At 40.4% G+C, this 60,948-nt stretch overlaps 1 protein-coding gene across 1 annotated transcript; it reads left to right on the forward strand.

The window, feature by feature from the left end:
* Positions 1-23,006: 23,006 nt before the first annotated feature.
* Positions 23,007-59,868, forward strand: MMRN2 (multimerin 2). The gene is made up of 7 exons (XM_075217009.1): positions 23,007-23,354; positions 38,272-38,394; positions 40,646-40,752; positions 40,992-41,066; positions 42,115-42,270; positions 47,148-49,034; positions 56,349-59,868. The coding sequence occupies exons 1-7, from the start codon at positions 23,050-23,052 to the stop codon at positions 56,729-56,731; spliced, it is 3,036 nt and encodes a 1,011-aa protein (XP_075073110.1). The 5' UTR covers positions 23,007-23,049; the 3' UTR covers positions 56,732-59,868.
* Positions 59,869-60,948: the final 1,080 nt, after the last annotated feature.

The raw sequence follows: 60,948 nt of genomic DNA on the forward strand, positions 1-60,948 counted from the left end.
AAACTCTGGGAGAGACGGATGGTGGCCGTAAACCACGAAAAAAGGAGTTTTAGATGAAGATTCATGGTACATGTTATTGTGGGCAAACTCAGCCCACAGGAGTAGATCTACCCAATTATCTTGGTTGGCTGAGGAGAAGATTCTTATGAAGGTCTCAAGGTCTTGATTTACTTTTTCGGTCTGTCCGTTTGATTGAGGGTGGTAAGAAGGTGATAGAGAGAGTCGGATACCCAAGGTCTTGCAAAGGGCTCGCCAGAATCTGGAGACTCCTCTATCAGACACAATCTCGGACGGACAACCATGAATCCAAAAGATCTCTTTAATAAAATGGTCAGCCAAGGTAGAAGAAGGTGGTAATCCAGTTAGAGGGACGAAGTGAACCATCTTGGAGAATCTATCCATCACTACACAGATGGTATTACATCTCTTGCTAAGTGGAAGTTCGGTGACAAAGTCATACTTATATGGGTCCATGGTTTGGTAGGGATAGGTAGTGGTTGGAGCAATCCCGCTGGTGTTCCGCGGGAAGACTTAAATTGAGAGCAAATCTCACAAGCGGCCACAAACTCTCTGACATCCTTTCTGATAGAGGGCCACCAATAACTCCTGGAAAGGATCTCAAAAGTCTTTCGTTCACCAGAATGTCCAGAGAAGCGTGAAGAATGGTACCATGACAATATTCTCTTACGAAGAGATGGCGGAACGAGGGTTTTCCCAAACGGTAGCACATTAGTGGAAGAAGTGGCCAAAGTCACACATTTGGGATCCAGTATAGGATGGTCGGAACAATCTGTGATGTTAGAGGGAGGTGCAAACGCCCGGGATAAAGCGTCTGCTTTTTTGTTCTTTGCAGCTGGTTTGAACGTAACGATGAGCTCGAAGCGGGAAAAGAAGAGTGACCATCTCGCCTGTCGAGGGTTTAAGCATTGAGCTGTTTCTAAATAGAGGAGATTTTTATGGTCTGTAAAGATGGTTACAGGGTAATGAGCCCCCTCCAGTAGATATCTCCACTCCTCCAATGCAACTTTTATAGCTAACAGTTCCTTGTCACCGATGGTGTCGTTTTTTTCCGCGGGTAGAAGACCCCGGGAGTAGAAAGCGCAAGGATGGAACTTCTGTTGCTCAGATCTTTAGGAGAGAATGGCCCCTAGTCCGACATTGGAGGCATCTACCTCGAGAAAGAAGGGAAGGTTCACATCAGGCTGCAGCAGAACAGGAGCGGTGGAAAAGGCCTCTTTAAGGCTTTAGAAAGCTTGAAGGGCCGCGGAGGACCAGTGTTTAGTATTGGCACCCTTCCTGGTCAGGGCCACAATAGGAGAGGCAATAGAGGAGAAGTTCAAGATAAAGCGTCTGTAATAATTCGCAAAACCCAGGAAGCGTTGTATAGCCCTGAGGGTAGTTGGCTGAGGCCAAAGTAGAACATCATTAACTTTGTCAGGGTCCATCTCCAGACCTACTCCGGACACGATGTATCCCAAGAATGGAATTTGGGATAATTCGAAGGAGCGTTTCTCTAATTTGCAGAATAGGAGGTTCTTCCGCAGTCCGGAGAGAACTTCTGCCACATGTTGATGGTGGGAGACAAGATCTTGAGAGAAGATTAAAATGTCGTCCAGATAGACTACAACGCACATGTATAATAGGTCCCGGAAGATCTCGTTTACAAATCCTTGGAAGACAGCAGGGGCATTACACAGTCCAAAAGGCATAACTAGGTATTCGTAATGCCCATCCCTGGTGTTGAATGCTGTCTTCCATTCGTCGCCTGACTTGATCCGGATTAGGTTGTAAGCACCACGGAGATCAAGTTTGGTAAAAATCCGAGCACCTTTAATACTATCGAAGAGTTCGGTGATAAGAGGAATCGGGTACCGGTTTTTCACGGTTATGGCATTGAGCCCCCGATAATCAATGCAGGGTCTTAAGGTCCCATCTTTCTTCTTCACGAAAAAGAAGCCCGCTCCAGCGGGAGAGCTGGAAGGTCGAATGAACCCGCGATGAAGGTTGTCCTTGATATACTCTGACATAGCCTGTGTCTCTGGTAGCGAGAGAGGGTATACACAGCCCCTAGGAGGGTTTTTGCCAGGTAGTAGATCTATGGGACAATCCCATGCCCGATGAGGTAGCAGACGTTCAGATTGCGCCTTATTGAACACGCCAGCGAACGGGGCATACTGTGGAGGAAGGCCCGGAGGTCCAGGTGTTATAGCCGATCTGTTGATTTTGAGTGGTACCACTCGGGTTAGGCATCTATGATGACAATCCGGGCCCCAGGATGTGACTTGGGGAGTACTCCAATCAACTTGTGGTGAATGAAGCTGAAGCCATGGAAGGCCAAGAACAATGGGACTAGTAGTCACAGGAAGGACCAGCAAAGAGATTTTCTCTCGGTGTAAGGCTCCAATTTGGAGGGTCAAAGGAGTCGTACAGTGAGTAATCAGTCCATTAATGATACGAGAGCCGTCTATAGCGGTGACCGCTATGGCAGTTTTTAACGGGACCACTGGTAGGGACCACTGGTTAACTAGAGCACTGGAGATAAAGTTGCTGGCAGCGCCGGAATCCAGAAGTGCTTGAGAGATAAAAGATTTGGTGGCTGAGAAGATGGTAACATCAAATGCACACACTTTGGAATCCATAGAAGATGGAGAGGAGTCCAGGGACCCTAACCTTACCTCTCCAGAACTGGTTAGGGCCTGGCATTTCCCGACTTCTTAGGGCATGAGTTCAGGCTGTGAGTAGGGTCAGCACAATAGATGCAGAGTCTATTTTGTATTCATCGATCCCTCTCTTTAGATGTTAACTTAGAGCGTCCTACCTCCATGGGTTCCACTGGAGGGGGAAGATGAAGAACTTGAGGTGATAGACGAGTGAAACCCTTAGAGGTGCTTGTTCTTTCAGACTCCCTCTCACGGAATCTCATGTCTACCCTATGACATAGGGAAATTAGATCGTCCAAGGAGGAGGGTAACTCTTGTGTGGTCAGTGCGTCTTTGATCTTATCCGTCAGACCCTGCCAGAAGGCAGCTATCAGGGCCTCGGTGTTCCACTGTAGTTCAGAGGCGAGTATCCGAAACTGAATGACGTACTGGGCCACAGAGTGTGTTCCTTGGCGTAGTCGGAGAATGCTGGAAGCCGCAGAGACAACGCGGCCAGGTTCATCGAAAATTTTGCAAAACGTGGAAATGAAGAGTGCACTATCCTCCAATAGGGAGTCATTTCTCTCCCACAGAGGGGAGGCCCACGCAAGAGCCTGTCCGGAAAACAGAGAAATGAGGTAGGCAATCTTGGCACGGTGAGTGGCAAAATGGTGAGGTTGAAGCTCGAAATGGAGAGAGCACTGATTCAGAAAACCTCTACACGTCTTGGGATCTCCATCATATTTTGAGGGAGTAGGCAGGTGTAGCGTGGAAGCAGTAGACACCTGGGATGGCACTGGGGAAGGAGAAGACGCTGGAGGTTCAAACATTTTGTGGAGGATCTCCTCGGGCGGCCAGAGTCTGGAAACACTGGAACAAGTGTTGCTGCCGAACACCCTGTTGTTCTACCCGAGTGACCAGATGCTGCAGCATCTCCCTAGCTGTTGGTTCCAATCCTGGGTCTGTCATGGCCTGATCTTACTGTCACGGGCACTAGGAGTTTATACCCGAGTTTCACCTGATGTTATAACTGACAGAGGGCCGGTGTTGACCACGGACCTCAGGGCAGTTAGGTGAATGATTGGAATGATGATAACAGCAGGAAAGTAGAGAATGTCTTATGAAGTCAATGACTTGCAGCTGTTGATGGTGGAAGGTCAGCGACTTGGAACTGTAGAGAAGAAGCGATATAGCTTCAGATGAGATGAGAGGATGTGAGTAGGTGAAGGTAGCTCGTGGAGGAGTCAGTGGTCTGCGTACAGCAAGTTATACCACTGTAGTGATGAGGAGGTTGTCCTGGTGCAGGTAGGTAGTAGGGTAGTCGGTGGTCTGCGTATAGCAAGTTGTACCACCGCTATGATGGGAAGAGTTGTACTGGTGCAGGTAGGTAGCGGGGTAGTCGGTGGTCTGCGTATAGCAAGTTGTACCACCGCTGTGATGAGGAATGTCCAGGTGCTGGTAGGTAGCAGGGAAGTCAGTGGTCTGCGTGTAGCAAGTTGTATCACTGCTGTGAGGAGGAATGAGGACTTTTCCAGGTGCAGGAGAGTGGTGTGGAAACGGCAAACTGTAGCTGTGTGGAAACAGCGCGAGTAGTAAGGAGTTTTGTACAACACAAGTAGGGAAGTACAATGAATAGTCTGTCAATATAGTAGCTGGCTCTGCAACGTGGAGAAGCGGGTCAGCGCGGATATGCAAGTAACAACAAAGTCAATATGATGAGAGCATACCGCAGCTGAGTGAGAAGCTTGTCCGGGTAAACAGGCAATGTAGCATAGACAGTCTATCATAGGTAACTGTACCTTAGTGCAGTAGTCACGTATAGTTCAATAGGTATGCAAGTAAACAATAATAGTCAATAGTGGTTATGCATACCAAGTAGAGCAGGAATCAGCTGGGAAGCTGAAGAAGCGATCAGCTGAGTAGACACGCTGTAGCGGGTATGGGCACCGCCGTTGAGTAGAGCAGGGAACAGTTTGGAAACTGTAGACGATCAGCTGAGTAGACACGCTGTAGCGGGTATAGGAACCGCCGGTGAGTAGAGCAGGAAGCAGCTTGGAAACTGCAGACGATCAGCTGAGTAGACACGCTGTAGCAGGTATGGGAACCGCCGATGAGTAGAGCTGGAAGCAGCTTGGAAACTGCAGACACGAGTAGAGCTGGAAGCAGCTTGGAAACTGCAGACACGAGTAGAGCTGGAAGCAGCTTGGAAACTGCAGACACGAGTAGAGCTGGAAGCAGCTTGGAAACTGCAGACACGAGTAGCTCACAGGAACACCTATAGAGAATCACTGGGAATGAGACTCCAAGATCAGGCAACTACCTAAGGCTGCAGGTGCCTTAAGTAGGGTGAGGTGATTGATCCATCAATCACATTAGTGGTCAGGTGTAGTTGTTAAAGGGACCTGCACATGCGCAGTGCGACAGGATGGCGGACGGCCGCGGTTCAACACAGGTGTAAGCGGGAAAGATGGAGAACCGCGTACCAGAGTGGAGGCACTCACACTCCGGTGAGTGACAGATATAAACCAATGGGTTACTCGTGATTTATGATAGGATATACAATATTTTATCCTGCTCATTCTTTCCCCTAGATAGATGATTCCTCATGAAAATGACACAAATCTATATACCACATATGAATATTTATATATCTGATACCCATTTAGCTCTAACAGGCCATTTGCAGGCTGAACTGATTCGTAGGGTAAAACACTACCTTTAACTAACATTGGAGCAATGAGCACACTCAAGCCTGGAGAGGTATCAAGCTTTAAAATTGCAAGAAACCCTTGTCCTTTATATCTATGTATGTGCAACTATAGTGAAACCACAGTGCACTTACATATGAAGTGGAAATCAGGTTAACATCCAAATCTATCTTTCCCAATCCACAGTAAAACAGAACCTGATGACACTCATGAGGAAAAGGAAACATTGTCAAGTTCTGCCTACTAAGAGTCTTTCTCCTCAGGATGAAATGCTTTCACTTCTAGTAATCGTTTTAACATAATAATGTGTGTATGACCATACTTTTTATGGAGCTTCATCTAATGTCAGACTTCGAGATGAAGGGCCCACCAGGGGAATGCAATGGTGGGGCACATGAAATATTGTGTGTTACCACTGAAGGAACATGACAAGCCACCAGAGGGGGGTGTGGTTAGCCACTAGAGAGGCAACGCCAGCACATGAAATAAAGCTTATTTATGCTTTTGGTACTTGTTAATTCTATGGGCGGCACTGTAGCTCCTTAGCTCTGTGCTGCTTCTTACACTTGAAATACTTTCTTCAAATCTCCCACTGTAACTCTTCTTTTATGTAGACGGAGGCCTAACAAACTTGTTCGGTCAGGGTCACATATGCCGATTATGCGGGACTCCTCTTATTGCCGTTGTTACTAAACTCCAACTTTGGGTGATGGATCTCAGGGCATTAGTAGACATAGGAAAGTGCAGTTTTGTAGGTGAATGAAGTACTGGATCTCTCACAGACCAATTATTGGCAGTAGATGGGTTCGGTCGCTTCCTATACTGTATGGGTATTTTTGAGTGAACTCTTTCTAAGGCTGAATGTCTGCTTTATTGATAAAACAGTTCCCACATTCAAAGCAGACACTTTACTCGGGGTTAGGATGTCTCTCCCCCCAGGATCTGTTAGTTCTCATAGTGGAAATCAATGTCTATCTTGGAGCCAGGCTGTCTCTTTAATGAAAATAGCGCTTTACATTTTAACTCATCTGACTGTATGCAGAAGTTTGTCTGTCCCTTCAACAATATTACTTGCTGTTATTTAGTTCCTGGGTCACCTGCTTCTGTCTCAGGTCCCATTGGCTGACTCCCTCCACTATCAGAAACTGTTGACCAATGCCATCTCTCCTCTGGCAGTGCTGCCTTTTTCCCGGACCGGAGTCACACACTTCTGTAAGGGAGTGGGATTTTACATAATAAACAGTATTTAATTGAATACTATGCATAGCATAAATATTTGAGCAATTACATGGTTTCAAACAGCTGTGTTAGAAATTTGAATCCAATTGCCTTGGCTTAATACAAAAAAAGTTAAATTTTTCTAAATGCGGAAATATAGCAAATTTGAAGGCATTGCTATAACAGCTCAAATATTTTGCAATAAGCAAAATGCTATGTTTTTATGCCATTTAAGAGGTGCCATAGATTAATATTTTCAATGAACATCTGAGGCATTCTAATTTCTTCTGCTTGGCGGTACAGTATAAATTAATGAAATGTGTTTAATATTCCAGTCACCACAAATTTGGCACTAGATATAATGATGGCACTATTGTTCCTTTGTGTTTCAAAGTTATTTAATGACTAAGGATATTGTTTACATGAAAGAACACTCACACTTATTCCCTTATTATTATTATTATTATTATTATTATTATTATTATTATTATATTTAATTATATATATATTTATTTATTTATAAGGTGTCACAGATTCCGTATCACCAGATACAGAAGCAAGCAACAAATAGATGAGATAATACATACAGTCATGGCCAAAAGTTTTGAGAATGACACAAGTATTGGTTTTCACAAAGTTTGCTGCTTCAGTGTTTTTAGACCATTTGTCAGATGTTGCTATGGTATTCTGAAGTAAAATTACAAGCGTTTCATAAGTGTAAAAGGCTTTTATTGGCATTTACATTATGGTTATGCAAAGAAAAAATATTTGCAGTGTTGACCCTTCTTTTTTGAAGACCTCTACAATTCGCCCTGGCATGCTGTCATACAACTTCTGGGCCACATACTGACTTATGGCCGCCCATTTTTAGCCTAATCAATGCTTGGAGTTTCTCAGATTTTGTGGGTTTTTGTTTATCTATCCGCCTCTTGAGGATAAACCACAAGTTCTTAATGGGATTAAGGTCTGCGGAGTTTCCTGGCCATGGACCCAAAATTTCGATGTTTCGATCCCAGAGCCACTTAGTTATCACTTTTGCCTTATGGTGCACCATCATGCTGGAAAAGGCATTGTTGGTCACCAAACTGTTCTTGGATAGTTGGGAAAAGTTGCTCTTGGAGGATGTGTTGGTGCCATTCTTTATTCATGGCTGTATTCTTAGGCAAAATTGTTAGTGAGTCCACTCCCTTGGCTGAGAAGCAACCCCACACATGAATGGTCTCAGGATGCTTAACTGTTGGCATGATACAGGACTGATGGTAGCGCTCACCTTTCCTTCTCCAGACAAGCGTTTCTCCAGATGCCCCAAACAATCTGAAAGGGGATTCATCAGAGAAAATGACTTTACCCCAGTCCTCAGCAGTCCAATCCCTGTACCTTTTGCAGAATATCAGTCTGTCCCTGATGTCTTTCCTGGAGAGAAGTGTCTTCTATGCTGGCCTTCTTGACACCAGGCCATCCTCCACACACACACAGATATGCAGACACACACAGATATGCAGTTTAAAGGATAAGCGCTGACAACTTTCTTTTTGTTTTGTATACATATATGGGCATTTATATTGCCACGCAGCTGGTACCACATATAATATGGGATATACCGAGCGCGGGCTTATTGCCAAGCAGCTGGTACCATATATAATGTGGGATATACCGAGCGCAGGCTTAATTTTCTCTGGTTTTGTTTCATCTTAGAGCTTGAAGCAGGGCCGAGGCACCGCTGAAGAGTATTGCGCCGAGTTCAGACGATGATCCACTGATAGTGAGTGGAATGATCCGGGGCTTCAAAGTCAATTCCGACTTGGACTTTCTGAACAAATTAAGGACTCTCTTGTGCAATATCCCGCACCAGCTACATTGGAGGATTTGCAGTTGGTAATCAAAATTGACCGTAGGTTAAAGGAGAGAAAAGCCGAAAAAGATTAATCAGTCTACTTTGGCGCTCCGCCGATCTCCTACACTGCATCATTGGATGCTCCTGAACTCATGCAATTAGGAGCTTATCGTCTTTCAGCTGAAGAACGTTCCAGGCTGCAATCCTAGTGTCTCTGCATGTATTGGGGCAATAAGGGCCACCTAGTCAACTTGGCCTGGACTCTAGATATTCACTAAATTGAGTTAAACTTGAGCATCACCGTCTGTGGGTTGGATGGTAATTCATTAACTGGAGGCAAGTTTCTCGCTAGAACTCCACCCGATCAATTATCAGTGGGTGTTCTCCATTCCGAAGTCCTGTCATTCTATGTAATCTCATGAACTTCCGCTCCATGGATACTTGGGCATCCTTGGCTTCAAAGCCATAACCCCCACATCGATTGGAAGAAAGGGGAGATCATTTCCTGGAGTCCCGAGTGTTCGTCTGCCTGCTTGATGCTATCCTTTTGAACCTTTCAGCTTAGTTTGGATCTCATTTCTGAGCCGTTTCAGAAATTTTGAGATGTGTTTTCAAAGAGAAAGGCAGACTATCTTCCTCCTCACCATGAATATAACTGCGCAATCGACCTGATCCCTGAATCTAAGTTGCCCAAAGGACGCTTATATGCTCTATCAATTCCTGAGACCCAAGCCATGGAACAATATGTGAAGGAGAATCTCCAAAAAGGATTCATTCGAACTTCTAAGTCTCCAGTAGGAGCTGGGTGTTTCTTTGTAGCCAAAAAGGATGGCAGCTTCAGAGCCTGCATTGACTATCGCGATCTAAACAAGATTAAGGTCAAAAACACATACCCGCTTCCTCTCATCTCTACACTCTTTGACCAACTCAAACCCGCTACTATCTTCTCCAAGATTGATCTTCGAGGTGCCTACAACGTGGTCCAGATCAGAGATGGAGATGAATGGAAAACAGCTTTTAATACTCACTCAGGGCATTACGAGTATCTGGTGATGCCATACGGCTTCTGTAATGCTCCAGCAGTATTTCAGGACTTAATTAATGATGTTCTACGGGAATTTGTAGGCACATTTGTTGTTGTTTATCTAGATGATATTCTAACCTATTCACAGCCCTTGGAGCAGCACCGTCAACAAAAATTTGCATTTGAGGTCACCCTTGTTACCTTCTTGGGCCATGTCATTTCCTCCAGGGAGTTCTCAATGGATCCTGACAAAGTCCGGGCAGTCCAGGACTGGGTGCTTCCCACTAACTTGAAAACCATTCAACGATTTCTTGGCTTTGTCATCTATTATCGGAGGTTCATCCGCTCATTCTCAGTGCTCATGGCACCAATCACTGCTCTTCCTCGTAAAGGTGCTGATACAGCTAAATGGACGCCGTCAGCTCTTACCTCTTTCTCTGCTCTCAAGGATGTCTTCACATCTGCTCCAGTCCTCAGGCACCCAAACCCTTAAGTATTGTTGAAGTAGACGCTTCAGATGTAGAGGCTGGTGCTATTCTCTCTCTGCCACAACCAAAGGATGCATCCATGTGCATATCTCTCCCATAAATCTCTCCCATAAATTTTAAACTGCTTAGATCAAATACGACGTGGGTAACCGTGAGTTGTTAGCCATAAAATGGCCCTTGGAGGAGTGACGACATTGATTGTAGAGGGCTACCCATCAAGTCACCACCCTCGCAGACCATAAAAATTTTCAGTATATTCACACTGCCAAGACCTTGAATCTTAGACAAGCCCGATGGGCCATCTTCTGTACTTGCTTTAATTTCTTAATCACTTTTCGGCCAGGCTCAAAAAATGTCAAGGCCGATGCTCTCTCTCTGAGTTTCATGTTACGTTTCACCTCCTGATCCTCGGCCCATCATTCAGTCCTACGCAATCCATGCTGGCCTGACCCAAGAGCTTGTGGTTACCCGCCATTTTAAAAGAATTGCTACTTCTGAAACCCCTACAGGCAAGCTGCTCATTCCGGTCCATCTGAGGGAAACGGTTTTGACAGAATGTCACAGAAACAAACTTGCTGGGCATCCAGGAATATCCAAAACCATTGAAGTCCTCTCTCGTTGGGTTTGGTGGCCTACCCTATCCTCTGATGTTAAGACTTATATTCTATCTTGTGAGGTGTGTGCCCGAAACAAGTCTTCCAGAACCCGCCCTTCGGGCCAGTTGATTCCCTTGTCTATTCCAGTTAAGCCATGGACGCATCTCTCGATGGATTTAATTGTAAACCTGCCACGGTCATCTGGTCACAATACTATCTGGGTGGTCGTGGATCGCTTCAGTAAAATGGCTCACTTTGTACCATTACCCATGTTCCAAAATGAGCAGACGCTGGCTTTAATGTTTGTTCAGCATATCTTTCGTTTACCCGGTCTCCTTGAGGACATCGTTTCTGATCGTGACTCCCAGTTTGTTGCTCAGTTTGGGAGGGCCTCCTGTCATTTCTCAACCCTTATCTCTCCATTCTTCTGCAACCTCGGTTTCCATCCCAGGGCTAATTCTCTCTCCTCCAAAAATTCTTTTAGATCTCCTGGAATGTCCTCTACTGCAAAACGACTTAGAACAATTTGGAAGAGGGCCCACTCTGCTCTGCTCCAGGCTTGTTACTTTAAAGTCAAAGATGAAGTCTGGCTCTCTGCACGGAACATCAAGCTTAGGCAGCCTTGCAGGAAACTGGGACCCAGGTTTATTGGATCTTTTACCTTTACTATTATCAAGAAGGTCAATACTGTGGCCTTTAGGCTTAAACTACCCCCTTCCCTGAAAATTCCTAATACATTTCATTGTTCTATCCTGAAAGTGTTTGTCTTATCTAATAAATTTAATTTTCAAAGGTGTCGGGATCACGGCCAGTCAGTGTGGATGGGCATCATGAATTCCTTGTGGAAAAAATCCTCGATTCTAAGAAAGTCCAGGGCCAAATTTACTTTCTTGTACATTGGAAGGGCTACAGCCCGGAGGAAAGGTCTTGGGTTCCACTGAGATGCCTACAAGCTAATAGGTTTATCAAAGAGTTCTTTAGGAAATTTCCCTAGAAACCAGGGTGTCGAGGTTCCTTAACCCCTCCTCAAGGCGGGGTACTGTCATGAACCACGGTGATTGCGGCTCGCTTTTCCTGCATCCCATGGTAACAGCCGGGACGTCACTTCCATTTTCTTGTCCCGGCCGTCACCTAGGCAACAGCCGGGACACTCACAGTGCAGGCGCCGCGCTCCGGCAAACACACAGCCGGGCGTATGCGCAAATGTTTGAAGATTGTGCTCAGCCTCCTCAGGCAGTAAGAGGAGTGCTGAGCTAATTTATTAGGAAGCCCATGGTGGCTTATTGCTAGGCTCTCCCTGATTGGTCCTTCTCTGTATATAAGGCAGGGAGGGCTTAGCCTCCCTGACGGTTAAAGTTTCTGGTAGCTGGTTGCAGACCTGCTCTCTGTTCCTGTGCTCCCTGACCTTTTGGACCTGTTTCTGGACTTCCCTGTTTGCCGCCAGCCCTGATCTATTGCATGTTCCTGACAATCCCGTCTGCTACGGACCTCCGATTCTGGCCTATTTGCTGACTACTCTCTTATATCCAGATTAGCTCCTCCTACCTATACGCTGTGGTGTTGCTCATAAACTTTCACTACTTACAGTTAAGTCCTGGGGACATCTGAGTACCTGTGAGTGTGTCAAGCTCTACAGGAAAGGTGTCTGCAATAGGTGAAGACCTCTATCGTTTGTTCTGTATGTTTATGACAAGGCCGTCAGCTTAACATCCTGGTTGTAAACTCCAGTGGGGCAGGAACTAATTAATTAAAATCTGTGATTGCATAGCACTGCTTAGTATGTTGGTTCAATATAAAAAGGATATTAAATTATCACTTATTGGGGCATGGTAGTAATGTGTTGCTTTGTGTAGCAGATTTACAGTATCTGTAGAATGTTTGTATATATTTTGTAAATGCAAAAATGCTTAAAACTTTCTCAAACACTATATTACTATGAATAAAAAGCTAAGTATGAAAAAGTCAGACTCAAAACTAAGAATATCTTTTTTTGTTTTAGAGTAAAGGGTATGTTCTGGCAAGTTTTATAACAGCTAAATTGCTGCCACAGTCCAGACTTAACTGATTTTAGCTTGACAAGTTTGCTGAGTTTTGTTTTAGTTACTCTCTTGTGGTGTTTTCTGTGCACTCCCACATTTTTCTCCTGCAAATATTAGCTTCCTTCTCTCAGCATCCCAGGAAAACCATATTTTTGTAACCACCTCTTCCTGTTAGAGTACTAGGTTTTGTCTCCCATTAGCACCCTGTGTGGCTGTTGGTGCTTTCCAGGGCTGTAGATTTCCTTGTTTGTATAAATGCTCCTCCAGCCATATAATAATAAGTTCCTTTTCCTGTGACTCATTATTTTTCTTTACATCGTGAAGTCATACCCCAAACTGTATCTGTTCATGTCTTGCATCTGTCTCGGTCATTTTATATTCCTATCATGTGTCCTGTATCTTGCATTATTTGCATTATTTGTGAAAACAGCATTACAAGAGATTCCTGCTGTAAACTTCTGATACAAGTATACTCTATATCTAATAAAAATTATGTGAAAATGTCCAATTTACAATAAACTGGAGTTTTGTATGAACACATACACAATAAATGACCTCTTAACGTTACCAAATACCTGATGAATTAGCATTTTGATGGAATGACTATAAAGTTTTACACTGTTTTCTGTTTCATAGACATTTTTTGGATGTAAAAATTATTGGCAAAACCTTTTGGGTGTCTGTAAAAGGTGTCAGCAGTGTTGGATATTGATGTTAAGCCACACTCGTTTAAACTTAACCAAGGTGTTGGTTTATTGAGCAACTTGTAAAAGCAATAGTAATGCATGTACTCACAGAGTTAATGGCTGTGCAGCAGAGAATGGTATAACAGTCTTATGCAGGTTATCTATAATGAGCAGTATCCTTATACATATATGCAGGTTGTAAGTTTGTTGGACTCTGCACCTCAGTGCAGTAATGTTATAGTCATGCTCCATTTTAATAATATAGCCTCAGGTCACTTATAAGATATACAATTAACAATTATTAATGCATGCGTCTTGTCTCCGTCACATACAATAAAAGGCACGCCGAACTTCCGGTCCGCGCATGCGCAGTAGCATCATGCGGATGGTGGCCAGTAACTGCCCCACATCCTGCCCCACTAGACGACCGGGGATAATCACAGGAGACGGAGCATAAAGCTCCATATCAACAAAAACGTCCTTTTTTTTATCCTTAAAAAGGTTTTTATTCTGTGCTTTCTTCAACAAAACTGACATTTTATAATCATTCTATATTCTTTCAATTTGCAGTGATATGTCATCAGAGAAAATTAGTAAAAAACCTTACACATTAAGTATATGGCACATTTTATTGTGACGTTAACTAAACCACACCTAGTTTTTTAAGCTAAGCATAAAAGAGGCGGAAATGATAGCAAATATGGTGATATATCATTGTAGAATATGAAGTACAAAGAAGGATAATTCTAAAGACAACATTTGCATTCATTCTCTTCTTATAGAATATCCTGTATGTCTTAGATTATATCATTTAGGTTTTGTTTCTTTTTTTTAATAAAGGTATATCATCATCGTTGTTTACTTGTAAGCCTCACAAGGCTCTGCAGCACTAGACAGGCAGAATTATAAATCAAACAAAAGACAAATCATATATAAAAACAGAATAAATACATACTAGGTTGACGGAGAAGGTGAGACAGAGGGTAGAGAGGGTACTATTCATGAGAATACATATGCACTCAGGGCCTGAGTCATTAAGGAAAGCAAGACAAAAAAAAGCTTTCTCCTGCACAAACTATGTTACAATGCAAAGCATGCAAATTAGTTTATTATTTTGCACATAAGTTAAATACTGACTGTTTTCTCATGTAGCACAAAAATACTTTATTTTTACACTGACCTTTAAAGTGGATCTAGGACATGCCCTACCTAGGGCTGCCGTGAGAAGGGGGGGAGGGTACTAATTACCCCGGCCCGGACATGCCAGGGGGCCCGGCCCGGACCCTCACTGCCAACGTTTTGGGTTTTCTTTTGTTTTTTTTAACCTACATTTTTTTTTTCTTTTGTCTTTTGCGGCAGGGGAGGGGGTGGCTCCGCCCCGTTTGTTGATGGGGGGAGCAGGGTAGTTTAAAAAAACACAAAAACATATACTCACGTCATCAGGGCTCCGGCGTCCCTCTTTCCTCCTTCCTGCTCCGTTCAAGCTGAATGTCGAGTGTGACGTCATCAAGTCACACCCGACATTCAGTGAGCAACGGCACAGAGAGGACCCAGCAAGAAGCAAGAAGACTGAAGAGAAGAAAATAAAAGAAAAGAGATGAAAGAAGCTAATACAAAGGTAAGTAAAGGAACACAAGGGGAGGAAAACAGAAAAGCACAGTGTGATGAAAAAGGGGCAGAGGCACAGTGTGATGAAAAAGGGGCAGAGGCACAGTGTGATGAAAAATGGAGGGGGGGCACAGTGTGATGAAAAAGGGGCAGAGGCACAGTGTGATGAAAAAGGGGGAGAGAAAGACACAGTGTGATGACAGAGCGGTGGGAGAAAGGCACAGTGTGATGAAAAAGGGGGGGAAGGCACGGTGTGATGGTAAAGGGGGGGAGGCACAGTGTGATGAAAATGGGAGGGGGGCACAGTGTGATGAAAAAGGGGCAGAGGCACAGTGTGATGATAAAGGGGGGAGAAAGGCACAGTGTGATGACAGAGGGGTGGGAGATAGGCACAGTGTGATGACAGAGGGGTGGGAGAAAGGTACACTGTGATGATAAAGGGGGAGAAAGGCAAAGTGTGATGACAGAGGGGTGGGAGAAAGCCACAATGTGATGATAAAGGGGGAGAAAGGTACAGTGTGATGACAGAGGGGTGGGAGAAAGGCACAGTGTGATGAAAAAGGGGGGGGAAGGCACAGTGTGATGATAAAGGGGGGGATGGCACAGTGTGATGAAAAAGGGGGGAGAAAGGTATAGTGTGATAAAAAGGAGGGAAGCACAGTGTGATGAAAAAGGGGGGAGAATGGCATAGTGTGATAAAAGGGTGGGGGGGGAAGGCACAGTGTGATGAAAAGAGGGGGGAGTGGGGGGTGAAGGCACAGTGTGAAGATAAAGGGCGGGGGAGAAAAGCACAGTGTGATGAAAAGGGGGGGAAGAAAGCAGCATGGCACAGTGATGAAGGGGGGGCAGCATGGCACAGTGTGATGAAGGGGGCTGAGTGAGGGGGGGAAAAGCAGCATGGAGGGCGAAGTGTGATCATAAGGGGGCACAGCGTGGTTGTGATGAAGGGGCACAGTGTGATCATAAGGAGGCACATCGTGGTGATGATGAAGGAGCACAGTAATGTGTGTGTGATGGCACAGGGTCCTTGTGGCAATGTAGTGTGTGTGAGGTAGGTGGTGGCTAATTAATGGATGCTATTTTGTTTGTGGGGCGATGGTGGGGCAATTTAATAGTGGGGACTATTAATTTAAGATGGGGTGGTTTGGGGACTATTGAATGTGAGGGTGAGTTTGGGGAGAATGAGGTCTCTTTATTAAATGTGACTATGAATTATTTAATGGCAGTGATGTTTGCGGGAAATAGGTATATTTATGAAATGTAAATACTATTAATTTATTGCTGGCGCTGTTTGCAGGTTACTCCCTGACTTCTCCTTTGGATCTTGTTTCTGTTACCTTGCTGCTTGTTCTGGTTAATGACATTTGGTTTGTTTATAACTATTCTTCAGATTATCCCTGTGTACATTTCCACCTGGCTGGTTCTGATCTGGATTGATTGACCTCTCCTGTCTTCTCCTGTCACTACCCTGGTGGCTGTCTCTGAGATCTGTGACCTGCGCATCCCCTTGCAGCGAAGCCCAAACTCCCTTGCGGAGGTCCCAGGTGAATATTGGAGGTGCGTTAGACTTTGCGCCTTCCTGCTCAACAGTGTCAATACCGACTAGTGGCCTACTTGCAGTCGTGACAAACTAACACCCCAATATCAATCTACAGGCACTCTCTTCTGAGGAATTAAAGCATGCAGACAAGATTTCATTTTCCTTGCAATGGAGATCCCCTGTCTCCCCCTCCATGCTGAAACGGTTTAAAAATGTTGACTGTTACATGACAATGCATGGAATTTCTATGTCAGTCAATACTATAACAAATTTAGACAAACATGGACCGCATGGCTCATGTACAAGGACACACCAAGATACATGAGTCTCTTGAGAATCCCATAAGAGATGTCCTCATAGCCTGTAATATTTCCCATCTTCACATCCTTCCCTTCTTTTCAGACTGGGTCATACAAAGATTTTTCACAGTTTTGGTTAACTTTAACCTTCAAGCTCCTCAAATGTTTTTACTTGACTCAAATTTTTTATGCTCCTGTCAAATAACGAACTCCAAACCTTCATACACCTCTCCTTTCCTCTCTCGTCTCTCCTTCTTTATTCCTTTCCCTAATCCTCAGTTATTCCTTCTTCGGTAACCATTTATTCTTAAAAACATCTAATTTATAAGATTATTACTTGCTCTAATATATAGTAAACCTTTAATGAACAGAGAGTGTAGGGTAAATTGGATTGAGATTTGCAACTTGATGTCTCGACAAATTTATAAACAAAGGCCATAAAATGTCCGAGCCTGACTGTGCCTTCTAGCCATAGTGGGACCAAGGTAAGATCATCAAATCTATCCAGAACTTGAAAAAACATGGAGTGGCAGAAGGTCAGACAGTCCATAAGATGTCTAGCCTTGTCTATATTTTCTTTTTACCATGTAGCCGGTGATCCCACTGTTTAAAGTATTAAACAGTCAAATGTGTGACTTATAGTAACATTTTTGTGGCAGTAAATTATGTCCCTACCCATGACTTTTCATTAAATAATTATATGATTATTTTATATTATATTAATGATTATAAGTAAGGGAAAAATATTGTATTATATTATAGTGGTATACTATTTCACTACCAGTGGGGCAATAATAATGAATGTTGCCGCTTAGTAGTGCCACAAGTATGTACTTAAAATGGTGTCCCCATCTGGAAATATTAAGTGTTGTCACATCAGACAAAACAAGAAATCATGCTCTAACAGCATGCTTTTTCTTCTGCTGAGTCTCCGGCTAGCTTGACTAAAACGCATTGCGATAGGTGTTTTAAAATCGACAAACATTGCCGGAGATTGGATTTTGGAAAGTCAGAATCGGAGGTTAATACATATGGTGACCCTGGGGGTAGATTTACTAAACTGCAGTTTTTAAAAAGTGGAGATGTTGCCTATAGTAACCAATCAGTTTCTAGTTATTATTTATTTAGTACATTCTACAAAACGACTGCTAGAATCGGATTGGTTGCTATAGGCAATCCGCAGTTTAGTAAATATAGCCCTATAGTCTATAGAATAAACAGTGCTACTGTGTTAAATCACACAACGTATGAATAGAAGATATAGCTTTAAAAGAATGTGTGTGATTATTTGACATTAATAGCGTATAAAGGTCTAAATTACGATAGATATGTTGCTTAATCTTTATGCTGGTTAAGGTGTCTTTGTTTTGTTAGTGGCTTGTGACTCCATTGATCATTTTGTTCAATTCAAAAGGCAAAATCTGTTACCAGCACACCCTAAAAGGTAACATAGAGATCATGTTTCTGCTAGATAACAGTGAAGTAAATGTAATCATGTCCTGCTCAAACACTAACAGGTGGGAGCATACAGTAAAAGAGTAAAAGACATTTAAAGTTCTAACAGCCCCTTCAAGGAAAACAACTCACAAACAAACCCTTATTTGGTTTGAAGATAATGTTGGATAAAGGCTACACTACAAAGTGTAATTAGACAAGTCATTATGCTTGTTTCACATAAGGGTAAGCACATTTGGCAAATGTTTGTTATATTTTTCACTTCTTTACAAGCTTTGTAATGTGACCCTGACCCACTGATATTCCTGAGACAGTATAGACAACTGATAACACCTGTTTTAGTTCCTGAAAAAAATTAGGAGGGACAATATTAAAAATTGGGATTAGATAGGAAAATTATTATCCCCAATTTGCCCACACAAATATGTGTAAGATCCTGGACTTATTTATAGGCTCTTAAAGGTGCTGTGAAACATATAAATATAGCTAAAGAACAATGCGGGGCACGCATTATTACCGTTGCTATGGATTTTTGCTTGTGGCTCACAGAGTTGCGAGCAAAAATCAGCATTGAAATTTCTGTAGTAACGGTATTAATGAGCAGAAACTACCGTAGTAATAGTAATTGTTCCAGGCCCTCGTTGTTGTAAAGAACAATGCAGGAAATTGAAACTCCCCCTTAATGTGATAGCTGACCACAATTATTTTTTTATTATTATCATTGATTGATTAAAGGGGGAACTCAATTGGCCACGTTACGTGGCCTGCACACTTTTGCTGTTATTACAGCAATAGTGCGCTTAAATACCGTTATTACGATCATTTCAACGCCGGCTTTTGCTGCGAGCAGAAAGCCAGGTTAAATTTACCGTAATAACGGTAGTAGGAATAATGCTAATTTATTCTGGGGGGAGTTGAATCCCCCCCCATAGCATCAGCACATTACAAAGCGCTGGACAGTGAATATTAGTCATTTACATGAGTCCCTGCCCCATTGGAGCTGACAGCCTAAATTATCTAACACATAAACACACATACAGATTGGGGTCTTTTTTTTTTTTTGTAAGCAGCCAATTAACCCTCCCTGTAGTAGTTGGACTGTAGGAGGAATCAGAGCACTTTGAGGAAACTCACTCAAACACAGGGAGAACATACAAACTCCACACATATAGGGCCCTGGTTGGGTACTAAATGAATGCCCCCAATGTTGTAAGGCAGCACTGCTAACCACTGTTCCACTGTGCTGACCACAAGCATGTAAAATGGAGTAAGTGTGGAAAGGGGCAGAAGTTGCCAACTTTTCTTGAGGGTGCCCATATTCTGCAGGTTAATCTTAATGATGAGCCAGAGGGGGAGGGTTTCAGCTGTTGTCAGTACTATTATACCCAGTATAAATGGGAGCCAGATGTCCCTTTGCTTTTTGAAAACATGATAATACCTATTCATGTGTAGATAGCACAGTTTTGTATTTAGAGTTGTACTTTAGTGATTGGATTTAAAAATGAATGAAGGGGAGAGAGGGGTGTCCTGGGCATGTGCCCCACCTCACCTCCCCAGTAATTCGGCTCAGCCTGGAATCTCATTCATAGCAAAGGTTGCACACAGCAGTTTCAGTGGAAATACAGAACAGCACAATGCTGGGACTACTGAACACTTGCTCCTTAAACTAACAGTAAGGTCAGTGAGGAAAGCAATGGCACAAATTACACAGTGTTGGGGCTCTATTTATGCCCCAATATTACTTTGCTGATAACACATCAATAAGAGGTACTATGCAGGGTTATCTGCTTTAAAAACATTTTCAGGAACAAACATTTTCAGAGGCAAGTCATAAAAACCCTGGACTACCCCTGGAAATGTACCATACAGAACAAGTATTATAAATGTGCCGTCTTATGCACTCATATGCACAAAGGAGCTTTCGTTCTGTGGGACAAAATTATAAGATAATGTAGTGAAGAAGATGTATTTAGAGGTTGTTTCCTGTTTTCTGGAAGTACTTTTCTCCCTTCAAAATGACTTGATTGTTCCACACTGGCAGAGGAGATGAAGATTGGGCTTTGTCCAAGAGTTTGAGTGGGATGCATTTTGCACCTGCTTCCATGGAAAGTGCAAATCTAGTTTTACTTGGACCAATGTATTAAAGACATTGAAACATGCAATAAATACAGTCATGTTGTTGAATTATGCATATGATTAATTTAAGACATAAATGAAAATAAAATGAGCAGTATTTTAGAAGAGAAATGTAAACATTTATATTATTAAAGGTGGTACTAGGTTATAGTAAATTTTACTTTGAAGTGATGGTTTTACTCTTACCAGCATATGCAATTTCAGGTGGATCTGCTAACGTAGGTATAACCTCCTTTCATGGTGGAAGGGTCCAAGGACCGGGACATGGGCGTCCACCTTAAAAATCCACCAGTAGGGGTATTTCCGCAAATAAAAAAGGTAGTGCATGTCTATACAATTTTACAATTTGCATTTGAGCCTTAATACATGAGGAATGGTGCATTGAGCCTTAATACATGAGGAGTGTTAATATGAAGAAACTGGAGAAAAATAGATATTTCACAAAGTTTCTGGTTTCACTCTATTCTGACATCACAGCTAACCCTCTGCTACTTAAATGCTACACATCTTACACACAGTCTCATTGATACTTTAGGTACAAACCTCTGCTGCAGCTGCTCTTTTGCTGTGGGAAATATACAGAATGGTAAATACAATGCAACATTGTGTATAATGCTGTCCAAATATTTTGATGCTATTATTTCCATGCTTCCTTTTTTTTTTTGTTTTAATCTTTCACACAGAGGGGGAAAATCAATTGGCCGCGTTACTGCCGAAAGTAACGCGGCCTGTGCACTATTACCGATATTGTGGTAATAGTGCGTATTATTACCGTTAATATGGTAATCTTTAACGCTGGTTTTTGCTGGTAGCTCAGGGATCCACAAGCAGAAATGAGGGTTAAAATTACCGTATTAACGGTAATAGATTTAGCGCCGCGTTTCTTGCAGCAGAATTGAATTCCCCCCAGATTGTGCCAATGTTTAAAGAATGGTTCATTTTTAGATGTAGTTTACATGTAGCCTTTGCCAAGCATATAGAGAAGTTATTTTCTCAGAAATTGTTAGATATGACAATGTAAAATTATAGCCATAAAAATTAAAATCTGTGCTTTGCATTGCGCATAGTGAGCCTCATGTATTGTTGCACTTAGTCCTTAAAATACGCATTTCCATACTGTGCATGTGTGCCAAAGATGTCTTTGCATATGTCAGATTTGGCTGCATCATACACATACGATGCATTACACTTAATGAGGTGGAACAGGGGGAGGAAGGGGGCAGACAAGACTAGGCTGAGAGTACAGCCAGGCATGTTCATGTAATTGTGACTAAATCAGAGGTGGACACATCCGCCAATATGCCTGTCGGTACCCCTGATGCAAAAGCCTGCCCTGATGATGATCTTTGCAGTATATTTCTTCCCCTTCTCCTATAGAGTTTATGAAACACCAACGCTCATAGCCAGATACAGCTAATGGGGGCGTCAGTTGCCTAGGATCCCCCTCCCCCTTACAAAGATCTCAACCAACACCATGCTATGACAGCCTGCTGCTGGACACAATATAACAGGTAAACTCACAGAGCTGGGTCCCCCTGTAACGGTAGGGCACAGGCTCAGCCTATTTAGCACTGGCCTGAATTCCCTAGGGAGATCAGGTCAGCAACATTTTTTAAAATTCTTTCCATCTTCTTTAGAAGATGCTGAACTACTCAATGTGTCAATACAATAAAGTTCATTGCATCCCCACAATTGGGTCTAGCCACAGAGCACCCTGTTCTGTTATTTAGGGCATGTTCCACAAGGAGCAGTTCAGCAACGTTCATATGGGTGTTTTTTTATTTGAGTTACCTGAAAAGAAGAAGAAAAATGAGAATTAATTGGTGAACAAAGGTTTTGGAGGATTATTTATTTTAAGTTAAGGATTCTTGTATGGGGTGTGCATGTTTTAGCAGTAGGTGGTACTACAGGTCAAGTGGTTCACTTTTTTGTTTGAAATGGGAAGGGGGGTAATGAGAGTGGACATGTATTTAATTTGTTTTTTTTATTTTTTATTTATACATTATAAACACCAGTCACCACAATATATACCCAGTTTAATCCACTATGCTGCGTTACGTGCAAACAGAATAAGCAAGTAAATGTGCCAATTTTGCTGCACACATTTTACATATACAATTTGGATGCAAATGTGTCCAAGTCTACATGAGACCTTGTGTCTTGTTTGCAATATGGGCTATAATGTCCCTTTAAAAAAAATATTATACATAGATATGTGAGTCGTTAATTACACAGTCTAGAGTAAGAAAATAATTGACATAGTATATTAAACACATAGATTTGATTTATTTTCTTTGCTCTGTTTGTTCCCCACACAGATTATCAGTAATATGGTATACCGTTAAATCTGTATGGTTATATACATGTAATAATTTTAAGAAAACCTAGTGTAAACTGTACAATATTTGCTCTTCCTTGAACTAACATCCTTTTCCTCCCACTAACATCCCCGTTTCACACTAACTGGGCATAGGGCTCTGATAAGCCTGTGTTCCTGAATGCAGTAACTCTAAGGTCCCAGCCAGAAGGCCAGTTTCCTTGAAAAACTATTCCTTTTTTCCTCTCTCCAGGCTCTCCTCACTGCGTTTTGTGATCACCACACACAGGAACAGGCCCTCACATTGTCTGCTGACCTTTCACATTTCCACAGTAGCTGGGAGGGATTGTGAGTTTTTTCCGCTCTTTGTTATAAAATTCCCCCACCCCTAGTTTCAAACTTGAAGGCAGTTCATAGGGGGTTTCTAAAAGTCGTTCAGTTCCAGCACTTAGAAGTTCAAGTATGTCTGTGTGCAGAGGAGAGAGAAGCATGGCAGGGAAGCTGTGCCTTGTAATATGCTCTCTTGGGCTGATGAATTTGGTCACTGCTACATTGGTTAAGTCATACGCTGCTGGGTCTTCCCCTATAGGCTCTACACTTGAAGTCCATGGGGTATCAACATTCTATCATGGGCTGCCTGGAAGTGAGGAATCTATTGAGAGGAGAGATACTCTGCATCATGGTCATGAACATACACAAAAGACTGTGCCATCCGACAGCAAGCCGACACATTCCCCGCAATCAGAACAGTCTAAACCAAAAACAGGGTGAGTGACAATAAATGCCTTAAACTGCTTATTCTAGCGTAATTTAACTTGTAATGTATGAAACCTATTCATTAAATTTTAGACACATAATCAAACTTTTACAAATTAATATTGTAACTATTCAGTTATATATACATGCATATCATTACTGTATGTTAATATTAGTAAATGGTCTTTATATATGCACTGTTAAGTGAAATTCTCAATATGTTGTGAAAGTACATAATTAATCATATTGATCCTGATTCATTATGGCACGCAAAACTAACGTAATGTGTATGTTTTTATAAATGCACGTCCTTATTCAACAAAGAGCAGATATGAAGATACGTGTAGTGATGAATACAGGTGTAGGTCTGCTCTGCTCTACTAGACAGGACACTGCAGGATACGTCCAATACATAAGAGGAATATAAACTCACAAAAGAACGCACAGAGAAAAATAAATATTTAATAATAATGTTAAAAATAATAATATAGGCATTAAGAGCAAAACATTAAACAATATTGGTTATTTTTTTGTTTTCTCCTATGAAATTAATTTTTACAGTTGCTTCTAATTGCAAACACATGTTCTAGCATGTATACTCAGCCATCATCACTAGTAATCAGCATTTAGATTAGACCTGTAGCTGGAGCAAGATATATGGCTGAAAAACAAGTACCTTAGAGATGCCGACAGCTTGATTTGCTGCTGCGTGTGTGTTTGAGCTTGGCACGCCGTTACTGTACATGGGCCCATAACATTTCTCATTCCACTCCTGAAAACGTAGCCTCCAGTAAGTGTCCATTGCTCTCGAAGATGAAGTGAAAGCTGCTGTGTTCTGTGGCCAGTCCAGTTCTGGGCATGCACAGAGTAATTGTGCCCAAATCTCCAGTTATGCTCATTAATGAATCATGCCCATTGTCTCTAGAAATTTTCCGTTATTAGGAAATATCATCTAAACATTACAATGGTATTTGCATTTAGAGATGTCAGGTTGTAAATCAGGCGGTCCATCTTGCATTTAAGTAATTCATATGTCTTGGCTACTACGTGTAATGCATCCACATTTGTTAATAAAGCAACACGTCTAATTGGTTCCCTTGGCTCTCGGCTGAATTGCATTACTTGTTCCTGTTACAAACCCTTTTTTAAAGTTGTATTATAATATATGACTATATTTAAGGCTCCCACTTTTACTTTACTTTGAATTCTGGTATTTTGACTGTGGATTCCACAAAAATTTACCAACAACATTTATTTCTAAATAATGGACTGGCAAGTCATTTTGTTAGTTTATTTAAAGCAGTCAGACGGAATCAAACATATAACAGCAGGACAATAAGTCCAATATAACAAGAAACATTTTGCTATTTTAAAGATGTTTTTAAATATTCTTTGTCTACATCTATAGTTTAATGTAGTATGAATAGCCTAGGTTGAGTTTCATATAACAATATCAAATAGCATTTCTTTAATTAAGAAATCCTTTCTTTGAATGAGAGTATGTTTATTTGCTGTTTTAAACTTTTGGAAACTTTTAAATTGCAAGAGATATATTGAAAATGGATTATCAGAATATATGTGGTCTAGCATAAGGATATTACAGAGTTCAGTGACTTAAAGACTGAACTCCTGTCTGTCACCTGTGTTATCACTTCTTTATATGCAAAACCATGCTGCATTGGAGGGGAGGTAAATTTAAAATGTGAGGACATATTTGTAGTTGGGGTAGAGCTTGAACTCCTTTTTTTGCATTACTTTCCTTAATGAATCAGGCCCAATATCTACAACATTTTATATATAACATTATCATGTTTGTTAGAATACAATATGTTATTATTTATGTTTATTCTTAGTAACTAACTATTCAACATTTGAAAGTGCTCATTCTGTATAAAAAGAGAGGATAAAATGGTAGTTGGGGCTAATAAAAAGGGGTCAGGCAAGTGAACAGGAAAAAGAAGAGGGAGTAAAAATTGGTCTATTATGAAGAAAGGATTTAGGGATATTTTATAGGTGAGCAGAAGGCTAGGGAGCAAGAAGATTAAGGGGGCATTCAATTAGCCTCGAGCTTCCGCCGCGTTAAAGCTATTACCATTATTGCGGTAAGTTTAACACGGCTTTCAGTTGAAAGCCAGCATTAGAACTACCATAATAATGGTAATTACGCAAATTATTACCGTAATAATGGTAATAATGTGCAGGCCAGGTTACTTTTAACAGTAATGCGGCCAATTGAATATGTCCCTTAAAGTATACATGTGTCTGTGTGTACGTGTGTGTACGACTGTGTGTAGAATTGTAACCAATATGATGTCCAGGTTACTTTTTATGCTAAGTTTTAAGTCAGGTCCCTGCTCCTTTTGTTTTCACATCCACAAAAACAAGCCTTTCGCCAGCATATATTAACAGGAAGTGGAAGGTTTTCAGCTGTTTATCGAACTTCCGCAGCTTAGTAGTAAGTACTGAAAACAATATTCCAATAAAAATGATCTATACTTGACATAATTGTATAAGTCTTAGTCATTTAGAAAAACATTTTGGTTTTAGGGACTTTGATGTTTGTTTCCCTACAAATAGAGTGCTTTTCTCTTGTTCCCTTTCCCACAAGTTACTATGGATCTAACCAAATTTTCTTGTTGCCATAGAAGTTAGATACCTGCAAAAGAGTTGCTTGCCCCATTGACTTCCATCACATGCTTCTCCTTTATCAATTGTTCTAACACAAACATGTGATCCGTCAGCAAATGTATTGGACAGAAAGTATATTTTGTAGACTTAAGTTAATTTAGCTTTGCTTTTATTATTATTTACATGTAATTTTTTTAACTCTCTGCTGTCTTATGCATAACTTGGCTACATGGTAGGAGCCATTCCTTTCCCTTTATTCTTTCATTTATTATTAGACTTCTCTAGGGCCGTTTTAACATAGTGCCCCCCAGTTGGCCATGCCTGGTAAGTTTAACCACACTCCGGGTCCTGGGTTCTTCCCAGGTTTGAGTATGGGTACACTGGACCTATTCAATGAGATATGAAAATTCTATAAATTCCCATAGAAGCTATGTTTATTTCCTTAATCCTATTGAATGTTAGCTCTCACAAGTATGGACCTCTCTACCTAATATATCCTCTTTGTAATGTTTTCTTGTTCTAGTTGTGTCTTCTTATGTAGTTGCTTTCTGTATTATCTCTTGTATTGATCTTTACTGATTTTAATGTTTCTTTTGCTCCTTAGTTACAGGGCCTGATTAAGGGTTCAGGCCACCCTAGGCTAGTATGCTTGTAGCACCTCTTCGCCTTCCACACCAGGCTAATATGCGGTGACTTAATGTAAAATCTGGCTTTCCTCACCTCCTCAAACCAATGTTTATGTCCCTATGTTTTCAAAACTGAGCTCCACGTGATTTTTTAAAAGGGTCACGGCAATCTTTGTCACTCATTTCATTCTCATTCAAATAAGAACTGTATAACAGAACGGAGGCATATACAAGCGCTACTGAGGTTGAAGGTGGAGGGGGCTTTCTCATCTGCACCTATCGCCATCCTTGTCTCTCCTACTTGCTTATCCTTAAGCGCCCGCCAAAGGATGACTCATTGTCCTCAGCCCTGTGAATATGTCAAGATTTAAACCTTACTACATTTTTCATTCATGTTTTCTTTTTACTTTGGAGAATAAAGATTTGTCTTATGTTTTAAAATGAATTCAGTTTATACCTCTCCCTGTCAAACTTTTGAGCCCACCCCCCTTAGAACCAGCACCATAGGCTGCAGCCTAGTCAGCCTATTGGATATTCAGGCCTTGCTTACTTATCAGTATTTCAGCCCGTTTATTTTTTATTAATTTTGTAGTGCTATGGATTCTGTAGTGGCATGTAAATAAAATTTGATGATGATCCCAGAAAGTAATTTCATAAATCATGTTACTATATTTTATGACCGTACTGGTATATTATTTATTAAGGGCAACAACTGTTTAAACCTATGATCATTAAATCCTATAAATCTGAAATCTGTCACTGGGGAACAAATGGAAGATATTATAAGGGATTGTCAGCTGTGTATTTTATGCACCCTAGTTTTAAATGCAAATGTTTAATCACTCTGCACACAAGCACATAGCAGTCACTATGAAACCTTTATTGCAGTGTGCATAGGATTTATAAGTAGTGTTGACTGACAGGAACAGAGAAATGGCTTTGACAAATAGTTTTCCAACATGGGAATTTTAGATCAGAATAACATTGTAGAGTGTGCAAACCACGTTCCCCAGTGTTTGGAATAGTTGCCCCTGCCAACCATTGAAAATATGGAAGATAAAGAAACTGTCACATACACACACTATGAGTGTATCTTGAAAAATGAAGGAGAAAGGTAGGGATGTCTGTAAGTTAAAATGACTGCATTGACATTAAAGGAACTCTAGTCCCAACATTTTTGCTTTATTTGTGTTGTGCACAGCAAAGTAAATATAAACACACTCTCTGTTGTATGTTCTATCTTAGGATAAAATATATTTCTGTGGTAGATGTGAGCACCATGGGCAGCTATGGGTGTAGCTCGGTGGTTCCTTAAGGTGCCAATGTCTCTTCTCTCACATCCCCTCCTTGCCTTTAAATAAATCTCTGATAAAGTACTTACTTCTGTCTGCAGTATGGGATGAGGGTGGAGTAGATAGAGGTGGGAGGAAAAGTTTTAACATAGAAGAGTATCAAATGCAGGATGGTGCTCGGCTTGGATGACACACCCTAAACCATACCTGCCTACTCTCCCAGAATGTCCAGGAAACTCCCGAATTCCAGGTAGGTCTCCCAGACTCCTGGGAGAGCAGGCAATTCTCCCTCATCCTGCCCACTTTGAGCATCAATGACGTGATTCGACACAACACATTCAACACATTTACAGCATTCATGTAGTTCTCTTCAAATAAATACTTGAATACCATTAAACAAATAAGCACCTGTATCTGACAGCAGCACAAAATAAATAAAAAAAACACATTATTTTTTACAGTATTTCTCAACCAGCTTAATTTTAAATAGATAAATAATAGATAAATAATTCTGGCGACATATGTTGCAATATCACAGTCAATATCAGGCACGGGGTCCAAAATAACTCTCCAACTCCCAATGATCCCAGACTAACATAATCAGTTGGAATAAGTTCTTATACCTGTTTTATGTTATTTGGAACCTAAAAGGAAGTATATGTTGGATTTTCTGTCCTGTGCAAATTTCAGGTCACATGGCTGTACAAATTCACCTAAAAACTAGCAGACCCTATGTGTGTGACTGTGACTACAATGCCTGATAATGGTCCAACTGGAAGCAATATGCTCATTGTAAGGCATGTTATAAATGCAGTCAGAAAATGACCACCCTGTGTTTGTAGTCATCTTCTGACCTAATTAACATGCCACAGTGGCGCCAGAAGTCAGTGGTCAAACTAATACCAGGGCTATCTGGCAGAGTGCTGCACTTCCTTGCACAACAGCAACTCATGCTGTTGATCAATGTCATGGGGGGGCACGATAAGCAAATGAACACATGCGCTCAATCAGAAGCTAAATGATACACTTGCAGCAGCGGTAGGGCCAAGGTTATCCCTCCTTGAACAGATAATTGAATAGAACAGTCCCAACTGCGCTCGCAAGGTACAGAGGACAGAATGGAGTTAAAACAAGTCAGAATAACATTGGTAATGAACAGATGCTAAACAGACAGGATTATTTATTCTCACTGTCTGTTTAGCATCTGTTCATTATCAATGTTATTCGCAGTTGGGACTTTTCTATTCAATGTCATGGGGGGGTCATAGCAAAGCACTGGTGACGTCATCATGAGCACATGGAGCAGCAGAGTTGTGAGCACTCTTCCACCAAAAATTGCTTATTACATTTGTATTTCTACCTCTTGTTTTTCCTCTGTCAGGCGCCGCCCCCGCACTCCTCCTAGATGCAGGGGACGTTCACCAGTTCTCTGTGCCTGATGCGTCCCATTGCCTAGCAACGGGGCACACTTCTGGATTCTCGCTGCATGTGAATGCGCAAAAACGATTGTTTGGGCGTCCTGTCAGCAGTCAGCTGATTCTGACCGCCGAATCAGCTTTTCCTGCCTTCATTTAAACTACACTCTGGCACCATTAGTCTGTTTGGCATTGACCTTCTACTTGTTCCTGACGCCTCTTCTGGTTCTCCCTGTGTTCTGCGCTACTGTTTCGCTTGACCCAGACCGCCTGACTATTCCTGTCTACCTCCACCGCGCTGGTAACTGACTTGGAGAACCGGGACCTGTGCATCCCACGCAGCCAAGACCATACCTCCTTGCAAGGATCCTCGGTGAAAACCGGGGGTTTGTTCGACTACGCGCCTCCCTGTTCATTTGCGTAAATACCAGCCGGTGCCCCTTTTAAGGTATCTATAACCATGACATCCTCCTCCAAATCCATCCTTCCTGTAAGAGTCCCACAGGGTTTTATCCTTGGCCCTCTGATCTTTGATTCTCTACTCCCTGGGTGAACTCATCAGTACCTTTGGACTCCAGCATCACCTCTATGCCACGACACTCAACTCACCCCCCACATTCAATCTACTGCCCAATTCTGTCGCTTCCAACTCCGCAACATTGCTCGGCTCGTATCAGACCCTTCCCCTCCCAGGGTCCCACCAAAATTCCTGTCCACTCACTGATCATTTCTCATGTCTAATACTGCAACCTTCTCCTTACTGGCCTGGCCCGCACCAATCTTGCTCCTCTTTGACTATATTTAATTCTGCAGACTTATATTCATCTCTTCTCACTCCACATCTGCCTTACCATCTCTGCCAAGCCTCAAACTGGCTCCCTTTTCCCTACAGAATCCTCTTCAAACTCCTCACCCTCAAGTACAATGGCCATTTCAACTCCACTACTCCCTACATCTCCAAACTTCTCTCCATACATACTCCCTCCCGCCCTCCCCGGTCGGCCAATGAACGTTGCCTTTTCTCCCCTCTGGTATCCACATCTCACTCCCAAATCCAAGATTTCTCCCATGCTGCCCTCCACCACTGGAACAATCTCCCTCATTCTATTAGATTATCCCCTAGCCTTTATACCTTCAAACGGTCATTGGAAACCCACCTGTTCATAATAGTCTTCCAGTCGTCCGCTTAACCAGTTCACCATGTAGTATACCTCACTCTCTTTAATCCTCCTTCTCTCTCACTTTTGCTTCTTGCCCTCAGATTCCTTTACACTGGCTCACCCCCAAATGTCAACCGTTTGTTTGCCCCCTTCCCTTTAGCAGGGCCCTCTTCCATCCTGTTCTCATTATCTATAACTTTTGCTCACCAGCTACACTGTGCTCCTCCTCCTTGGGCTCTCTACCCCTTGACTCCGCTCCTCTATTCTCTTCACACCTCTTTCAGTGGCTCTAAATCTGCTAGTTGTGCCCATGCTAGTGGCCACAATTTTACCCCTTGCACCTCCTTATCCATCCAGCTGTGTTGAAAGTTGTAGTAATATTTGTTAAATATATTGTACTGTTATACCATGTATTGTCTTGCTGTTTGCCCTCTGACCGGTGCTGCCGACCACATGTGGCGCACTATAAATAAAGTTGCATAATAATAATAATATATGTCGCATACAGCCTCCCCATTCTCCTGTTATAACACATGACTCCCACCTTCCCTCCTGTTGTCACACATGATGAGAGTGAGGGGGGCATATGTAACAAGGGGAGGTATGGGGAGAAAAATGTTTATGTCAGGGCAACATTTATGAATGTTTGATATGTAGTCAAGACTCTTGTGTGGGGTGGCGGCCTATGGCGTACGTACAGCCGATGACACCCGATCATCTTAATCCACTACTGGACGAGCCAAATGTCATGACAATCACAACTGGCCTTGTATATAGTAAAACAATGATAAAGATAAAAACAGTATTTGAAAGTTAAATTTGGATTTGTAATTCCTACTTAACCTTAACATTCTGCATAAGAAAGCTTCTTTGTATGTCAGTTTACTTTGTGATACCACATTGTTTTAATAATATCTTCAGTGCAGTCTTTACATCATACTACTGCTAAATTTGACTTAAAGTACATCTGTTTTGTCTATTTGTTTAACGCGATTTTTTGTTTGGTTGAAGTTAATACTAATATTTGAGGTAATGGCAGACCCTGAGCTAAATCTGGAAGAGGATCAAACCCAGTAATGTACATGCCCTTGTCATAAAGAGTAAGCAGGGGAAATGAGAACAATAGAGGCATTTGGAAATGCTTGCAGTGTGTTGGTTTGACAGGAAGACACTTCAAAATATGATTAACATTTTCCTTAAATACATTGCTACTCCAATACTAACCTTCCATGAGATCAGTTAATAATTTTACTTCTTGGCATTCAGAAAGGTATAGTTAAAGTGTTGCCCTTGTTTCTAATACATTTTTGCCACATACAATAAGACTAATGCATTGTTTATTCAATCAAATAGTTAAAGCTTTCCAAAAGCACACATTATGCTACTTTTAAAATGTTTTGGAAGCCAAGGACTCATAAATCCTGTTGTATTGCCATGATAAAATCAGGGGCCTGTAACATTTCATTGCACTAATTCCTTGTTTTGATGTGTTATATAATATGACTTTTGTGTTTCTTTATTATGCATTCTCTTTGATGCAGCCCAGTATAGTCAACAGCTATTTAAAAGTTATTAGTGTTCACAAACATACATTGTAGAGAGTACCTTTAATCAAAATAAGACTGTCCTATTTACATATTTCTATAGGCACCCATAGCATAGCAAGGCATAACTACACTGGGTTTCCTTTCCAACCAAGAAGGCTGTACAATTACTATCCATGCTCCTTTTATTTCAAATTAATATATGACGCATTAAGTCGAATACAGGAAGTACCACACCACTGTGGTTGTTTGGAGCACTAAGAGTCCACTTCCTATTTTGAACTCCAGGAATTTGCAGCCCACCATAACCTATAGTAAACTCAAATTGGCTGGATTTCAATAAAGAAAGTTCAATCATAAATCACTTAAAGGACCAAAGTTCCATTCTACTTAGCAACCAGTTCTTGAGAGGGGAAGCAGTATAACAGAGTTCAGCATGGTTCATCATCATCACCATTTATTTATATAGTGCCACTGATTTCGCAGCGCTGTACTCATTCACATCAGTCCCTGCGCATTGGAGCTTACAGTCTAAATTCCCTAACAGACACACACAGACAGAGAGAGAGAGACTAGGGTCAACTGTTTTTGTAGTGTGGGAGGAAACCGGAGCACCTGGAGGAAACCCACACAAACACGGGGAGAACATACAAACTCCACACAGATATGGCCATGGTCGGGAATTGAACTCAAGACCCCAGTGCTGTGAGGCAGAAGTGCTAACCACTTAGCCACCGTGCTGCCCAGGAAATAACCTCACCACTGTGGTTGAGTACTGTTTTCAATGGGGCTGTGGTGGCATAAGCAGGCTTTGTGATCACATTAGCAGGCTGGGCTGGTCCCATAGTGTGTTAACTTGGGCTGGGTCACTGGGCCACTTGACTCACCAATAGGCTGGTGAATCAAGTCTTGCCCCCCCGGGCTAAAATTTTCCAGCATTACCCTGGAGGACATTTGTGTGCCTTGTGGGAGGCTGTGTCGGTGTAATAGAGAAGCACTATGCTTAAAAATTAATTTTCCCTGACTCCTAAAAAAGGTAGGAGCCTTGTGACCACATTGTAATATTTATTGTGATGTGGCCAAGGGACTCAGTAAAAGCGGGGTTTACCTGTAGAAGAGGTCCTACTAGGATAGGATGTGATCTACCCCGGGATCATACCTTCTACTGATGCTTTTCCCCGCCTCATCAAGATAAATATTGTGATGCAAACTGGAGTTTCCTACCCTTTTAAAAGATCCTGCTAGTTCATAATGTTGAGACTAGCTCCTGAATTATACATCATATTTCCACCCCTGACTGGGGGTGTGCATATGTGATTGGGGTAGGTTTGGGGGTGGCTTATGTGATACTACTTCTACATCTGCCGCAATTACGCGAACAAGCCCGTACTGTAGTTGACCTAAGCTTGCACAACCCTTCACCTCCCCTTTTTATCTCTCTAAAAATACCCAGCAGGAACTCAGGATGAAAAAACTAGGTAACAGTATCTCTACACAGCCCATCAGAATTGTCCCATATTCATGGAAATATGGTTTCCTTGGTATAAATTTAAGTCCTTACAAGATTATAAGGACCTTTTAAAGTCTAGATTAATACCACCGTAAGAGTATAATTAAATTTATAATGATGGCTGGAGAACATTCATAATCGCCCTCTTCCACTTCTCTCAAAATATTAAAAGGACCCAACCAAAAATCCCTAGTGTCACTCCATCACTAAAATCCCACCACCTCAAAGCAAACCCCATTACTACTACATGTTCATACTATTCATGCATTTATTGTATTCTCAGTGACATTTACTTGAGTAGCAACTACTTTTTGTAATTACAGACAGTCTGATGAGGCATTAAGGTTACCATATAAAGTCACCTACCAGGTATGTTGCCAAATCTGCCTGTTCAACAATTGGCTGGTTGTAACTTGGCAGCATGGAAACTTTGGTCCTCAAATGACACTATACTTATAGCAACAGGAGTAGCAGCAATAACAACTGCACCCAGGCTCTGGGGGCCCTTTGCAACTCCAATATGCTTGTGTAGACGCAAGGAATGCCTGGTTCTTAAGATGCAACCACATAAACAGCAACATGGAATGAATTCTGATTTTACATTGTAGCCCAGGGTCTTCAGCTACATTTATGCACCGTAAATGTTCCAAAATGCATCAGAGATGAAATACAAAAATTAAGTACTAGTCTTTATTACTAAGATACTTTATATGAAAAATGTATATTCAATCCCTCCTACCCTTTTTCTTCCAGCCTGATCTGCTTTGGCTGACAACTGTTCATGTTCTTGTCCTAATCTGAACTCTGCTATGGATCTACACATTAATTTTGACAGTTATGACTCTGCTTATTAGTCTTAGCACGTTAGCATATGGCTCTGCATACTAGTCTTAACAAGGCGAATGGCTCTGCGTATTAATCTTGGCACCAGGCAAGACTCCCTGCAGAAGCTGCCCTTCTAGCTTGTTACTAAACTTAAACAGGACCAGGGAGCCACTGTGCAAAGCATATACTACCGATCAGTGAACATATAACAAGGCAGGCTCTGTGGTAATGAGGGAAGCTTCAGTTATCACAGGAGCTAATGGTCATCTTATTTTAATGCAACAATATACCTCTTATATCCTACAGTGGAGGAGATGTAGTTTTAAAAAAAAAAAAATATGTGGGCTCTGCAATACGGCTTTAAGTGAGGCATGTAAAGCTGCACTGAGCTGCTGGTCTACCATTCAGTCTGAAGGGGGCACCATCAAATCAGCCATGGATGCTATCTTGTGCAAAATTGCTCTACCTCTGACTATATCATATGCAGGTGTTCTCTTGTAATCAGCAACATTTTGGCTTTTATACTAAGCAAAGCATGCATGGCTCCATTGTACAAATGCCAACCTCCATCTCTTAATCGCCTCTCACTGCTGCCGTCATCTGCAGATTAATTTTTCCAGATGTCATTTTCCAAGCATAAAATCAAGTGAAATGCTTTCATTCTTTGTATGCCAGAACAAATGTGTCCTCTGTACCCTTATCCGATGGTATAAAATTAGAAGACTAGTCAAATAGATTTTTAAATCAAATAAAAAAAATGAATTCTGCTATAATATATGTAAGCAGAGATGTATTTTTCTTGCTTAAGGGTGACAGGACCATAGACCTCAAATAATAAATAGGACAATAATGTCTAATTTATTTTTTTGTTTGGATTTGACTTTTTTGTAAAGAAATCCTTTATGCCTATTATTTTGTCCACCACTCAGTTTAAGACCTTGGATTCAAACGGGGAAATTTGAACGATAATTTCCAAGAACCGCTACTTTTCCCCCATTCATCAAGACATCATAAGTTTTTGTATACATGAAGAGTACTTGTCCTTTAGTCATGATCAGTTATGTAAATATATTTATTGTACTTGGGGCCTATTTAGAGATGGATGTTTTCATTGTGTACAAATGCACATTTCTGTGCTGCACATGTGCACTATACTTTGTCTGTAGCTGAATTTGTGCAAATCTTGCGTCCCTACTGGATTTATAAAACAGTAAATGATGGAAGAAAAATGTGACTTTCGCATTTATTAATAACACTGTCAAGAAACTATTCTCTCCAGTGATAGTCACCATTCTGAGTAAGATTATTCCGACACCGACTATAGCAACATAAATATCCCGAAGACTATGAGGAAGACATTAAAAGAATTTAGATTTACCATCAAACAGAAATAGAACATTTCCAACACGGGTATTGCGATTACACAAAATGCCAGCAGTTGAAATTTACGCCACATAAAATGGCGACATTCAGTTTTCCGCTTTTAAAGTGGCAATGCCAGGAACCACTGCCTGGATAATCCAAACTAAGGGTTAGGTTTAGGGTTAGAGTTAGGGTTAGTGTTAACATTAGGGTAAGGCACCGGGTCCTGTAATTGCTGCTTTAAAACCGGAAAACTCAGTATCGCCATTTTATATGGCGTAATTTTTAACTGCTGGCATTTTGTGTAATCGCAATTGATAGGACCCATGTCAGAATTGTTCTGTGTCTGTTTGATGGTAAGTCAATATTTTTTTAATGTTGGCCTCATGGTCTTCGGAATTATGTAGCTATAGTTCGTGTCGGAATAATCTCAATTGGAAAAACATACCCAACCCATTCTCTCTTGTGTATATGACATCTCATTACATTATATTGTGTATGGATAGGGTACTGCGACTTTAGCATTTATTATTAGCACTCTACGCTATATGCATTTGTACGCCTGACATATACCTGACCAGAAACAGTGCTGTATTTTGAGTTGGACGTATTACGTGCAACAACACACACACATAAGCAAGCATTTTCTTTCAACAAAATTATCACACATGTGTTAAGGGTACAAAATGCATCCAAATCTAAGTAAGGTCCTTGGACATGTATTTCCTTGTAAAAAAAAATATTAAATTGCTTTAAACTTTATTTCTTTAATAGTGTAATGTACATTGTAGCGAGTGTTTGTCTTTTTCTTATTATCTGTCTTGCTCTGTCTACTCTACAGTGACATATTTCCCATTCTATTAATGATGGACATTACAATTTTTGCTTCTGCATTGTTAGTCTACTGTTTGACTAATTATTATAGCATGCACATTTTATTTAATGTTTATTTTCTTATCTTATCTATAGCTGACAAATATAGAATTTTTTACTTTTTTTTTTTTTATTTAATTGTTGGTGTGCATTTATAACTCACATAGGGGCTCATGGAGAGTTGGAAATCTATTTTTATCTTGACATAAAATAATGAGTGTGCATAAAAATGCATATGTCCTCTGACGCCTCTTACACTAATGACACCTTACACATAGAGAGGTGGAAACGGGGAGGGAAGATGGACAAGCATAAGCCGAGAACAGCAACGGTGTGTTTAATTGTGACTGAAGTAGACCTGGAAGCAGATGCATATACACCTGTCAGGAGGTGCAACTGTAGCGGGCGTTGGAGGGCTGGTGCAACATGATATAATGACAATGAGACCCCTCTAGCTGATAGTACTCACTTCAGAAGTGTGACTGCTATATTATATGAATTTACAGCTGTCTATTTGCACTACTTTAGATCTCTATTTGGACTGTGGCAGGAAAGAAGATTTCCATTTTATTTTTAAAGGGGAAAAGAACATTTGCTTGTGTTTAATTGAAATTCATTTTTATTTTTGTTTGTTTCAATTAATATTTGTCAAGAGACAAGTAGTGTTGTTTAATCCAGCGCTGCGGAATTAGTGGCGCTATATAAATAAATGGTGATAATGATGATGGTGGTGATGATACTTTATTATTATAAATAATAAAGCGTAAATAATGAAAATAAATAATGCAACAAAAAACAAACCTCACTTTATATTGCATTTTATTTTATATGTTCCTTTCTCCTATACATACCTGGTTGATTATAATGGGGTATATGGGTACTTGCCTACTTTTAAACATCCCGGAGGAGGGGACAGCCTCCAAGTACTAGAGACTTGGGCCACTCCCTTCACCAGCCCAAAATGGTCTTTGGCTGTCCGACCCAGGACTCCCCTGTTAATAAGCTATGTATTACACAACGTTAGGCTCCTTTTTAAAAAAATCCATAAGATTATTGTTTTTCACATATAACATAATTCAAATACAGAAACGTTTTGTGACATTTTCAGGAACAGGAGAGGGCGTTTTTTTGTGGGAACTGGCACTCACCCCAGTTTTAATGAAGACCGGGTGTCCTTCAGTCCACATAGTGTGGTAATCTGCTGAGAACTGTGAAGAAAAACGAATGCAATCGTCAACATACAATGATCTGTAAATAGCCCCTACTTCCTTACATTGTTCCTTGACCAGGCACTTACAATTCCTGCACGTTTCTGAAAGGCAGTTGATGAAAAACAGGGATTTATACATACCACGTGAAGTACAACATGACTTCATATACAAGTTTTAAGTCATTTATTAGGCATATAAGTTACTTGCATCTTTGAAAAGAAACAACTATGTTAAGCGAATTGAAGGTTGAAACTTTAGATGATAGCTCATATTATAAAAAGATTTCTATATATGTTCATTTTTTTCAGCTGTTAACCCCTTCATTCTCTGAAAAACATGTGTCTTTAACTATACAATATCATTTGTTTTCTGATGTGATCAGTGTCAACCACCATATGAAAGAAAAATCACTCTTACGGTTATATTAAGTGTAATCAATGATAATAACATTTTCTCATTTATTTCCTCCTTTTGCGGTTTAGGAAGTGGTGTTCTTTTGTGCGCAGTCGAGTAGTGACCTATGTGGATTTTTGCAAAACTGAGAAGTATGTGATAAGGTCCCAGCAGCTTTGTCCCCTTGGAACACCTGACTGCCAAAAGATTATGTGAGTATGCAAACATTAGTTTACTAGACATACAAATCCAGAAAAGTTTGTAGGGTTGTACATTATCCATTTTTTTAAAATACCAATACCTAATTTTGACAGGGAAAGGCAGCAGCACTTTGAAAAGTAGAGGAGGTGTTTCATTACATTTCTATAGGGTGGCAAATTGCATTTACAGAAGGATGAGCTTATAACCCATTTACATTGTTTGACACTTTTTATTCCTGTATTTAGTCAGTAACGAGATTGCAAGCTCTTTCCTCGATGGAATATATTGGCACTATATAAATAAAGTATTATAAAAATAATAATAATCATTTACTTTTTACCAATATCTCACAAGCAGGGCCCTGTCTACACTCTGTCTCATATCCGCACATTCTCCACCAACCTCATATACATTTGTGCTTTTTCTATGCGTGGTTTGTTTTTTTTATGATTTGTCAGGTGCTGCAGAATTTTATGGCACCTGCCTGATGAAGTGGCTTGAGTACCCAAGACGTTTGCAATGTAAAGATATCCACGACCACAATAGCATGTCTTTATATAACTTATCTCCTTCCTTTATTGTTTTTGCTGCTCTCCTTTTCTTCACTCCCATGTCTCCGTGTTAATTATAAACTATAGTTACACTGACTGGCAAACATAACAAATGTGGTAGTATGATTGAACAAACAGTCACCCTTGCAATTCAGCTGCCACTGTGAATCTATCACAGCCCCAGGCACACACACACCTTCCAATTTTGCCTGACAGTCTACATCCATAAACTTTGCAGCTAGTCAGGCTCATATAACTGAGTGCTGAGTCAACATGGTACTGTTCCATAAGAGCTAGGGCCGCTGAGAGAAATTTCAGTCCTGGTACAGCAACTTCTTGGGGACCCTTTCATAGCCACAGAAGGGACATTTTACACCAGGATGGTGGCTCCTCCCACTACACAGGCAGGCCAGAGCCCCCCTTCCTTCTAGGCACCCTTGCTGACAGTCTACCTACCAGCACTAGAAGACTCTCTACAGTTTAAACTGCAATGATCTCTTATAATAGTGTTTTTGCTGCCTATCCTAGTCAGAGGTGGATTATGAGAAAAGTTTGGCCCTGGAGATTGGGAGCTGCATGCTCATCAGAGGGGGTTGATGCTGTGGACCAATAGGAGGCCCGTAAAGGGTTTCTTATTAACCCTTGGGGTCACACTCACTTTGACATACCTAGTCTGCTGGTTAACTCTACTACCCAGCCAAATATGCAGAGTGTTGTACCACTAGTTCACTGAACCATCGGCAAACTTCAGTGTGCAATTTCCAGAGCTTAGCACTGGTGTACTAGCCCAGTGTCCTATCCCACTATTGGACAATCAGCCTCTACACTTGTTCCTCAGTAGTATTTATTCTTTTCCAACCCTCTGCATATACTGCTGAAGCTGCCAGTCTAAACAGAACTCAACATGTTCAGCCAATCAGAGGTGAAAAAGGTGTCATTACCTTAACAGTGCACTAAATGTGAGTGTGCTACATGTATATACAAAACTGTAATCTAGTCACCAGAATATGATGTCTGTATTTGACTGTGGTCATATTGACATGTGATCACCATAATACTGGCTCTGCTGCTTTGCACTGTTATCACAAGAATAGGAATGCACAGTGTTTATTTTGTTTTTAAACTACACATACTATATACTTTTTTGCCATGTTGTGTGCCAAACTACAGGAGACACTGATTGTATATTTATAACCAATGAGTGCATGATAAGTATTCACTATTAAATAATAATAAATATGTCCTTTTACACCACATCACCATTTCAAATATGCCCTCTCTGTGGATCATGCTTTCCATGGAGCATTAAATATATCTTTTGCCCTTTTTGCCATGCGTGTGGTGCACTAATTTAAGTATACATTTTTCATGGCACTGTACCTATCTGGTTTTGTCCTTAATAAAATGCGGAAACCCGAATTGTGATAAATAAACGTGGAATAAAAACATTGGCTAATCTTTAAAGATTTGTCTACATTACATGTCCTCTGTTACATTCTAAATTGATTATTAAGCTAGGTATATATAAATGTATTATATATTTGTATGCCAGCATTCTTCATTGTAATCTACACTATAATACGGAACATTTTGTTCTAGATCTGGTTTGTTCCATGTCTATAACACGAGTGTAGCATGGTGATTATGTGCTTTTATTTTTTATTATCTTAAAGCAGTCACAATAAATATATGTGTTTTCAATTTATTTCAGGTACCGATTAGCACAAAAACCAATATATGCAGTAAAGAGGAAATTTGTAACCAGTTTGGAATGGAAATGTTGTTCTGGGTATACTGGCTCCAATTGTGAATATGCTGGTAAGAACAGAATGATAAATTAAAGACCAAAACTAAAGTTATTCAGATGCCTTTTAAATACCCATATTTGTTATTTCTAATATATGATATATTCAATCCCAGTGGTTTTTTTAAATAAATACTTTTATGTCCTAAGATATAAACATTGCATCCATTTGGCACTACCTAATTACACTTGTAATTAGGTAGTGCCAAATAGATACATATTTAAATTGACCTATATTGTTTATTTGTTATAGATCCTAATGCTATTCACATTCATCTGGAACATAAATCAAGTTCTGAGGAAATACATGAACCCCCAAAGAGCACAGGTAGGTCACCTAATCATGGTGGTTTTCATGTCTTTTCAATGATTGGAATAGCAGTATTTACCTGAAAATCAAACCTGCTCCTACAAGCTAAGAAAAGGTGAAGTACTGAGTAAGGCAGTACTTTGTTCATATTGAATATTTACAAATTTCCTCATGACCTTCACCTGCGAGCTATGTCAGTGCCCTTGTTTTGTTCAAGGCAACATTGATGTAGACCAAATGTTGGCGAGAATGTTTGTGGTTTTATTTTTTGCAGTTTCTATATGCATCTCCATATTTATATGTTTATGTCTGTATAGCATGATGTAATGAGGGTTTTACCATTCTAAATGAGACAAACTTTTAGGGGTATATTTACTAAACTGCGGGTTTGAAAAAGTAAAGATGTTGCTTATAGCAACTAGTCAGATTTTAGCTGTCATTTTGTAGAATGTACTAAACAAATGTTAGCTAGAATCTGATTGGTTGCTATAGGCAACATATCCACTTTTATCCACTTTTACAAACCCGCAGTTTAGTAAATATACCCCGTAGTCTTTGTAGTGAGACTTTAACACATCCACATCATACATTTTGTGATTATCCCTAGAGCATTGTAGGAACACTTTTTTTAGTACATAAAAAGGCTGATAACAGCAGATAATAGCACACAGTATAGTAATAATGTTATATAACGTTCTATCCAATGTTACATAGCTTCTGTCAGTGTCAAGCTAATCATTTTGCTGTTGTTGATCTATTTTAAATTCAATAATTAGGGTTTCACTTTTTCTGAACAAACTATGTAATGTAATTTATATTTCTTATTCATTTTCTACTTATTATTTTTTATTATGACTTCATATTTGCATTTAAGAAGTACTACTTATATAACAAAACAAAATAAAAATCACTCTGATATATTCTTCGATGTGCTGGAACTAAGTATATAAGTGTAAGCAAATATATTACTTGTATTGTTAGGTCACATATTTTGTATTGTGCACAATTTTTATGCATCACATATCATTGGGCAAATATATGATCATCTTCTTGTTTCACTCTTCAGAGGTGACTGAAATTATCAAAGCAGTTGAAAGCCAAGAAATTCTACTGGAAGATATACAAAATGACATTCATCTGGCTACTAACCATCTGCTGGATCTACAGAATGCCCTAGGGAATAATGGCACCATTGCATTAAATGAAAGCCACAATCATTCAGGTACCATTAGTGGAAATGTAACAAGAAAATGAATAATTATCATAGGAGATAAGGAATATTTGGAATAATATGCCTAGTAATGTGAATAAAATAGTATTAAAAGTCACAGAGAAGTCCCTTTAATGTTTAAATGCATCCGGCTGCATGTCAGCTGCTTATACAGGTTACAGTGGTGACAATACACCTATATAATGCAATCTTACACACATATACTGCCTGGAAGAAGGTCCGTTGGCTCTCTAGGCACCTGCCCCCTTGGGCACCCCCGATTTTTACCTTGGCAGGTGGAAGTGAAGAAGGGGGCAGCATTCTCTGGTCCTGTCAGTCCAGGAGCATGGTGCGAGAGCGAAGGGAGGACATTACACTGAATGAGTAACTTTATGTTAGTCATTCAGGGGCTGATGCAGAGTTGGACACAGAACAATAAGAATTTACTCTGATATAAGAGCATGGAAAGCAAGTGCATTCCCGGCCATATGCAGAGCCGTATGCATCAGCAGCATATGCTCCTGGCTTACAGCCACACGCATTTGTACCTGCCCTATAGGAGGTGCGAAATATGTTTCCTAACAGGCGTATATGCGAGGTTCTGCAAGTCTTCCTGTGCTGTATTTGCGTGAAAACTCCTTTAGTTTACTTGGCCTGCGTGTGCATGCCCCCTGTCTACCCCATCCCGCATCTACAGGCACAGGCGGTGCTAGAAACTCACAAGTCTGCATAGGAGAATAGGCATATGCTCACTTCCTGGGCATACAAAGAATAATCTCATGCAAGATACACTGTGTTTTAAAGCCCCTTATACCCCGGAGCAATAGGCAAACACAAAGGTTCTCCTAATGTTAGAGCAGACCCTGCACATATACTGTAGATATAAAAACAAACATATATACAATCATATATACCAACTTAAATGCAGCAGGTGTGTATCTCTCTAAACTCCATTAATACTGTGGCTCTGTCTCCGGTCACGGAACCACAGAGTCCTGGGGAGGTAGTATATTAAAAAAAACAATTCAACTGTGACTTGCTGTTATATTTATTACACTTCATCCTATGGCTTCTGTACCAACTACATTCATGCCCATAGCTCTGGTAAATGTGATTTACAGCCATTCACAGGTCCCAGGTAGCAGGAGAGAAGCAAGTATGGATCTTTAATATCTATCGTTATTTTTATTACATTGTGATGTCAGAACATGTTACACATACTCATAATAGTATGTACTATAGATCAGTCCTTACCATTACACATTTACTGAAAGGGGTATTATAATCTAATTATAGGATATTTTGTTTCTTAAACATAACTGACAAAGACATTGTGCACAGAAGGTGCTTTTTATCTGCATATTTGTATTTATTAACATGAGTGGGATGTCACAATACATTGCACTAATCTTGATGAGGTTGGTGCGAAGAACTTAACGTGAATTACATTCTCATGTATGTCTGTAGTTTCCTTGTTGTACTTCCCTAATGGACCAGCGACACTCAGTAGTCAAATCATCATGACCAAAATGTAAAACCTTTATTTAATAGTATTTATATTTTTAGCACCAAAACTCAAGTTAAAAAATGTTCATTAAACCATTCATTTAACTAAATAATTAATGATAAAACAACATTTGTTGTAATGGTCTTGATATGCTGCAATAAATCAATCATTTGCATTTAATTAGACTTTTGGCTTAGTTTGATAATTCGTTTGCTCACGATGTTAGCTCATTTTGGAGCTAAATGCACATGTTTCGCTCACAAATTGTAAATTAACAAAATAATACTTTATACATGTATAATTTTGAGTGCAGGGGCTTGGACAAAAAGGTGGAAATTGCCTTTTTTTATTCTGAGCTAGGCTCTGTTTACCACATAAAAAGAAATATTAATTTCCTGTCCCTCACTTTGATCCATTATGTTAGTGTTCTTGTGTATGAATGGTCTGCTTTACTATAGGTATCAATGGACCGGATACTCTAAACTGTTAATGAATTTAGGAAGACCTTAATGGGTCATTAATACTTTTAAGGTGTCCTTAACGCTCAAAAGTTATGTTCTAAGCTAAGCAAGGTCCCCCTAACTACTTTTAGCATTGTGTTGCTTAAAACTTGAGACTTTAAGGATAAGCTACAAATATGTTAGTACATTTGAATGGTATGCAAAAGTATTAACATATTTTTAGCTATTTTTTTAAATTCTGTTATGCTTAATGCAAGGTAAAACAATGACAAACCTTTAAGTAACGCTTAAACTTGTCGTTAAAAGCTCATAACAGACTTTTTAATAACATATTCAGTTTAATAAAGTTGCTTTATTTTATGAACCTACTTCTCTAATGCATGAATGATTTTTGATAGGGTTCCTCAGTTTGTCCCAATTCTTTTGACACCTGCCCTCCCCCCCCCCACTTCCCCAGGTAAAGAATAAACTAATGCATGTATTTCATGTACATGTGTAAACATATTGTGTGTGTATATATATATATATATATATATATATATATATATATATATACATATATACATACATACATACATACACATGCATAGAAGTGTTTGGCTTTGGTCAAAGTGTAAATTTAGAAGAGGTGGTCATTACCCCTTTCAATCTTTTACCGTCATTATAACCCCTTTCTATTTTTAAACCTCTTCATCAACACCACTTTCCATACTCATGCCCATTTCATCATTCTCCCTTTTCATCACTTACTTTATTATTCCCCCTTTCATATCTTGCACCCCCTTTATCAATCTCCCGCTTCTAGCATTCACCCTTTATCCCCCCCTTTTATCACCCACTTAAATTGATCACCTCTTCTATCATTAACCCTCTCTTCCATCACCCCCTTCCACCTCCATCATTCACTCTCTCTTCCATCGCCCCCTTCCACTTCCATCATTCACCCTCTCTCTTTCATCGCTCTCTTCCACCTCCATCATTCACCCTCTCTTCCATCACCCCCTTCCTGCTCCATCATTTATCCTCTCCTCCATCATTCACCCTCTCCTCCATCACCCACTTCCACCTCCATCATGCACCTTCTCTTCCATCACCCCCTTCCACCACCATCATTCATCCTCTCCTCCATCACCCCCTTCCACCTCCATCATGCACCTTCTCTTCCATCACCGCCTTCCACCTCCATCATTCACCCTCTCTTTCATCACCCCCTTCCACCTCCATCATTCATCCTCTCTTTCATCACCCCCTTCCACCTCATCATTCACCCTCTCTTTCATCACCCCCTTCCACCTCCATCATTCACCCTCTCTTTCCTCACCCCCTTCCACCTCCATCATTCACCCTCTCTTCCATCGCCCCTTCCACCTCCATCATTCACCCTCTCTTTCATCACTCCCTTCCACCTCCATCATTCACCCTCTCTTCCATCACCCCCTTCCACCTCCATCATTCACTCTCTCTTCCAGCACCCCCTTCTACCTCAATCATTCACCCTCTCCTCCATCACCCCCTTCAACCTCCATCATGCACCTTCTCTTCCATCGCCCCCTTCCACCTCCTCCACCACCTTAAGTAAATTGTTCACCTCTTCTATCATTCACCCTCTCTTCCATCACCCCCTTCCACCTCCATCATTCACCCTGTCTTCCATCGCCCCCTTCCACCTCCATCATTCACTCTCTCTTCCATCGTCCCCTTCCACCTCCATCATTCACTCTCTCTTCCAGCACTCCCTTCCAGCTCCATCATTCACCCTCTCCTCCATCACCCGCTTCAACCTCCATCATGCACCTTCTCTTCCATCACCCCCTTCCACCTCCATCATTCACCCTCTTCTCCATCACCCCCTTTAACCTCCATCATGCACCTTCTCTTCCATCGCCCCCCTTCCACCTCCTCCACCACCATAAGTAAATTGTTCACCTCTTCTGTTATTCACCCTCTCTTCCATCACCCCCTTCCACCTCCATCATTCACTCTCTCTTCCAGCACCCCCTTCAACCTTAATCATGCACCTTCTCTTCCATCACCCCCTTCCACCTCAATCATTCACCCTCTCTTCCATCACCCCCCCTTCCTCCTCCATCATTTACCCTCTCCTCCATCACCCCCTTCAACCTCCATCATGCCCCTTCTCTTCCATAATCCCCTTCCACCTCCATCATTCCCCCTCTCTTGCAGCACCCCTTTCAACCTCCTCCACCACCATATGTATGCAGAGCATAGCAGTGCAGCACCATGACATCCTGTCCAGATGACCATTCCCTATTGAGCAGGATGTATTTACTGCAAAGCAGAGCTGAGCTCTGCACTCAGAGGAGGCTGCTTATAACACAGTGCAACCGAGAGGGACCATCAACATTGCTTAGATGGGAACTTTAATTTACCTCTAAGCAGTTTTGCATTAGGTACTCTAGAATGCTTGTTGAAAGGCAATCTGGTGTGTCAAAGACATGTAATCACAGCAGTCACAGCAGAGAGCTAATGAACTCACTGCTGCAGAACCCTATCAGATAGAGCTTGGGGAGAATCAGTTCTGCACGTATTGTAACTTAAAGAGTTCACATGCAGCGCACACATGTACCTTGTCCAAACTTTACCCTGTGTGGTCAAGCTTGAGCCACAACAATGGGTGTGCACCTGATTTTTTAAGTTAATTCAGTGTGGTACTTAATCAGTTCTACACGTTACATTATGGCAGTGCCTTAGTGAAACACCTTTTTTAATGTCTCCTACATATATGTCCAAGTAATTACAGCACAAATAATAAGCATGGCTTGGGACATATACAATACTATCGGTGTTGAAATATATATTCATCATTTATGCTAGCTTAAACTTTAATAATAAATTATTATTTTGAAACAAACGTTGACACTGAAAAAATAATTAATGTCTTTGTATTTTTCAAATGGCAGAGATTGATGATCATCTACTCAGAGAAGTATTTCTACCATATGTGGAAAATTTCCTCAAGGCTCATTTTAGCCCAGTGTGGAACAGTTTTAATAAAAGTCTGCAAAATCTTAATAGCATGGTCAAAAATCTTTCAGAAAATGTTGAGACCAACAGAAAGAGATTGGATATATTCCTGGAGAACACCGTGCCAAAGAAAGACCTTTATGAGCTAGGGACAAAATTTGAGTCAAAAATTCAGGAAAATGTTGACAAACTTGAGCAACTGAAGCAAGGAATAGACAAACACTTTCACACACAACAAATTGTAATTCACCATAATTTCACCATGATAAAGGCAGATGCAGATGTGAAGTTTAAGCGGAACCTGAAGATGCAACAGTCACAGTATTCCCACATGAACTTTAGCATTGCTGAACTCCGAAGAGGACAGGAACAAATGCAAGATGATCTTCTAGATCTAGCTCAAAATATCACATTATTGTGCTCCCCAAAAGAGGAATCAATGTCAATTACAAGTCACAAGATTAATGAGACTCTTGTAGAATATGATAAACAGATCAATGATTTATTGACAGAAACAGATGTTGCTTTTGAAAATATTTCTATTCTGGAGAAATGGGTTAAAGAACTTCGCACCGAGTTTAAAAAGAACTCTGACAAAGTACAGATCCAGTTTATGGAAAAAAGCCTCATTATGGAAGAAAATAAAGATTTTATCCAACGGCAGCTAATGGAACTCAACTATACTATTGCCAGTATCCAAGAAAGCAGTGATGAGTTATTCAGGGACTGTGATTGTCACAAGATGAATTTGGATATTCTTGCTCTTGAGGAAATACAAAGGAACTTCTCTAATCAATTTAGAGATGTTTTGTATGGAATAGAAGATGTAAAACAGAAGGAAGGAAGTTCAAAGACATCACTACAAAATTCTGTTGAAGACCTGTCACTGGCCCTACAGCTTAACCGTCAGTCTCTAACTGCCCAGCAAGAACAAGGACGGAACTTAATGCGTATCACCTCCCAGTTGCAAACCCAAACAAGAAACTTTACAGATGATGTTAAGCTTCTCAGGTTGGACAATAATCAGATCCATAACCATATCAAACATCTTAACAGCTCGTTCAGCTCTCTATTGGAAGATGCAAGAAGGCATGAAAAAATCCTTGAAGCTCTACTAGGTGAAGAAGTTCTAGAACTTTACTTTGAAGATAATCCTGAAGCTCTTCATATGTCAATAGAGCAAATATATGAAGTTCTCAACAACACGCTGGACAAGCTAGAAAAGCAGCAGCTAACTACAGATTCCCTCATTGATAGATTGCACTTTCTTGAGATGCAGTCTCAGAACCACAATTCTCCAGATTCTTCTACAATCTTCAATGTTGAGCAGCACACTGAAGGAAAGACATATTATGGTCCTTTTCAGCATGGCAATTTAGCGCACATGGAGCCAAACCAAGAAGCATTAAGGAATGAAGATGAATCTGAATATAGTGATATCATGATATTGAAAAGGGACATAGAGCATCTCAGTGTAAAAATGAATAAGCTGGAGTCTTACTTTGCAAACGGACATTATTACACCAATGACACAATTGTAGATACATTGAAACCACTCAACATCTCTATTACTTCTATGAAGATAGATATTGCTAATTTAAGTGAACTTTATGGTAGACATATTGACACATTCCACAAGATTTTCGGGAATTACGAAGCTTTGATTTCCTCAAATGTGACTCTTAACATTGCAAAGGTTCACTCATTAATTGATAAGAAAATGAAAAAAAAACTGAGAGGGGAAGAATCACAAACTAGAAAACTGGGTAAAAAGAAAATTGAGGAACAATGGCAATCTGATGAAACAACAATACTTAATCAAGGTATAGTTTTCACACTTAACATTTATTGTCTTTCTTTATAGATCTGTTTTAAAACATTATGGGGCAGATTCAATTCAGCCGTGTTATTCTAGGAATAACGCGGCCTGCGCACTATTACCATTACTATAGTAATAGTGGCAGTATTACTGTTAGTACGGTAATTTTAACGCTGATTTCTGCTTGCTGCCCTCGGGGCCACAAGCAAAAATCTGGGTTAAAATTACAGTATTAACGGTAATACAATAAGCACAGCATTATTCCTAGCATAACGTGGCCGAACTGAATCGGCCCCTATGAGTCATTTAGGAAACTGTCATGGTGCATATTTTCTCACTATTGCACCCATTTATATGGGTGAGAGAACATCCAGATGGAAATTCTCATGACAGTTTGTTTCTCTGGTTACAGATGTTGCTTAGCAGTGTCAGATATTCACAATATGCCTACCGAATGGTAGTAACAGAAGATCTACTTTAAGGAGAAGTTATTCCAGTAAGATGTGGTGCACAGCATAATGATTTTAATTAGGAGAATATTTTCTTTATCAATTTTTGAGTTATCTTTAAACAGACATTAAAATAATGATCTATTAATGACACTGCGGAACAAACAGGCTTTATGTAATCACTGTGTTATAGTAAGGCCAGGAGTGGTCTGCGATGAGATAAGATACTAGAACCATGCTAAATGTGATGTTCACAATAGAAATCCCTTTTATCAGAGAGCTCATATATGGTCAGGTCTGCCCATAGAGGTATTTTATTAGTAAAACCCCTTTCAGAACAGAAGGGGTATAATGGATAGAACAACTGGCAATTGAGAGAATTCCATCCTCCCTGGCTGCCAATGGAAACCAGATAAACTCCTAGAACAAGACAAAGAGATATCTTCACATATAGCAAGCCGCCTTTCTGGTAGAGAGTTATATTCTCATAAGTACTCAGATGCTCCCAGGTCATATACTCAGAGTAGTAGACGTTTATCTTAGAAACCAGGTAGCTATGGGTTATGGAGGCTGGGAGTAGTAGTAGTAGTAGTACACTAGGCGGTATACACAGGATAACCAGTACCGATGCAGAAGGTTGAGGGCAGGCAACGAACAGCAATAAGCGTAGACAAGCCAAAAGGTTGAGGCGGGCACCGAGCAGGGATGGTCCAGAAGCAAGCCAAGGGTCAAGAAGGGCAGCAGGCAGAGAATATTTAGGAACAGGTAGGAGGTTGGTAACAGGTAATCAAACAGCAAATATACAACAAAGGAGCAGGTAACAAGGTGCAGGCACAATGCTATAATTGGAAGGAAGGCTAATCCCTCCCTGCCTTTTAAAGTAGAGAGGACCAATCAGATTCCTCCATCAGGAGTAAGTCGACCTGCAGCGACAGGTGATTGCAGTCACAAGACCACAATCACCAGGATGTAAGGGGCAGTAAGCCTGACAGGAACTACATCCCAGCTGCTCAGCAACAGTCGGGACAACAACTAGTTGTAAGTAATCTCAAGGTGTAAACCATTTTATTTTTCTAACTTTGTGTATATCTAATGTATATATTAAAACTTTACCTAGTTTTGATGATGGTGCTAATAAGCCTGTGCTTGCTGAGATCACATTTTAGTATAGGTGCATTGTTTGCCCTCTCTTCTTTAAACCCTTTTCGCCTCCCAGAGCTCTATCAATCTAAATGATAATCTAATTGTGATAATCTTCTAACAATACAATAGTTTGGGGGGAATGGCCTTGTGGAAAGTGATATGTATGAAATCATTGGATGTGGGGGCCATGTTAGAAAGGTCTGAAAATATCACAAGTTGGCAAAAAGATGGTAGCAAAAACTCCCAGGGTTTGCTTGTAGCCTGTATACAGGGCCATCTTTTCCATTGGGCACGATGGGCAGCTGCCCGGGGGAGGGGGCCCCATAGGCACGGCTATTAATGAGAATAAATAATCCTGCAAAAGAAAAAAACCTGCAAAAAATACCTACAAGGGTCACTGAGCAAGTACATCTATCTATCTCTATATATCTATATCTATATCTGTATCTGTATACATCTATATATCTATATCTAGGGGCCCCCGGTGCACTGCTTTGCCCGGGGGCCCATAATGTTGTTAAGATGGCCCTGCCTGTATAGAGGGATAAAATACAACTGTGTCTAGCAAAAAAAGTTCCCCAGGCTTGATTAAATTATAGAAAATGTGTGTGTTTGGTGTGGGGAGGGGGATGTTAATGTCCCTTTGTGTGTTGAGGAAATTAGGAAGTTTAATTTTATATTAGAGCTATGGAGGGTTAGCTCTCAACTGGCATAAGTAACAAAGTTTTATATGTTAGTGATTGTTAGCAATGTCCACAGACCACAATACTGTCCGCAATAATATTTCCAGATAATAGATTTCTGATAATGCAAGTAATCACTTCCTGACCACCTAACATATACAAACGACAATGCAGATTACAATGTAGCCTGAGCTGCCGTTATCATCATCACCATCATCTATTTATATATAAATGACATAGGAAGATACCACTGATTTGGGGGTGCTTTTTTTAGCTAATGCTGGAACCAGGATATCAGTAGTAGCCTCAAATTACAACTGTGCCCAGGACTTGTTTGCTTGGGGTCTCACGCTTCTAATCTCAATATATACATAACATGGAGGTTTTGCACAGCTGATGTGATATGTAGGTAAGCAGGCAAATTACAAAGTGTGCATAATATCATTATCATATTCGCGTATTTTACATTCATTTGTTGACCATAAATTAGTACTCCTGCAGGAATATTCTACAAGCTCATGTGTGGTATTTATTATTTATGAGCAACTATTGAATTCAATCAGTTTAATAGAATTTGGAGCTGTTTCAGCATCCCTTGTAGAGAAAGTGAAAAACAAGAAAGTTCATTAGGAAGAGTACATATAAAAATACCATAGTTATTTCCCTCTGCATAGTTACTACCCCAAAATGCACTTTTTTAATTTACATTTTTGCAATCCGTGATGTCACACACAGTCATTTCCTACTATCCACAGCCCTGAACATGTTTGGAGATATAAATAAATGAGTTGCTTTGTAATAAAATTCAAAAGACAAAAACATACTGTATATTAACAAAGGTCATAAAATATTAACTGTATTTAGAATACATCACCTACATGTATTTAGTTGTTGTGCATAATACTCTAATCCTTCCGAGGAAGGACTGGCAACTCTTGGCCCAGGGGTTAAATACAAGTTATTGGTCTGAGGCTTAAACTAAAGCAGCCTCACCATACCATGTTTAAATTAATGTAAAGGTGGCCACTTAGGCTACATAAGTAAGCATGTCCCCTTGCCGGATATTAGAGCCATTTCCTTTCCTGACTCCATGTGAAGGAAATCCGCAGGGTGATTACCAGAATAGACTGGTGAGATCTAGTCAGCATTCACGCAGCCTAATTGCTATTATAGACAGCACAGAAGGAATCTTTTTCTCAGCGACTAACTCTCTAATGTAAAAATAAAAGCAGGTTTTCTCCCTTGACAGCAATTTTGGGCTTACAATCCACCAACTATTGACAGGAGATTGTTATATATCAATTATTATTATCAAGTATTTATTTATCAAAAAATAATGTACTTTATTTAATTATACAGGTGCCACTATAGCTCACCAGCGTCTTTCACTTGATCAGTTGTTTCAAATCTCCCACTTCTTGGCTCAAGTCAGTGAATAAGACTTCATGTCAGTCCATATAATTAACAAGTACCAAAAGGAAAAAATAATCTGGACTGACTGGGTTTTGGGCTCTTTTTTAATGTTGCAATATTCAGGATAGTCCCACCAGAATTAGGACAGTTAGCAGACAGTGCTGTGCTCTCCTACCAGCTTTTGTAGTCTTTACTACCTGCAGCTGCTGGTCGCTTAAGCTTAGTGGCTGATTGTCTGGAACCTGGAAGGTTAGGCCCCTCTTAGGTAAAAAAGGTAGATATATAAAATATGCAAAGTCTGGCAGTAAGTGAGGCCATTTAGGCTTTCCTCCCCCAACCAACCCAGATGCTAAATATAGCACCTACATTTAACAATTAGGCCTCCCTACCTGAAACCATCCCAGCAATAAGTTAATAGTATTCACATTTAACAAATATACCTTATTTCCACCCTACCAGCCCCGACATTAAACAGCCTCCACATTTAATAAATAGACATAATTCCCCCCGATTAGTCCCAGGCAACTGGAACACCCCCTGAGTGCACACCTGCTTAGTAGCGCATGACTTATGAAGCTGGTGGGAGTCATACAGACTAGTTTTTTGACCCTTCCACCGATATCATACCCCTGTTCATCATCATATTTCATCCACTTTCTTTCATCCCACTGTTCCTTTCAGCCCCACAATCACCTTCTCCAACCTATAGCCATCTCACTTTTCAAAGCACTATAAACCTTTAACACCTCTTTTCTCACAGCTACCCATCTTCTTAAGTGTCTTGGCATTGTTCCTTTTATCTTCAGCCAAAATATTTCCCAAATACGCATAATTAACTCCTCATAATAATAATTATAAATACTCCAAAGACATACAGATAGGATAGATGACTTCTGACACAATTATCTTTAGTGTGTGTGGTAGGAAATATAGATTGTAAGCTCCTCTGAGACTGATGTGAAAAATTATTCTATGTAAGGTGCTTCTTAATATGTAGGTGTTATATAAATAGTTGCTAATAAATGATAATTATTAACCCCTCATCAATCAATATCCTCATTCTCAGTCGCTAACCTTCTCAAAATTATTAAATATCTGAGCCTCATCATAATAACATCAGTAACCCCTTACAATCATTAATTCCATCATCATTCTCTTCATCATTAAATGACCCCTCCTCATAATCATAACTTCTTCAACATCATTAACCCCTTTATAATCATTCATTCCATTTATATTCATTAACCTCCTCAATCATTACTTCTCTATTATCAAAAGTACACCTTTATCTGAATTAACTACAACTAAAATTAACTACATTAAGATGATTAACCCCATCCTATAACACTGTTTTTGCCCCTCAGCTATATAATATTCAGTTGTGTAATCCCACATCACAATGGATGAGACCTTCATCTGCATACGCTACAGAGGCTACAATGCTTCTTGTTTATTAAACACTACATTAGTAGCATTGTGGGAAGCATCACTAATAATATGTATGTGCCCTTTCAGACTGACAAATATCAATAGGTAAATGCAGTCACCTTAACGAGTGACCATACGATAAATAAGTATTGTAGTACTGTATTGTAGTATTGGGCAGCACAGTGGCTAAGTGGTTAGCACTTCTGCCTTACAGCACTGGGGTCATGAGTTCAATTCCTGTCCATGGTCTTATCTGTGAGGAGTTTGTATGTTCTCCCCGTGTTTGCGTGGGTTTCCTCCCACACTCCAAAAACATACTGGTAGGTTAATTGTCTGCTAACAAATTGACCCTAGTCTGTGTGTATGTTAGGGAATTTAGACTATAAACCCCAATGGGGCAGGGACTGAGAGTGAGTTCTCTGTACAGCGCTGCGGAATTAGTGGCACTATATAAATAAATGATGATGATAGTAACAATTGCTGAGAAATGTGTGGCAGAAAGGACACAGTTGTGGTCTTGACAATCGTTTTAAAACACTTCATTACTAGAAACATAAAGCAACACATAAAAAGCACTACCCCCACAAAATGATTTTCAAACTACTAGGAATCTATGCACTGAATGTTCATGTTATGAGGTATATTTGCTCTTCCAATGACAGCAATAGAGACATTGGGCTAGATTTACTATCATTTTGTAGAAGGTACTAAATAAATGAAAGCTAGAATCTGATTGGTTGCTACATCCCCACTTTTTCAAACCCGCAGGTTAGTAAATTTAGCCCATTGTGTTGTGTAGATAAAAAGTATAAATCTGGTAGATACTAACAGACTGTGCAAGTGCAATTCAGACTGATAATGTTCAAGACAAAAGATTTCAGTGGTTATGAACGTGGCATGGAAGTGAGTGCCTGATGCACCCACATGAATGTATCAGGGACAGCAATACTGCTGAGGCCATGGCTGTATCTAGGGTCTGATAGGCAAGATACTGGTTAGGCCCCCTTTAACCTCTTCTTTAGTTAAAAATACTAACCCGCATAAAGCAGGATAGGGTAATCCAGAAACCTCATTGCCCAAGTGGCAACCTAGGTTACCTAATGGGTGAGTCAGCTTTGGGTGTATTGTGTCCATCACCGAAATAACATCCAGCCATGAAAAGTCCTCTGGTAGGAAACATACCATTGATGAAGGGGGGTAATGAAGACTAAGGGCCTGATTTATTAATAAAAGTAAAGCAAAAAAAAGTAGTAACTTTGCACCTTGGCAAAACCATGTTACATTGGAGGGGGGAAAAAAATAATAAACTAATTTGCACCTCTTACATTGTAACATGGTTTGCCCAGGTGAAAATGTACTCCTTTTTTTTTTGCCTTACTTTCCTTAATAAATCAGGCCCTAAGTCGACTTGGGCAGAGTAATGTAAGGCCTGCAGTCAGTCAACTAATAATTTACAACAGTGGCGCTGAAAGATGCATTTAAGAAAGTACAAGTGATAGGAAGCTAAAGATTCAAATAAGTTCCACTTGTTTCAGCAGTGTACAGTTGCAGTGGGTTAATTAACACAAGCATTAGAAACTAAGGGTACTGAAAAACTCCACCTGGTCTGATGCATGGCCAGGATATGGCAAAAATGGCCAAAGTTAATAGATTACATTAAAAAGGTGTAGCTGTTTTTTTTTACATGGCACACCATGAGCCCCTTGATACTAATAGAGAGACATGTGAATGCCACAGGATATCTAAGCATCTTCGCTGATCCACAGAATATGTTCATGATGTCACCTGGTAATGGGCATTTTCAGTATGAAATGCTTAATGCCACACGCCTAGTCCAAGAATTGCTCCAGGAAAAAAGACAGTGAATTTGGTTTGAGTGGCTTCCCAGTCACCAGATCTCAAATCAAACAAAGCTCTGTGGGATGAGGTTGAGCTTTTTGGTGTACAGATTAACAATCAGCTATTTTGCAGCCAAATGAGCCAACATCCTTTCAAAAACCTTGTTTAGTAAATGCCTCTAGGAATCTGGGTTAGTCTGAAAGCAGATGTTTGGAAAATTCACTATTGGTACATATTATTATATGTACATTAATGAATTACCCACACAGTGTATGTGATATTTTATTTAGAGTGCCTTAAAGTACTTTCTATCATCTAAAATAGAACACTAAAGTTTTCATGATATTTCTTTTTCTCTTTTAGATTTCCCAGTTGCTTTCTCTGTTGGATTTTCCAAGGGTGCAAAAGGAGTAAATATAATAAGATTTAATGATATCATTTTGAATTACGGCAATGCTTTTTCTCCTGAAGATGGTCATTTCATCGCACCTTACAGTGGAGTATATGCCTTTGCAATCACAGTGGATTTTGGTGTTGGTAATGCACTGGGCCATTTGGTTTGTAATGGACAGCAAAGACTCGTTCTTCACAATAGCAGCACTCAGCCAGCAGAAAGCCTTAAGCATCAGTTTACAGTGGTGGGACTGAAGAAGGGTGAGAGAGTCTGGTTTGAACTGCTTCAGGGGTCAATCAAGGAAAACTCACTTGGAACTTCTCTGGCTGGCTATCTGGTCTTCAAAACGTGAACTGGGTTGCAGTAGACATTATGGACAAATCTTTGATGATCACTTCTCAGTACCATTCAGTTCCAAAGGGAGCAGATAGATCTCTCACTGTAAGACTGTGGCCTTTTTTTATTTCATGCTCTCTCACTGTAAGACAGTGGTCTGTTTAATTTTACCTTTCCTGTATCCCTAACAGGATTCAAATGAAATTTTCTTTCTTTAAACTAACAATTCAAGATATGACTTATTCATATTGTTCTCTGTACGTTTGCTCCTCACTACAACCTAACTCATCATCTGGGCTGGGAACCTAAACATAGTAATTTCATTGTGACATTTATGATACTGGTGCAAAGGAAAATGTGTTGCACATAACAACCAGTCAAATATGTCTTCAATTTTTTTCAAACTGTATTACACAATTGCAGAATCTGATTGGTTAGTATTGGCAAAACAGTGTCTTTCATTGTCCACCAAAGTGTACGTATCCTCACAGATAGTGTTAAAACTTTACATGGTATGAATTAATTACATATGTATAGTTAGCCAAAAACATGTCCACAACAGTTTTCTATACAAGATATTTCACCCTGCCCAGATAGGCAATTGCAGCTGATCATAAGGCTTTAAAACCAATATGTATTGTGAAAGCTTATACTCCAATATCTTGACCTTATAAGCAGTGATCTTTGGATGTGCATAGGAAAAATGCAATGAATTTATTAAGTGTGCACTTTATATTATTTATTATGAATTAATCTTTCACCAGCATACATGATCCGGCAATGTGCACATTGAAAGGCACAGTCTCCTCTGTCTGTAAAGAGTCATGTAAAATATTTTTTAGTTTTTATCTGTAGCTACAAAACTATACACAGTGAACATAGGAATATATTAGATTTCTTATCACAAAACCCATTATTTAAAATCCAAACATCAGGAGAATGAAAAAAAAAAAAAAAAAAAAAGGTAATTCTTACTGCTACTCAAAGATCATGTCTTGTGTATGACATTTCCACTTAGTCTCTTACAGACACTTTTAGGAGCACTGCTACACAATTTAATAGGAATACCATGGGTAGTGTGGAGACAAGTTTATATATTTTAATCACGGCTCACAAAATGACAATAAAAACCCTTATGCCAAACAGATTTAATATTAAACCCCGTTTTTGCAGAAACTTATATGTCTCAACAGTCAATGTAGCCAGGGCCGGTGCTAGGGTCCTTGGCACCCTAGGCACACTTTCAAAAAATCCGCCCCCCCCCCCCGCCCCCCGTCTTTCCTTACCTTAACTTGCCTCCATAAAGCTGCTCCGTCTCCTCCCCTCCACTCACTGACACTGTCGGGCCGTGATGATGGTGTCACACCCGACAGTCAGTGAGTGGAGGGGAGGAGACGGAGCGCTCCATCAGCTGTTGGAGGGGAGGGCGGCGGTGGTGATCCATAGCCCCTTCCCCCTCCCCATGGATTTATCTGAAGCTGTGCGGCGGCCGTGGAAGGTATGGTCAGCGGTCGCCGCACAGTTTTAAAGTAATTTTAATTCTGTGGTGCCCTAGGCAACTGCCTAACCTTGCCTAATGAAATCGCCGGACCTGAATGTAGCAAGGTACCACATTGAAGTCTGTGGTGTAAAGGTGGAAGTGTTACATACAGTAAGCACTGTGACAAATTGTCAACTGCTTTGATAGAAATGTACAGTTAGTTGGACAGACACATCCGGGGGTAAATGTATCATCCTCCGATTTTTTCAACTCGCCGGAAATCGGCGACTTTGCATTGAAAATTTAAAGCGGCGATGGCTTGTAAAGGCAAGTTTGCCTTCACAAACCATCGCCGCTTTAAATTTTCAATGCAAAGTCGCCGATTTCCGGCAAGTTGAAAAAAATCGAAAGATGATACATTTACCCCCCGGACTCTATTTACATCAGGAGGGGAGGAAGGAAAAATACTTTTCTGTCCAGAACAGGAAGGATTAAAAGAAAACTATAATCAAAATACATTTATATGTTGTAATAATTAAAAAAGAATTGAATTGTTGAACAGTTCATTTCATTCGGAAAGAATTATTTTTATTGTATGCATTGTTTGGGTATAAAGGACTGTGTCAGTAACTGAATGCTGTCCACAGAACGGAGCATCATAACGAGGCAGGCATCAGAACAAAACATTACATATAATCATTTATGATGAATCTATTTTTGACAAATAGAAAAAAATAAAACTTAAACAGTGAAAACATTTTGATGTTGACTTTCCTCTAAATATAGATTGCTGTAGCTCAAGATGTGTTAAAGTCGTACAATAGCCCCATTGCGAATTTTGTAGTATACCTATATTAAGCAGAAATTAAAATTTTTCTTAGTGCCACTAATAACTCTAAACTGTGAGCATTGTAGGAGCAAATCACTAGGAAACATACAAAACACTCAACCTCTTGTTACCTGTATGTACTCTCATACTATAAATTCTCCTCTTCATGATATTGATAATTGTGCTTTATGGAGACAAAAGAAAGTGGAAATCTCCTTTACAGCTGCACAAACACAAAAGGTAGCAGTACAGGGGATCATATCTCCCCCGCCTCCTTTTTCCCAGCAAGATCAGTCTTTCGTGGGACTCCTCTATTCCTCTTACAGCTCTGGCAGAAAAAACAGGAAGGGGCAAGAGTGGGAAAATCAATTAAAAGCCACAATAAAGAGAGGGGCGTCTGACTGGTCCCCCCACTCACAACATCCACCGACTCAGTTACCATTTAAAGCTGGTTAACAAAATAAATGTGTCGTTTATGTATTTATTATAGGATAGGGAGCCTATGCATTACTATCTTTTATTTGGTGGCTGTACAGCTTCAAGTTGGCCTATCACTGAGATTTTTAATTGTATTTCTCGCTTATTTATTGCATGTAGATAGCAGTAGCATATGAAATGCAAAAGTAAAATGTTTATTATTGTTTTATAATGCCTTTTTTTCTCTATGGTCACTGTTTTGACAGTTTTATAATTAAAATATAGAACATATATATTTGTAGATAGATGTACACAATAGTATATTTGTTCTGCTTTTGAATCTGTGTATGGCTTCAGGACATATAGAAAGATGTGTATCATTTGAAAATAAATATGTGTGTGCTCTGGAAGCACTTCATAAAAAGTCCTTTGTGCACACAGTACCTTGATGTAACATGTTTAACTGCACAACTTATTTGGTGACAAACTTTTGAACATCATCACTTAATACTCATATGACCTTGTTATACTCTTGAAAGGGTTTTTTGATACAGTACAATGTATAGATTTAATAATCAAAACTGTATCCTGGTTCTGGTAACAACAGCATAACACCGGGGTCCATGGCACAGATGCATGGTGTGAGCCTGCTAAAGCATACACCCTTCCCGACTCCTTTCCGCTTCCAACATTTACACAGACTACAGAGCCAGGAACAAACCGGGGTTAAGTAACGGCAGCAAATGCTATCGCACATAGTTGTAATATTTGTGGTATTATTATTCATTTTTATCTGTAAGGCACCACAAAGTGTCCGCAGCGCCGTAGAGGGACAAACAATAGGACAGTACAAGGTATGACATTACAGTACAATAAACAACTCAGGAAGCTCAGAGGACAGCTAAGTAAAGGGTGAAGTTGAGGAAAAGTCAGGACAGCGGGGAATTCAGCACAGCAGGAAACCTGGTGTGCCCAGGAGTGTGGGTGCAGCAACAAGTTAAGAGCTTTAGAAATTAAGCAGTGAAAAGCAGGAGGTGGGAAGAAAAGCTGTAGAGTAGAGTAAAAAGTGGTGGAAACAGGAGGAGAGAGGACCCTGCTCAGAGGAGCTTACAATCTAAGGGGAAAGGCAGACAAACTGAAGAAGTAGGGAAGGTGAAATTCAGACAGTGTGGAGTGGAGTGAGAAGGAGGAAGGGAGAGTGAGGGAGAGGAAGCCGACAGGTGGGTAGCGAGGCAGATGACTGAATGACTTCAGAAGAGGTGGGTTTTTAATGCCCGTTTGAAACTACTAAGATTGGGGGAGGTTCTGATAGCACGAGGAAGATCGTTCCAATGGAGGGGGACAGCATGGGAAAAATCTTGGGAAGAGGCAATCAGAGGGGAGGAGAGGCGTCGATCGTTGGCCGATCGCAGAGGGTGGAAAGGGATGTGAATAGAGAAATGTAGGGAGCAGTGGAGTTGGCGAGGGCCTTGTATGTGAGAGTAAGGAGCTTTAAAAGGATTCTGTA

This window comes from Mixophyes fleayi, chromosome 6 (genome assembly GCF_038048845.1).
Source record: "Mixophyes fleayi isolate aMixFle1 chromosome 6, aMixFle1.hap1, whole genome shotgun sequence".
In the NCBI taxonomy this organism is placed as follows: domain Eukaryota; kingdom Metazoa; phylum Chordata; class Amphibia; order Anura; family Limnodynastidae; genus Mixophyes; species Mixophyes fleayi.

Bases quoted from the DNA above. Each gene is read 5' to 3' on its own strand.
- MMRN2 (XM_075217009.1), top strand. From the start codon at position 23,050: ATGTCTGTGTGCAGAGGAGAGAGAAGCATGGCAGGGAAGCTGTGCCTT. The intron at 41,067-42,114 runs GTAGGTCACCTA...TTCACTCTTCAG, and splicing joins TGAACCCCCAAAGAGCACAG to AGGTGACTGAAATTATCAAA. The intron at 49,035-56,348 runs GTATAGTTTTCA...TTTCTCTTTTAG, and splicing joins AACAACAATACTTAATCAAG to ATTTCCCAGTTGCTTTCTCT.